The sequence below is a fragment of the Hirundo rustica genome, chromosome 33 (genome assembly GCF_015227805.2).
Source record: "Hirundo rustica isolate bHirRus1 chromosome 33, bHirRus1.pri.v3, whole genome shotgun sequence".
NCBI lineage: Eukaryota > Metazoa > Chordata > Aves > Passeriformes > Hirundinidae > Hirundo > Hirundo rustica.
This window is the reverse complement of record NC_053482.1, coordinates 278,329-348,202: the sequence shown is the minus strand read 5'-3', so window position 1 is coordinate 348,202 and position 69,874 is coordinate 278,329. Positions and strand designations below refer to the sequence as shown.

Below are 69,874 nucleotides of genomic sequence, written 5' to 3'. Positions count from 1 at the left end.
GGACCTGGACAGGCTGGATCCAGGGCCCAAATCCAACAGTGGGAGGTTTAACAAGACCAAGGGCCAGGTCCTGCACTTTGGCCACAACAACCCCTGCAGTGCTACAGGCTGGGGACAGAGTGGCTGGAGAGCATCCAGGCAGAAAGGGACCTGGGGCACTGATGGACAGCAGGCTGGCCATGAGCCAGCAGTGTGCCCAGGTGGCCAAGAAGGCCAGTGGCACCTGGCCTGGATCAGGAATGGTGTGGTCAGCAGGAGCAGAGCTGCTGTGCCACCCCTGACCTGCAGCCAGCTCTGCACACAGACATTGCTGCTGCAGCTCCAGAGAAGGGAACAAAAGGGGGATCTCTGGAGAAAACTCTGCTGGGAGATCCTTTAGTGTGTTTAAAGCCACTGAGAGCACAGCCCCTCACTGACATAGTATGGGGCCACAGAAAAAAAACCAAAACTGATAACCAAAAAACAAGTGTTATAAAATTGACTTCTATTACAAGTTAAGTGTAGAAAATGGCAATCATTTTAATGTTTCTGAAATTGTCCTGAGATCAGTCTCCACACTGCAGCCTTGAGCTCCTGGTTCCTCAGGCTGTAGATGAGGGGGTTCAGGGCTGGAGGCACCACTGAGTACAGAACTGACAGTGCCATATCCAGGGATGGGGAAGAGATGGAGAGGGGCTTCAGGTAGGCAAAGTCTGCAGTGCTGAGGAACAGGGAGACCACAGCCAGGTGAGGGAGGCAGGTGGAAAAGGCTTTGTGCCGTCCCTGCTCCGAGGGGATCCTCAGCACAACCCTGAAAATCTGTACATACGAGAAAACAATGAACACAAAACAGCCAAGTGCTAAAGAGGCATGAACAGCAAGAAGCCCAAGTTCCCTGAGTTTGGAGTGTGAACAGGAGAGCTTGAGGATCTGTGGCACTTCACAGAAGAACTGGCCCAGGGCATTGCCCTGGCACAGGGGCAGGGAAAATGTATTGGCTGTGAGCAGCAGAGCAGTGAGAAAGGCACTGGCCCAGGCAGCTGCTGCCATGTGGGCACAAGCTCTGCTGCCCAGGAGGGTCCCGTAGTGCAGGGGTTTGCAGATGGACACATAGCGGTCGTAGCACATGACAGTCAGGAGATAATACTCTGTTCCAATGAAAAACAGTAAGAAAAAGACCTGTGCTGCACATCCATCATAGGAGATGTTCCTGGTGTCCCAGAGGGAATTGTGCATGGCTTTGGGGACAGTGGTGAGGATGGAGCCCAGGTCGGTGAGGGCTAGGTTGAGCAGGAAGAAGAACATGGGCGTGTGCAGGAGGTGGCCGCAGGCTACGGCGCTGATGATGAGGCCGTTGGCCAGGAGGGCAGCCAGGGAGATGCCCAGGAAGAGGCAGAAGCGCAGGAGCTGCAGCTGCCGCGTGTCTGCCAATGGCAGCAGGAGGAAGTGGCTGATGGAGCTGCTGTTGGACATTTGCTTTGTCTGGCTGTTTCAAACTGTAGGAGGAAAGACAGTGAAGTTTGAGGGGAGAATTCTCATAGAAGTGTCAAAACCCTTTCTCACAGACCATGCCCTGCCAATAAACACCACCCCTTTGTCTATGTCTTGCAGAACTTCATCTTGAGTGCTGGAGGGTGCTGCAAGCCAATGTTCACTGATGAGCCAGACCTCAAGCAGCAGGACACCTGGGAGTCAGCCCTGACCCCCAGTCCGTGCAGGGGAACAGTGAGGGCAGGGACCAGTGTTGGTGTTTGAACTTGGACAAAGAATCTCCTCCTAAAGCACAGGAGCTGCCAGGGTGAAGGGATGGGGATTGCAGGAGGCAGAACGAGAGATTCTGCTGCACCTGGGGAGAACAGTGGGTACAGTGAGGCAGGAGGATTGTCTGAGCCTTAGTGCAGACTGAAGGAAGCTGGTCTGTCCCTCTCTCCCATTCCCAGCTGCCCTGGACTTGCACCTTTCTGAGCTGCACTCCTTTGTTATCCTGGAAAGCCAAGAGACACTGCTGAGAGCAGAGGGATCCCTGGCACACAAAGTGGCTCCTGCCTTTCCCAAAGTCAGGGAGAGTCGGCTCATTGCCAGCCTGCCCTGCCCAGAGCTCCCCAGGGCAGAGGGAGCTGGGACACCCCATTGCTGTGCTCAGCCTGCACAGGAGGAGCCCAAGGGCTGGGCCTGAGCCTGCAGCTGGAACTGCCATTCCCAGAGAGCCCGTCAGCAATGCCAGGAGCACCTGGGCAAGGCAAGGAGAGAGAGAGCCTGGCCCTGAGGAAAAGCCTTTCCCTGCCCAGCCCTGCCCAGCCCCTGCCAGGCAGCAGCAGTGCAGGACAGTGGCCCTCAGGCCCTGGTCAGCAGGGAATGGGCACATGGCAGGAGAGATGCCCTTCATCTCTGGGGCTGCTCTGCGGGCCCAGGAGGGGACTGAGGGCCCCGAGCCCCCGGGCTGAGGGCTGTGCTGGCTGCGAGGGGACACAAGAGCTGTGCTGCTCAGGGCAGTGTGTGCCTTGCAGGGCAGGGCCGGCAGCTGCCACATCTCCCCTGCAGCAGGGCTTCCCTCAGCACTGCCTCCCTCCCTCCCTGCCCACGCCTCTGCTGCTGCAGCTGTCCCAGCCCGAGCTGTTCCTGTGGCCTCGAGCTCCTTCCCTGCCAGTGCTGCCAGAGCCCAGCCCAGCCCCTGGGCCAGCTCTGCCCTGCAGCTGCTCGGGGCTGCAGGGATGAAAGAACAGCTCCCCCAGGCCTGGGCACCATGGAAAGGGGATGCTGGATGGATCTGGAGGTTCAGGAGGTGGAGGCACTTGCTGAGGTACCCAGGAATCCTCATAGTGATGGTTTAAGAGCCTCAGAGCCTCCTCTGCCCAGCACAGCTGAGTTTCCATTCCCATCAAGTTGAGCCAGGGAAAAATGGGAGCACAGATTCAGGAAAGCAGAGACGCAAGTAGGAAACTCCAGCCCTGAATGAGCTCATGAAAAGTCCCCTCAGAAATTACCTGGGCATGAGCTGGAGCTCTGAGCAGCTCTTGCCCACACAGCACCCTCTCCACAGCAGCAGCTCCTGCCCTGGCAGGAGTCACTCCTGGCACCCACAGCTCCTCTTCACCATCCATGAGGAGCTGCCAGGCAGGCTGAGAGCTGCCCCTGGCAGGTGGCAGATGCCCTGGCCTGGCCAAGAGCCCTCAGGGCTGCAGGAGCTGCTCTGCACAACAGCCCTGGGCACCCCTGGCTGCAGCCCCAGCTTCAGCCCCTGCAGCCGTCCCTGGCAGCAGGAGCCGTCCTGCCCTGTCCCTCTGACGGTGCCCAGGGCAGTCCCGCTCTGGAGCACATCCTCCCCCAAAGCAGAAAGGGCAGCAGAGCCATCCTTACAGTCATGTCAGCCCTGTCCTGGGTCAGCCTGAGGAGATCCCTGCAGCCAGAGACTTACTGTGTCAGGAGTGGTGAAGATTTCTCCAGGAAGAAGCTCAGGATTTTCAAAAGGTGTGAAGATTTGTCCATGAATAATCTCAGAATTATATTTCCAGTTGATTTAAGCCTCTATCTGCTTCACTCCTGTTAGGTACCTGCAGGCAGTGCCCTCAGCCCTGCTGGGCTGGAAGAGAAGCTGCTCCTCAGGAGAAATGTCTTTTTGAAGCTCCCCTTGATTGCCAGGAGCTGCCTCTTTGCCAGGAGCCCAGCCCAGCTCAGCAGCACAAACATAGCACCAGGACTTTAATAACGTCTCAGGGCTTTGGGGTTGTTTACATCAGTCTCAGTTCCTGAGAGTGTCTTCAAAAAACTTTTCAAGAACTCAAAATTAGAATGAAACACTGAAGTTTCTTCAAGTTTTAATGGGTCCCATTGTGGGGCATGAGTGAGAAAGTGTCCACATGTTCCCGTTAGAGCAGAACACTGCAGGCAGCGATGACAGGTGGGGACAAACAAGGCAAAGGTGTCTCTGATGCTCAGCAAACCTGCATGTGTTTCAGGAATGCAAAGGGCCAAGGCCTTGAACCCCAGCCCCTGCCAAGGCAGATCCTGTCCCTCCCTCAGTGCTCAGGGCTCTTCCCGGGACACTGGGATGTGGGGATGTGCAATGCCAAGGGCAGCACCATGGGGCGGCCCCTGCCAGGCTGCTGAGCAGGGACAAGGAGGCAATGAGGCCCCAGGCCTGCCAGGGTCACTTGTCTCCTGCTCATGGCTCAGGCCCAGGGCCAGCAGCCATGGCCCAAGTGCTGCAGGAGTTGGCTGTGTCAGGGCCTTTCAGCTGCTGCCCATCCCTGTGCCCTCTCCAGCCCAGGCTGTCCTACGGTGTCCATGCCCTGCGCCTCTGTCCCTGCAGGCTGTCGTCATCCCCCGGCTGCCCCACCTCACTGACCCCTTCCTTTGCTGACAGCTCTGTGTCCTGCCTGCCTCTGCAAAGCTTTGGGCTTGATACCAAAAAGGTAATTCCATTTCTACCCTGCTTGTGAAGTTTTAGCTGAGAAACAAGTCACGTAAAGGGGCTGCTTTTCATGTGAGGATGGTTGGAAGACAAAAAGAAGACATATGGCTTGAGAGTGTAGTGATAGAAAAACCAAGGAGTGAATCTGGGAAGTTCAAGTGGGTTTTATGGAAATGTGTAACTATAAATACACATTGAGTGACTGTATGTAAGCAACACCCTGGTCGAATTACATGTTCATGTAAGGTTAGGAGTTAACCCTCACTAGACCTGAGGCCTGAGTCAAGGATACTCTCCTAAATAGCAAATTAGTGTTAAGGAGTCTTATTCTGATATTTTGGATATTTGGTGATGACAGGGCCTCACACAACCGAGGAGTCTCCTGTGACACTGTGCAGACTCATGGAACAAAGGGTCCATTTGGACACAGCGGAACCTCATGGAACTAAAATCCATTTGGCACTTTGGGGCCATATTGAAGCAATGGTCCCCTGTGATACTGCAGTTCCAAGGAGACCACTGTGACAATGAGAAACCGCTTGGAACCAAGGAACCATTTCTGACACAGCAAGGCCTCGTGGAACCATGGGTCCATTGTGACACTGTGGAGCCTCACAGAACCAAGGCGACCATGGTATAGTACAGAACCTCATGGAACCAAGGGTGCATTATTAATGTGTGTGGCCCCATGGAAACATGAGCCATTGTGGCACAGTGTGGCTACATGGAACCAAGGGGCCATTGTGACACTGAGGATCCAAGGAGCCCATTGTGACTGAGGAATCTCATGGAACTAAGAATCATTGTTACACTGTGGAGCCCTGTGGAACCAAGGGGACCACAGTGACATTGTGGGGCCTCATGGAACAATGGAGACTCTTCTGACACTTTGGGTCCCACTGGAACCAAGGGGACATTATAGCATGGCAAGGACCTTCAGTAGTGGCTGGAGAAGAGGATCTTTTGCAAATCAATCCCCAGAGCCTGACACATGGACAGGGCTGTGTGACCAGCACATCAAGGATGTGCAGGATCCAGGTCACTGTGGCCTGGCTTGGGTTCCCCAGGGCAGGAAAGATGTCTGGCAGCTGCAGCAGGGTTAGGGAAGGGCCCCAAGGTGGGGCTGGAGCCCTTTGGCTGTGAGCAGAGGCTGAGGGAGCTGGGCTTGTCCAGCCCAGAGCAGGGAAGGCTGAGGGGCTCCTCATCCCAGCCTGGCAGTGCCACTGAGGAGGTGATGGAGAGCGCAGAGCCAGGCTCTTCACCGGGGGCCTGGTGTGAGACAAAAGACAATGGATGGAAGAGGCAAGAGAGGAGAGCCAGGAGAGGGGGAGATAAAATGAATCAGGCTGGTTTCAGCATTTCTTCAAAACCAAAAGCAGCCTGACCCCCTTCTCCATCCATGACTGGCACCTTTGCAAACAGGACATTGTTGGAGCTGTTTTGACCTCCAGTCCAGGCAGAGCATCCTGGTACAACACCTTGATTGTTCATATCTATCTGAGCATCACCTTTGTTGAAAACTGGTGTTGCACAGAAATCCCTTGTGGATGGGGGATGGGGAATGGACATGCAGCTGGGACATTGCACAGAAAGCTGAGGGAAGAACTGTGATGGGTATGAAATAGCATCATGTTCAACTTTTGTAAGCTGGCAATGAAAAGAAACTTTCCTCAGCTGCTCTGAGTCCCAGGGACTATAGATGAGGTATTTGGTGGGGTGGGGGTAGGGAAAAAGTGTGATTGATTGTCAGCCATGAAGGGTCTTGATTTTCAGATCTATTCAGACTGCATTAGGAGGTGCTGGGGATCAATATCAACTGGAGATTGCTGATATCAATCTATAAATAGGAAAAGAAATCTAAACAGGACAAAACAATTATTTTGTCATTGTTTTAAATATAGTATATTCGGTTTGAATTCACTTCTGAAACATGTCTAATTAACCACAGAAGAATTGAAAGCCTCTGTTATTCCCAGGGGCTTGTCGTGTTTGGGTGTTTTCAACAAATGTTAATGAGTTTTTGTCAATGAATTTCTCAACTGAAGAACTCACACAAGATGAAGCCTCTGGAAAAGTAAAATTCACCAGCAGCTTCTACGTAGCTGAAGATCCATCCTCATTCGAGCAGCAATGAACAGAAATGGGCACAGCTTTCTGGCTGCCCCAGCTTTGGGATGGGCCCTGCGCCTGCGGTTGGACTCAATGATCTTGAAGGTCTCTTCCAACCTAAAAATTCTGTGATTCTGTGACCACAAGGCCGGGGCTGTTGTGCTGGCCTGGGCAGATGGGATGGCAGCAGGGGCTGCAGAGCTCTCAGGATGTCCTGGAGAGGAGAGCAGGGCACCCAGGGAGCCTCCTTTTCCCTTGGCCAGGCACCTTCCCCCATGGCTGGGGCTGAGCCCTCTCTGAGCTGCAGCTGCTGCTGTGCCCTTCCGAGGGGCTGAGGCCGTGGGGCCCCTGCCCAGAGCAGCCTGCCCTGAGCAGAGCTGTGGGGCCAGAGCCAGCTGGGCTGTGCTGGGGAGAGGCCCTTGGTGCTGCAGAGAGCTCAGGGCAGCTGGCAGAGCTTGGAGGGAGCTGGGCTGGCCTGAGAGAGCCTGGCACAGAAACCATCAGTGTCCATCTCAGCCAGTGTGAGTGTGCAGGGGCCAAGAAAAGCACCCCAGGCTCCACAAGTTCTCTGTGTGGGAGCTGAGCTTGTGACCTCCTGGAGCCCTCCCAAGTGCTGGGGCTTCACCTCCAGCTCCAGAGGAGATGGGACAGATGGGAGCAGAGACAAATCATTCCTACTGGATTCTTTATTGTGTTTGCTTATACCGGTGACCTGAATCCATATGTAGAGGATGTGTTTTGTGTCAGATAACACTGGCAGAGTGATAAGAATATTTTTTTAGCTTAAAACAGTATTTCATGTATAACACACCATGAGAAAGAAAAGTCACATACGATCAGAAAAGCTTCTGATTTTTTTAGAAGGTAAGAGACTCATTGATGTTCCAATAGTCAAATCTGTTCAAATTCTTTCCTCAGGACTTTCGTGAGATGAGAGGTGACCACCAGAGGCCAAGGCCAGCCAGAGCTCTCTGTCCTGGCTGCTTGTGTCTCAGAAATCTCTTGGATATAAGGTTTTTTTTAGGGGGAATATAAATTTTGGCCATGGGCACCTGGAAAGATGCATGGTTCTCTTCCATGGGAAGGAGAGCACAAGACACCATTGCTCCAGGTGATGAGAGGCAGCCCTCAGCATTCCAAGATCAGCTGGAGCTGTCAGGTGGCCCCTGGGAGGCCAAACCAGCCAGATCTGTTCCATCTCCCCTTGGTTCCATGAGGCCCTGTAGTGTCACAATGTTCTCCTTGCTTCTGAGGTGTCACAATGGCCCCTTGCTTCCATGCGGGCCAACAGTGCCACAGTGACCCCTTGGTTCCAGTGTCACCATGGTCCCTGGTATCCACAGTTCCCCACAGTGTCACAAAGGCCCCTTCATTTCACCAGGCCCCAAAGGTCACCATGATCTCCACAGGAAGGAAACCACAGAGGTCCAATGTTTCAGGGGCTGTTGAACTGCAGATACCAGAGGCCAAGGCCAGCCAGACATTTCTGTGCTGGCAGGTTTGTCTAGGAACAACCCTTACATATTCAAAATTTGGAATGTTGAATCCCAATTTCTGCACTTTTTGCCTGGAGGAGAAGGCAAGTTGTTTTCCATAGACAGGAAAGCTGGGAGCCCCATTGTTTGGAAGGCAGTTTAGAGCTGGCCCTCAGGTGGCCAAGACCAGCCAGAGCTGTCTGTAATGGCAGCTCTTGTCCTGGAAAAACCCTTGCATATAGGAATTTTGCAGGAGATGTACCAATTTTGGCCACGGGTGCCTGTGCAGGAGGGATGGTTCTTTTCCATAGGAAGGAAAGCAATGAGCTGCAGTGTTTCAGAGGTATATGGAGGGACCCTCGACATGCCAAGATCAGTTGGAGCAGTCAGGCCAAGCCAACCAGACCTCTTACCCGTTCCCTTGGATTCATGGGGCCCTGCAGTATCACAGTGGCCCCTTGTCTCCAGGTGGCCCTGCAGTGTCACAATGGTAGTGTCATATTGGATCCTTGGTTCCTTGAGGCCCAGATGTGTTTCTGGCCCCTGGTTTCCATGGGGCTCCACAGTGTCACAATGATCCCTTGCTTTCATGAGGCCTTGCAGTGTCACAGGGGTCTCCTTGGTACCACAGTATCACAATGGACCCTTGGTTCCATGGGGACTTGCAATGTCAGAAAGGTCTCCTTGGTTCTATGAGGCCCTGCAGAGCCCCTTGGGTCAACAAGGCCTCAAAGTGTCATCATGGCCTCCAGGATTGCATGAGGCCCTGCAATGTCACAATGGACCTTTGGTTCCATGTGATTCCATGCTGTTCCATGAATCTTTAGTTCCATGGGGCCCTGTAGAGTCACAATGGACTCTGGTTCAATGGTGCCAAACAGCGTGACAACTGCCCTCAGCCTGCAGAGACTCCATAGTGCACAATGGTTCCTTGCTTCCATGAGGCCTTGTAGTGTCACAATTGTCCCTTGGTTCAAGGAGGCCTTTAGTGTCTCAACAGTCTCCATGATTCCATGAGGCCTTGCAGTGTCACAGCACACCATTGGTTACATCAAGCCCCACAGTGTCACTATGGTCCCCTTGGCTCCTCCACAAAGCTCGGAAGTTCCACAATGTCCCTCTGGTTTCACAAGGCCACAACGTGTGAAAATGGCAGCCAGGGTTTCATGACGCCTTGCTGTGTCACAATGGATCCTGGATTGCAGGATGCCCTGTAGTGTCACAATGGTATCCTTGGTTCCACGGTGTCAGATTGGACCCTTCATCCCATGGACACCCACAGTGTTCACTGTAGCCCCCTTGATTCCATGAGTCCCTGCCATGTGATAATGTCCCCTTGGTTCCAGTGGGTCCCAAAGTGTCAGAATGGTCTCCATTGTTCCATGAGGCCCCACAATGTCACTGTGGCCTCCTTGGTTCCACAGGGCCCCTCAGTTTGCGAACCTATTGGTTCCATGAGGTTCCTCAGTCACAATTGTCTGAGGTCTCCTTGGATCCTCAGTGTCACAATGGCCCCTTGGCTCCATGAGGCCACACTATGTCACAGTGGCTCTTTGTTCCATGAGGCTCAACAGAGTCACAATGGACCCTTGGTTCCATGATATCTTGCTGTGTCACAATAGACTTCTGGTTCCATGAGCTTTCATACTGCCAACAAGAGTCTCCTTGGTTCTGCAGTGTCACCATGGACCCTTCGTTCCATGAGGTTCTGTACTATCCCATGGTCACCTTGGTTCTGTGAGGTTCCGTAGGGTCACAATGGACTCCTTGGTTCTACAAGGCCTTGCTGTGTCAGAATGGCCCCTTGGTTCCACGAGGCCCCACAGTGTCACAGTGAGCTCTTTGGATCCGCATTGTCACAATGGACCTTTCATTCCACACAGCCCCAGTGAGTCACATTTGCCCCTTGGTTCCATGAGTTTCTGTACTATCAACAATGGTTCCATTGTTCAAACAAGGCCTGGCTGAGTCACAACCGACTTTTGGTTCCATGAAGCCTTTCTCTGTCACAGTGTACTTTTGATTCTATGAGGTTCCAGAGTGTCACAATGGTCTCCTTGGATCTGCAGTATCACAATGGACCACTGGTTCCATGTGGCCCTGCTGTGCTATAAAGGATTTTGGTTCCATGAGGTTCCAGGATGTCACAGTAGACTCCTTGATTCTGTGAGACCCTGATGCCACCAAATCTCCAAAACATGAGAGTAAGAGTCTTTAACACTAATTTGGTGTTTAAGAGGGCATAATTTACTCACACTTGAATTCCAATATGGGATAACTCCTAACCTTACATGGGCATGTGATTGTAAAATGGTGTTACTTATATACAGTAGCTACATGTGTATTGCAATTTAGTAACGGCAATTTAGCCATTACCATAAAAGCCACACAGCTTAACAATGCACCCTTGGTTCCATGGGGTTCTGGACTATAACCTGTTCACTTTGGTTCCGTGAGGTTCTGCAGTGTCACAATGGACCCATGGTTCCACGAGGTCTTCCTGTGTCAGAAATGTTCCCTTGGTTCCAAGAGTTTTCTCAGTGTCACAAGGGTCTCCACTGAGCCACAGTATCACAATGCACCATTGGTTCAATGTGGCCCTGTCCTAGGGTGACTTTATGGTGCTTGTATCCCCAATTGTCTGTTCTGTTTGTGCTGTATATTGAGTTCTGTGCCTTTAAGACTGGTTCTAAGAGCAAGGAGGAGCACAGAGTTTGTTTTGAAAAAACTGCCTGACTCCTACACATTCTCTACACATTCTTCTCTGGACAGGGTGCTCAGCTGAGGCTTGGAGAGACTGCAGGACAGAGAACTTTTTGCTTTTAGTTAGATTTAGCTTGCTAGGGCAGAGAAGTTCCCTGGACAGTTTTTTCCATTTTTCTTGGGACTGTTTAAATCTGATCTGGACTGAAAAAACCCAGGGGAGCACTGTGGGCTTGCACCTGCGGCCCACCGGAGCCTGGACCTCGGCATTTTCCAGCAGCACTGGAGGGACTGGGACTGATAAAAGACTGAGAGAGCTGATCTACATCCATGGCAAGAACTTTCTCAATTTGCCATCTCACTCCAGAACGAGAGGTTCTATTGTTTCATATTATTCATTCTTTATACTTATATGCACTTTGCTTGTTAAGTAAAATAGTTTTTTCCACTTTTCTCCAAAGACGTTTTTTACCAGACTGGTTTGAGGGAGGGGCTGTTTGGGTTTTCTTCCCGGAAGGATCCCGTTCAGGGTTTTTCTCACAAATTTGCCCTAAACCAGAACAGGCCCCAAAGTGCCAAAATGGATTTTGGTTCCATGGGGTTCCACTTTGTCCAAAAGGACCCTTTGTTATATGATTTTGCAGAGTGTTACAGTACACTTTTTGGTTCTGTGAGGGCTGCACCAACACCAAACCTGTGGAATATCAGAATAAGACTCCTTAACAATAACTGGATTTTTAAGAAGGCATTACTTTTTCATGTCTGAGGTCAAGTGAGGGGTAACCCCTTACCTTTCATGGACATGTAATTCTACAAATGTGTTGCTTACACATAATTGCTAAATGGGTATTACAATTTATCCATTACCATAAAACTTCATTAAGTACCCAGATTTACTTCTTGTTTTTTCCATCACTGCACTCTTGAGCCAGATGTCTTCTTGTCTTTCAACCATCCTTGCTGAGAAAGCAGGCCCTGTGTGCCTATTTCCTGTGCTAAAAGTCCACAGGCAGGGGGAAAAATGGAACAAACCATTTTGGTATCAAGCCCTAGGCTTTGTGTGCCCAGGCAGAGGCAGGCAGGACACAGAGCTGTCAGCAAAGGAAGGGGCCAGCGAGGTGGGGCAGCCGGGGGATGACGACAGCCTGCAGGGACAGAGGCGCAGGGCATGGACACCGTAGGACAGCCTGGGCTGGAGAGGGCACAGGGATGGGCAGCAGCTGAAAGGCCCTGACACAGCCAACTCCTGCAGCACTTGGGCCATGGCTGCTGGCCCTGGGCCTGAGCCATTGGCAGGAGACAAGTGACCCTGGCAGGCCTGGGGCCTCATTGCCTCCTTGTCCCTGCTCAGCAGCCTGGCAGGGGCCGCCCCATGGTGCTGCCCTTGGCATTGCACATCCCCACATCCCAGTGTCCCGGGAAGAGCCCTGAGCACTGAGGGAGGGACAGGATCTGCCTTGGCAGGGGCTGGGGCTCAGGCCTTGGCCCTTTGCATTCCTGAAACACATGCAGGTTTGCTGAGCATCAGAGACACCTTTGCCTTGTTTGTCCCCACCTGTCATCACTGCCTGCAGTGTTCTGCTCTGACGGGAACCTGGGGACACTTTCTCAGTCATGTCCCTCAGTGAGACCCATTAAAACTTCAAGAAACATTGGAGTTTCAAACTCTGAGTTCTTGAAAAGTTTTTTAAACACTCTCAAGGACTGACACAACTGTAAACAAGACCAAAGCCCTGAGAGGATCATTAAAATCCTTGTGCTGTTGCTGTGCTGCTGAGCTGGGCTGGGCTCCTGGCACAGAGGCAGCTCATTACAATGAAGAAGAGCTTCAAAAAGACATTTCTCCTGAGGAGCAGCTTCTCTTCCAGCCCAGCAGGGCTGAGGGCACTGCCTGCAGTTACCTGATGGGAGATAAGCAGACAGAGGCTTAAATCAACTGGAAGGACAATGCTGACATTATTCACAGAGAAATCTTCATACCTTTTGAAAATACTGAGGTTCTTCATGGAGAAATCTTCACCACTCCTGACACAGTAAGTCTCTGGCTGCAGGGATCTCCTCAAGCTGACCCAGGACAGGACTGACATGACTGTAAGGATGGCTCTGCTGCCCTTCCTGCTTTGGGGGAGGATGTGCTCCAGAGCGGGGCTGCCCTGGGCACCGTCAGAGGGACAGGGCAGGACGGCTCCTGCTGCCAGGGATGGCTGCAGGGGCTGAAGCTGGGGCTGCAGCCAGGGGTGCCCAGGGCTGTCCTGCAGAGCAGCTCCTGCAGACCTGAGGGTTCTTGGCCTGGCCAGGGGATCTGCCACCTGCCAGGGGCAGCTCTCAGCCTGCCTGGGAGCTCCCCATGGATGCTGGAGGGGAGCTGTGGGTGCCAGGAGTGACTCCTGCCAGGGCAGGTCCTGCTGCTGTGGAGAGGGTGCTGTGTGGGCCAGGGCTGCTCAGAGCTCCAGCTCATGCCCAGGTCATTTCTTAAGGGACTTTTCATGAGCTCATTCAGGTCAGGAGTTTACTGCTGGAGTCTCTGCTTTCCTAAATCTTTGCCCACCCCACCCCCGCCCCCCCTTCCCTGGCTCAGCTTGGTGGGAATGGAAACTCAGCTGTGCAGGGTAGAGCAGGGACTGAGGCTCTTAAACCATCACCCTGAGGATTCCTGGGACCCTCAGCAAGTGCCTCCAGCTCCCCAGCCTCCAGATCCATCCAGCATCCCCTTTCCATGGTGCCCAGGCCTGGGGGAGCTGTTCTTTAACCCCTGCAGCCCCGAGCAGCTGCAGGGCAGAGCTGGCCCAGGGGCTGGGCTGGGCTCTGGCAGCACTGGCAGGGAAGGAGCCCGGGGCCACAGGAACAGCTCGGGCTGGGACAGCTGCAGCAGCAGAGGCGTGGGCAGGGAGGGAGGGAGGCAGTGATGAGGGAAGCCCTGCTGCAGGGGAGATGTGGCACCTGCCAGCCCTGCCCTGCAGGGCACACACTGCCCTGAGCAGCACAGCTCTTGTGTCCCCTCACAGCCAGCACAGCCCTCAGCCAGGGGGCTCGGGGCCCTCAGTCCCCTCCTGGGCCCGCAGAGCAGCCCCAGAGATGAAGGGCATCTCTCCTGCCATGTGCCCATTCCCTGCTGACCAGGGCCTGAGGGCCACTGTCCTGCACTGCTGCTGCCTGGCAGGGGCTGGGCAGGGCTGGGCAGGGAAAGGCTTTTCCTCAGGGCCAGGCTCTCTCTCTCTCCTTGCCTTGCCCAGGTGCTCCTGGCATTGCTGAGGGGCTCTCTGGGAATGGCAGTTCCAGCTGCAGGCTCAGGCCCAGCCCTTGTTCTCCTCCTGTGCAGGCTGAGCACAGCAATGGGGTGTCCCAGCTCCCTCTGCCCTGGGGAGCTCTGGGCAGGGCAGGCTGGGAATGAGCTGACTCTCCCTGACTTTGGGAAAGGCAGGAGCCACTCTGTGTGCCAGGGATCCCTCTGCTCTCAGCAGTGTCTCCTGGCTTTCCAGGGTAACACGGGAGTGGCGATCGGAAAGGTGCAAGTCCATGACAGCTGGGAACAGGAGAGAGGGACAGAGCAGCTCCCCTCAGTCTGCACTAAGGCTCAGACAATCCTCCTGTACCACCTGTTCTCCCCAGGTGCAGCGGAATCTCTTGTTCTGCCTCCTTCAATCCTCATCCCTTCACCCTGGCAGCTCCGGTGCCTTATGAGGGGATTCTTTGTCCAAGTTCAAACACCAGGACTGGCCCCTGCCCTCGCTGTTCCCCTGCACTGACTGGGGCTCAGGGCTAACTCCAGGGTATCTTGCTTCTTGAGGTCTGGCTTCTCCTTGAGTATTGGCCAGCAGCAATCTCCAGCAACCAAGATGAAGGAAGTTATGTTAGACGTAGAAAAAGGGGTGGTATTTATTGACAGGGAATGGTCTGTGAGAAAGGGTTGTGACTCTTCTATGAGAAATCTCCCCTCAAACTTCACTATCTTGCTTCCTAAAGGTTGAAACAGCCAGACACAGCAAATGTCCAACAGCAGCTCCATCAGCCACTTCCTCCTGCTGCCATTGGCACACACACGGCAGCTGCAGCTCCTGCACTTCTGCCTCTTCCTGGGCATCTCCCTGGCTGCCCTCCTGGCCAACGGCCTCATCATCAGCGCCGTAGCCTGCGGCCACCTCCTGCACACGCCCATGTTCTTCTTCCTGCTCAACCTGGCCCTCACTGACCTGGGCTCCATCCTCACCACTGTCCCCAAAGCCATGCACAATTCCCTCTGGGACACCAGGAACATCTCCTACTCAGGATGTGCTGCACAGCTCTTTTTCTTTGCCTTTTTTATATCAGCAGAATATTCTCTCCTTACCATCATGTGCTATGACCGCTATGTGTCCATCTGCAAACCCCTGCACTACGGGACCCTCCTGGGCAGCAGAGCTTGTGCCCACATGGCAGCAGCTGCCTGGGCCAGTGCCTTTCTCTATGCTCTGCTGCACACAGCCAATACAATTTCCCTTCCCCTGTGCCAGGGCAATGCCCTGGGCCAGTTCTTCTGTGAAGTGCCACAGATCCTCAAGCTCTCCTGCTCACACTCAAAACACAGGGAATTTGGGATTACTGTGGTTGGTACCATTTTAGCTTTTGGCTGTTTTGTGTTCATTGTTTTCTCGTATGTGCAGATCTTCAGGGCTGTGCTGAGAATCCCATCTGAGCAGGGACGTCACAAAGCCTTTTCCACCTGCCTCCCTCACCTGGCTGTGCTCTCCCTGTTTCTCAGCACTGGCTTTGTTACCTACCTGAAGCCCCCCTCCATCTCCTCCCCATCCCTGGATCTGGCACTGTCAGTTCTGTACTCGGTGGTGCCTCCAGCCCTGAACCCCCTCATCTACGGCCTGAGGAACCAGGAGCTCAAGGCTGCAGTGTGGAGACTGATCTCGGGACGATTTCAGAAACATTAAATTGATTGCCATTTTCTACACATCACTTGTAGTAAAAGTCAATTTTATAACACTTGTTGTTTGGTTATCAGTTTTGGTTTTTTCCTGTGGCCCCAAACTATTTCAGTGAGAGGCTGTGCTCTCAGTGGCTTTAAACACATTTAAGGATCTCCCAGAAACGTTTTCACTGGAGATCCCCCTTTTGTTCCCTTCTCTGTAGCTGCAGCAGCAATGTCTGTGTGCAGAGCTGGGGCAGATCAGTGCTGGCACAGCAGCTGTGCCCAGCGGCAGCAGCACTTGGTGTTGCCAGTGCTGCTCCCGTGGCCCTGCCCCGCTGCCCTCCTGGCCCTGGTGTTGCTGTAGGGCCTGAGTGCTCTCGGGGCCAGGCACAGTGCTGGGGGTGGCAGTGCCAGGGCTGCAGCAGGGACAGGCCATGGGCACTGCTGGGGCAGCGCTGACGCCTCAGGCCAGGGCCTGGGGGCTCCAGGCTCCTTGCCCAGGCTCTCTCCAGAACACGCCCAGGCCAATGCTCAGCAGAGAAAAGCCCCGTGAGCAGCCCCAGGGTGGCCGTGGACAGGCTGGGGACAAACAGCATCACACCATGGGAACGTCCCTTGGGGAGCAGGATCATCCTCCAAGTGCTGCAGGAATTGTCTGCAGGCTCCTGCAGTGCCTCGGGCTGTTCCATTGCCAGAGGCACCACAGGCCAGGGGGGCACATCTGGGCTGCTGTGTCTGGCTGTGGGGCTCCCTGTTCTGGGCCATGAGGAGGGGCTGCAGAGGCTCTGCAGGACTGACAGGATGGGCTTTGGGGCTGTGAGGAGAACCTGAGGGACCTGAGCTGCTGGACCTTCTGAAGAGGAGGCCCAGGGCTCATCCTGCAACTGCTCCAAGGGTGGTTTCAGAGAATCACAGAATTGGCCAGGTGTAAAAACAGCTTGGAGATCATCAAGCCCAACCTGTGCCCTGATACCACCTTGTCTCTCCTGAGCCTCATCTTCTTCAGGATAAATAACCCCAGCTCCCTCAGCCTCTCCTCACAGGACTTGTGTTCCAGACCCCTCACCAGCCTTGTTGCTCTTCTCTGGACATGCTCCAGCCCCTCCATGTCCTTCCTAAATTGGGGGGGCCCAGAACTGGACACAGCACTCAGGGTGCTGCCTCACCACTGCTGAGCACAGGGGAAGAATCACTGCCCTGCTCCTGCTGGCCACACCATTCCTGATCCAGGCCAGGTGCCATTGGCCTTCTTGGCCACCTGGGCACACTGCTGGCTCATGTCCAGCCTTCTGTCCATCAGTGCCCCAGGTCCCTTTCTGCCTGGACGCTCTCCAGCTGCACCGTCCCCAGCCTGTAGCGCTGCAGGAGTTGTTGTGGGCAAAATGCAGGACCCAGCCCTTGGTCTTGTTAAACCTCCCACTGTTGGATTTGGGCCCTGGATCCAGCCTGTCCAGGTCCCTGTGCAGAGCCCTCCTACCCTCCAGCAGATCCACACTCACACCCAGCTTGGTGTCATCTGCAAATTTGCTGATGGTGGACTCAATCCCCTCATCTAGATCATCAATGCAGATATTGAAATCCATGCTGGCTGGGTCTGATCCCTCAGCCATCCTGTGGGTGCCATGTGATGGCTCTCAAGGTGATCTGTTCCAGAACCTTGCTGGGCACCGAGGTCAGGCTGACAGGCCTGGAGTTCCCCAGATCCTCCTTCCAGCCCTTCTTGGGGATGGGCTCACACTGGCACCTCCAGTCCTCTGGGACCTCCCTGGTGAGCCAGGACTGATGAGAAATGATGGAGAGCAGCTTGGTGAGCTCATCCACCAGCTGCCTCATCCCCCTAGGATGGATCCCATCTGGTCCCAGAGACACCTGTGAGCATCTGAGTGGCTCAGCAGGTCACCAGCTGCTTCCTCCTGGATGACAGGGGGGCTGTTCTGCTCCCTGTGCCCATCTACCAGCTCAGGAGAACACGTGTCATGAGCACAACCTGTCTGATTGTTGAAAAATGAGGCAAACAAGGAGTTTAGCAGCTCAGCCTTTTCCTTATCTCTATTACTATATTCCTCACAGCATCGAATAAAGACTAAATGTTTTCCTTATCCCACATTTTGCTATAAATTTATTTGTGGAAACATTTTAATTTTTCAGAAAACTGGCCAGGTTAAATTTTAACTATCTTTCACCTCTCTAATTTTCTTTCCCCATGACCTATCAACATCCCTAAACATTTCCTGAATTGCCTGACCTTCTATCCTAGGTGTTGCACGTTTTTTTTTTTTTGTTTTTTTTTTTTTTTTCCTGAGTTCCCACAAAAGTTTCATGGGCAGCCAGGCCAGTCATTTTCCTCACTGGCTCATCTTTTGGCACACCAGGACAGGATGCTCCTCTCCCCTTAAGATTCCTTTTCTGAAGTGTGTCCATCCTTCCTGGACTCTCCTGTTTTTAAGGGCTGTTTCCCTTAAAAAAATCAGTACCTGATTCAGTACTCCCCAAATCTGCATCCTATAGAGGCCAAAGTCTGCCCTCCATAATTTCAGTGTAGATGTTTTGTTGATGCCTTTCCTTCTTTCCCAGATTTATGGAAAGTTGATTATTTCATGGTCACAATACCCCAGGCAGCCTCAGTCCATCACATCTCCCACCAGCCCTTTCCTGTTTGTGGACAGCAGCAGACAGAGCTTTCCTTGGCAGTGGGAATGTTACCAAAAATTTGGTAAAATACAAAACTCCTTAACACCAATGTAGCATTTAGAAGCAGCGTTCTTTATTTGGCTGGGTGCATGGGGGAACAGCTCCTCACAAAGCCGTGCATGCTGAGTACAGGAAAGGTTCTGTTTATATTCTGTATTTTGCATTCATATCCATTGATGGTCCTGGACTAATCATACCTATGATAATCATTTCCCAGAAAATCATTTACATATTTCCCTCCCCTTTTGCAAGCACTCTTCTGTCCTGAGGGTCTCTCTGGTGGTCCCTGGTGGTCACAGACCCCAATGTTCCAGTCGGCCTGGCTGAGCTGGCAGGACACTGAGGCTGGTGAATTTCCAGTTCCCCTTCTTACACAATGGGCATTGTGTGGTTTCCATGGCCCAGTGGTTTTGGAGAATGAGCACTGTGTTAGCTCACCAGGTGTAGACCATTTATCATCAGGTAACATGAGGTCACAGAGTGGGCTATGACATAGCAGAGTGGGCTATGTGAGGTCATCAAGCAGCTATGACATCACAGGTCAGCTCTGTGACATCACAGAGCCATCTGTGACATCACAGGGAAGAGGTATGACATCATAGAGCTGGCTGTGACGTTACTGGGTGGCTGTGTGACATCACAGCAAGGCTGTGTGAGGTCACTGTGTTGATCATTCCACCCCAGACCCCCCTTACAGTTTCCCCCATGAAGTCCAATGCTGTTCATGTCCAGCAGGGTCCCCTGTCCACTGGTATCCCCCTGGTGCACCTGGAGCCACAGCCTCCCCCAAGGATGTTCCACAAATCAACCCCAGAGCCTGACACGGGGACAAGGGGCTGGGCTGTGTGACCAGGACATCAAGGACGTGCGTGATCCAGATCACTGCGGCCTGAGTTGGGTTCCCCAGGGCAGGAAAGATGTCTGGCAGCTGCAGCAGGGTTAGGGAAGGGCTCCAAGGTGGGGCTGGAGCCCTTTGGCTGTGAGCAGAGGCTGAGGGAGCTGGGCTTGTCCAGCCCAGAGCAGGGAAGGCTGAGGGGCTCCTCATGCCAGCCTGGCAGTGCCACCGAGGAGGTGATGGAGAACACAGAGCCAGGCTCTTCACCTGGGGCCTGGTGGGAGACAAAAGACAATGGGTGGAAGGGGAAGGAGGGGAGCTTCAGCCAGGACAGGAGGAAACCTTTGTTCCCATGGGCTCAGCCAGGTGCTGAGGTGCTGCCCCCTCCCCTTCCTTTGGGATTTTCCAATCCAGACCAAATCAAGCCTTGAACCACTTGGTCTGACCCAGTTTCTGACAGCTTGGGCTGCTGACTTGCTGAGGTCCTTTCCAATTCAGCTCTCTAACGATCCTGGGACAGTGCTGGGCCCTGTTTTACACTGGAGCAGAGCAGATGGGACAGGAGCCCTGCAGGGCTGTACAGGACTTGCTGCTTGCGAGGTGCACAAGCACGTCTTCATTAGCTGGGTCATTTGAGCACTTTTAAGAGATGTTAAAGTTTTCCCACCAGGAGAGACCAGGAACTGTACAATGGCAGGAGAAGAAATCCTGATGTTCCCCACTATTTGTATCACAGTCTGGACTTCTGTTTTTCATGGAGCTGTTCCTTCCCTTGGTTTTGTTGGCTGACAATAAATGAACATCCCTCTGTGTCTCAGGCAGCTCCTTCTGCAAGGAAAGCAGGTGGGAGTTGGTGCCAAGGAGCTGAAAGCTGCAGCTGCAGCCTGGAGAGGAGGAAGCTCAGATTTGCACAAGGCTGCTCTGAGTCCCAGGGGCTGGATGAGGGAAATGGTGGGATGGGGCTAGGGACCAAGTCTGATTGATTGTCAGCGATGAAGGGTTTTGATTTTCATATCTATTCAGACTGCAAGAGGACGTGCTCAGGATCAATATCAACTGGAGATTTGTGATACCAATCTATAAGCAGGAAAACAAAACTAAACAGGAGAAATAAATCTCCCTGCATTTTTCAAAGACATAGTGTATTCTCTTTGAACACACTTCTATAATCTGTCTAAGTAACCACATAAGAATTGAAGAGTTGAAATTAAATTATTCCCAGAGGCTTGTCTTTTTTAGGGTGTTTTGAAACATTAATGAGCCTTTGGCACTGAATTCCTGAACTGAAGAGCTGAAGACTGAACAAGTCTCTGGAGAACTAAAATTCATCAGGGAACCTCCAAGCTGCTGAGTATCCATCCTCAGCAGAGCAAAGGAATCTATTCTAAATAGATTCTAATAGATTGCTCAGCAGAGCAATCTATTTAAATTGAATACATTCCAGGGGTTTCCAGCTACTAAAGAGCCGTGAGCTCACATGCAGACACAGGGGCTCCATGGTGCCATCTGAGGGGTCTCTGGGCTCCTGAAGATCTGTTTGGTCACACTCAGTCACAGGGGCTCCATGGTGACATCCCAGGGGTCCTTAATCTTCCTAAGGGTCATGAGGTGACAGTCAGTCACAGGGCTGCACAGTGACAACAGAGGTGTCTGTACACTGCCAAGGAGCCAATTTGTCCCAGGCAGTGGCAGGAGTCCAGTGGTGACATCCCTGTGCTCCTAAAGAACTGCAAGGTCACAGACACTCACAGGGCTCCATGGGGACATCCCAGGAGTCTCCAGGCTGCCAAAGAGCCGGGATGTCACAGACACTCACAGGGGTTCCTGTCATGGGCAGAGTGGCAGCTTCAGGCAAGGTTTATTAAAGAGGCTCCAGTTGGGTCATGAGGTTTCCAAAAGACCCAATACCCCAATCATACCCCCAAGCTCCCCCAAACCAGGACCCCCAGGCTTTGTAAACTCCTTCTGTGAGAGGAGCCTGGGAGTGCCTGGATCCAATCCCAGCCCCAGACTTTGTCAAGGATTTCTGTGTAAAGGATTATACAGGTGGAATTGAACCTTTGTACAACTTTGTCCAACAGCATTCAGGATGGCAAACCAGAAGTATTTGTGCACATATAGATATGACTGATTATGATCATGATTAGACAGAAAGGTCTTAATCAGAATTACCCACTCCATAGGGTAGGAGCTGTAACACCTATTTTAATAGAGTGCTCTAGGAAGCAATTTTGAAGCAATACTATTAAAGCAAAACCAGTTATTAAGTAGAGATGGGTGTCATACCCCCAGACCAATGACCATTGGCAAATCTCTTTAGTTCAGCCTCAGGCAGTGACCTCGAGGGGTGTCCCCAGTCCAGGGAGGAATCTCCATACCCCACCAAGAAGGGAAATGTCAGGAAATGCTGCAGTTAAAATTTGGGACAGGGCTTTTCTTGTCTGTAGTGCTGCCCTGTCAGTGAGATGGGCCCAGGCTGTGCCAGCTCAGCAGCTCTGCAGAAACTCTCAGTGGTGTCACTTGGTTGTTCCTTTCTCTGGGAATTTTTCCAGCTCTGCCACAGCTTCAGCTCCCTCTCAGGATGTTGAACTTGGGGATGGAGGAGTCAGGCTGCTTTCAGCATTATTCACCCCAAAAGCAGCACGACCCCCCCTTCTTCATTCCCCACTGGGGGCTTTGCAAACAGAGCCTTGTTGGAGTTGTCTGAGCCCATTCCAGGCAGAGCCTCCTGCTCCAGCAGGAACTGCCTTTCCTGTGCCATGGCCAGGCCAGGTCCCACTGCAGGAAAAGCCCCAGGCCAGCCCCAACACAGTGAAGGCCTCGGGCACAAGTGCAGAGTGCTGGGAGCTGTGCCAGGAGAGCCTGGGACACCAAAGGCACCTGGGCAGCAGCAGCTCCCTGCAGGCCATGGCCAGAAGCCTCCCTTGGCAACCCGGCCTGGTGGCCACCACTGCAGAGCTGCTGGGGCAGGGGCTGATTTCTGCCTGGGCTCTGCCCCAGCCCACAGAGTGTGAGCTCAGCCCTGACTCGGGCACAGCCCTTGTGCCTGGGCCCTGCAAAGCCTAAAGGTCACCTGTGCCACCCTGGTGCCCATCCCTGGATCTGACACTGTCACTTCTGTACTTGCTGGTGCCTCCAACACTGAACCCCCTCATCTAGAGCCTGAGGAACCAGGAGTGTGAGGATGCCCTGAGGAATATGACCACTCTCTGCTTTTCAGAAACAATCAAGTGCCTCTGTTTCTGAATAGCATTCAGAATGGAACTCATTCCAGGCCCAGACTGCTTTGTGCCATGTGTCTTTTTTGTTATTCTATTCAGTGTATTCTATTTTTCCATTTTTAATTTTTTTACTTTTGATAATGTTTCTCAATAATGTTACATCAGTATCTACCATGCTGGTGATAAGCAGAGACAGTAAGGAGCCATCATCACTGTGCATTTATGTAAAATAAAGTGTCCTGCTCTGCCCTGTGTGTCCAAGATGTTTCCTCTGCCCTTCTCTGTCTCTGCAGGGGCAGTGCCTGTGAGCAGAGGTGGAGGGAAGAGACTCCCAGCACAGCAGCACAGCCAGGGACAATGGCCCTGGCTCTTCCCACATCTGCTCTTCCCAACTCCAGCCTCTCCTTCCCAGCCCTGCTGTGGCTGTCAGGCCCCAGTGCTCTGGCAGCTTGGTCACTGTCCTGCTGCGTGTCTGTGCTGTGCCCACAGGCAGGGACAGGCCATGGGCACTGCTGGGACACAGCTGGGCTCCAGCACAGCAGCTCCAGCAGCAAAGGGATCTCCTGAGGGCAGGGCAGGAAGGCTTTGCTCTCCCTGCAGAGTCACTCTCAGGAACAGGACCAAGGAACAGACTCTGAAGAGGCTCCTTGTGTTCCTTGTTCTCCCAGGGCTCAGTGGGATGAGATCAGGGTCCCAGTGTGGCCTTCAGGGGACTCAGGGCTGGGTCAGGTTCTGCTTGTTGGTGGCCAGGGCCCATCAGATGGGGAATGGTCTGTGCTGAACCTGGCTGGGCTCTGCAGCTTGTGCCAGGGCTGATGGCAGGGGAAGGTTTGTCTGGAGGCCCTTGGGAGCTGCCAGGAGAACACAGGGCACCTGCAGGGACAGTGTGTGCCAGGGATCAGCAGGGAGTGGAGCTCCCTGGGCACAGGCCTGGCCAGGGTGGGCTCACCCCGAGATCAAGGACTGAATGTGTGCTGTGAGCCAGGAGAGCTCTGCAGCCCCAGGGGACACAGCAGGCACAGGGAAAGGAGTCTGGGCACGGACTGCTCTGACCCTCAGGGAACTTCCCCAGGACGATGCAGGGCAGCCCCAAGGCCATGGGGCAGCCCTGGAACAAGGCAGGCACCTCTGAGCAGCCTCCATGGCCCCAGCAGAGCCTGTGTGGGAGGGGGTCAGTGCAGGGAGCAGCATCAGCTGCCTCTGTCTCCCAGCCTGAGCAGCAGAGTCCAGCAGAGGCAGCCCAGGGCCCCGGGCAGCACAGCCCCCGTGCTCTGCAGAGCAGCAGCCCCAGCTCGGGGCTGTGGGCAGCAGGGCAGGGGCTGCAGCAATGGCTGCTCAGGCCAGCACAGATGTGTTCCCCTGGGAAAGGCTCTGTGGGCAGCTGGCATGTGCCAGGAGCAGAGCAGGAGCCCGTGGCTGTGCAGAGGAGCCCTGGCAAGAGGCTGCCCTGTCCCTGGGGCAGCAGGAGCTGCCTGAGGAGCCCGGGGCCAACTCTGTGCTGCTGTGCTGGGCAGCGGGGCTGGCCCTGGGGCTGCAGGAGCTGCCTGAGCTGAGCATGTCCTGAGCATTCCAGACACAGAGTGGCTGTTCCTGACCTCCAGTGCCTCCAGTTCCTGCTGCAGGGACAGACAGGTCTGGGCTGCTCTGCAGGGCTGGGGCAGGAAGAGGAAAAAAATGGACCCTTGATTCTAAGAGTCCCTGCAGTGTCAAAATGATCTCCATGGTTCCATGAGGCCTCACAGCATCACACTGGTCCGTTGGTTCCATGTGGTCCCACAGTGTCACTATGGTCCCCTTCGTCACACCAGGCCCCGCAGTGTCACACGGCACCTTTGGTTCTGTGGGGCCGCAGTGTCTGTTCTGCTGGTGAGCAGGGTCAGCACCAAAGACACAGACACAAAGTTCAGGAATTCTGTGATTTATTATAATGCAAAACTGCAAAGAATCACCAAAGGAGAAGCTCAGCAATGCACCCAGTCATCACTACCAAAGATTGCCTGCAGTGATTAAGGAAGAGACAGCACCAGATGCCCTCAGACTTTCCCATCACCCAGATCCACACATCAGCTGGGGGAAGGTGTCACAGCCAAGGACTGCAGAGCCACTCCTGGACACTGGGAATTCCGGCAGGTGCCTCCAGCCACAGGTGAGGCTCCAACCTGGCTGTGAGAGGGCCCAGCTCTGACAGTGCTGAATAAACAAACTGACAGCACTTCTAGTGCAGGAACATCTGCTTTCATTCTCCTCTTGGGTTTCACCCAAAGCCTGGCCAGGGCTTAAGGAGGAACCAAGGGAGTTGACTTTGATCCTAAACTCCCAGACAAGGCCAGATGTCAGATTTCATGGCCTTGTCCAGTTTCTAAACACAGAAATGGCAATCCGTGTTTTACTAATGAGTGGATACATCTATCACCGCTCTAATGACCATTCATATTTCGCTAATGAGCAGATACAAAGAAAACCTTTGGTTGGAAGGTTCATCCAGAGGTCACCTTTGGCTCAGGGCCTGTTGTTCAGGCCTCACTCAGGCCTGTTGTCCAGGCCTTGGTACTTGAGGGACGTGGTTTAATGCTGGGCTTGACACTGCTGGGTGAGCGGCTGGACTCAATAAGCTCAGAGATCTTTCCAAACAGAAAGGATTCCATAATTCCAGGATTCCATCTGCTGGATTCAGCCAGGTCCATGTTAGCAGCATTGCTTTGCTCAAAACATTTCCTCTTGCTCAGCTCTTGAGGCCTAAGGCTTCAGCTCCTTCAGCTCCTGGTGCTAAGCTGCTCACGCTGAATGAGACAACTCACTGAGAAGAATACAGTTCATGCAATTCCTTCTGGGACACTGAGAGGGGAGGCTGTGAAAACAGGAGCATTGTTTGGTGTGGCCTCCTCTCTGCCCTTCACGCCTTTCAGCGCTTTGAAGCAGCCAAGAGCTTTCTCCAAGAGTGCAATGAAGCAGCTGTTCCTGCTCCCAGGTCTGGCTCTTCCCAGTCTCTGACCCTGCCTGGTTTTGTCCCTCTTGCTGTGCCCTCTGTGTCCCCTGTGCTCGGTGGCTGCTGCCCAGCACTGTGGAACTGGCACAGATCCAGTGGCTGAGACCCTCCTTTCTCTGCCCTTGGAGCTGCCTGCTCACAGCAGCCTTTTCCATCGGGAAGCTCCACGTGGAGAGGGAGTCCCCAGCCCTGTTCCTTGCACATCCTCCAGGAGCCCAGGGCTGCCATCTCAAGTCCCTGCTGGCCCTGAGGGCTCCCAGGTGCCTCAGGCTGCTGTGACACCACTGCACACGGGAGGGAAGAGTGGCAGGGGCTGTGCTGAAAGTCAGCTCCATGTGCTGCTGCTGCTGCTGTGGGGGTCATTTGTGCAGCCCTGCCCCAGAGTGAGGGATCAGATCCAGGCTTTGCTGCTGCTCCCTGGGGATCAGCCACCATTTGGTTGTTGCTGTCAGGGCCAGCAGAAGCGGTGGCTGGAGCAGCGGGTGCTGACAGTGCCCCAAGCCCCGGGGCTGGAGGGGTCCCTGGGCTGGGGCTGGCAGGGAGCTGCCCCTTGTTCTCCCTCTGCCTCCCGCAGAGCTGGGCCGGGCACAAGTGGGGCAGCACAGCAAACAGGGAGCCTGCCAGTCTCTTCCAGCCCTGTCTGCTCACAGTTTGGCCCTTGGAGCTTCAGGTAGACAAAGGCTACTTCTGCTCCCTTTGTGTGTCCCCGTGTTCAGCAGTGCTGCTCCATCAGTCTGTGCCCAGCAGTGGGGAAAAGCCTCAGCCCTGCAGGGCCAGGAGCTGCCGGGCTCTGTGTGAGCAGCTCAGTCAGTGGGATGGCAGCTGCTCTACACAGGAACCTGGAGCAGAGGACATACTTTTTTTAGGATGGGTTTTCCGCTTAAAAAAACAACAAACAAACAAACAAACGAAAAAAACCACCTGCCACAAAATGTGTTGTTAAAATTCTTCTGTAACTTTGGATTAAGAAAAAGGAAACTGATTATTTTGAAATGAGAACTAGTTATTTACTTTGTAACTGTGCGGGTGACAAGGATCCATCATCTGCCTTCTTTTAGAGATTTTGGGGAAGTTTTCCAATATTGAGTTATTTTAAATTGTGGTTGAAGCAATAGGCAACTGAAAGATGGATTGTGCATGACAGTGTCTTGATTGTAAAAATATTACAGTTAGAAACTTGGATGTAAGTATTGCAAATGAAATTTCAAAATCCCAATGGATTGTGTGACAGCAGCTTTTCCTTGAGGATGTGCAGCAATACAAATACTTCATCAGGGGGGTGGGGGGCTTGGGGCATTTTCCTGTGCCACTCTGAATGTCATGAAACAGGACTTAACCTGCCACCAGCCCAGGTCACCTTCTGCCATCGCAGCTCTTTGGACCTTGTGTCCCCCAGAGCAGACACAAAGTGTTTCTGCTGCACCCCCCATAGCATAAATCCACTGAGAGCTGGGATTTTCCCCAGGCTTGTGTCTCCATTGTGCCATATTCCTAAAGAACCAGCAGCTCATCCTGATGAATATGGCAAGTTACACGGGTGGTTGTCAGCTCCATTTCCTGCCTAGACATCCTGAAACTGCTTCTGAATGCTGCTCCCTTCATCTCCTGGACACCTATTCACACAGAGCTGGGAAAAAAAATCCCCTGGCCACCAGCTCACAAGTGAGTTATGCCAAAGTTAGAGCTCTGTGGGAAATCTCTATGCATTCTTATCGTTTTAATGTGTCTGTACATGGGGGTGTGCACTGATGTGTCTTGTACTGAAAGGAAGGAGTGTGCAAGCAATGTGACTGACACTTTCACTCTCAGTGTTCATTCCATACCGAAGAGGACAAAGACATTATAGAAACCCTTGAACAGACAAACCCTTCTGTCCATGGATAGAGAGACATGCAAGAGCCCCTGGCACACACAGACCCTTCTATCCATGGATACAGAGACATGCAAGAGCCCCTGGCACACACAGACCCTTCTATCCATGGATACAGAGACATGCAAGAGCCCCGGGCACACACAGACCCTTTCCCCACAAGCTGCAGGACATGAGAACACAACCCTTGCAAACACTGACTGCAAGCCACAGCTCTGGGTGCTCCCCATGAAGCTCAGCTCTGGCACCACTGTCTTCCCCAGGCTCCAGGGGATGCAGTGGGAGCCCGGCTGGGCTCTGCCCTGGGGCCATCCTGCAGGGAGAGCTGGAAACAGGGAGCATTTAGGTGCCACAAACAGCCAAGCCAGGGGCGCAGGGCAGCTGGTCCAGCCCGGACTGCACTGCTGTGTGCTGTGCTCTGGGGCTGGGGCTCTGCGCAGAGGGGACTGCACTGGTGTGTACCAGAGGAGACAAAGAAGCTTCAGCTTTAGTCTAACTGAGCAGGGTGGGTGAGCTGGGAAGAGAGGGGAGGCTCAGGGGGATTCACAGAGCTCATGCTGCTGGAAGGGTGAGGAAAAGGGAGAGGGAACTCAGCAGTGAGGAGAGCTGAGGGCTGGAGAGCAGCTCTGAATGACACTAAAATGCCACTGTACCTCTGAGACATTGCTGTTCTTCTGCCAGGGACAGGATGAGTCCCTAAGCCTGGGACTCGGCCTCCCTCATGGTGAGGGGCATCAAGGAAGGCAACAGTGTGACAGAGACTGTGATGGGCTGGGAACTCACTGGGGGAAAGGAGGGAGCAGTTGTGAAGTAAAAGGCAGCTGGGGGAGAGAACTGTTCAGGGAAGGGCTGAGCTACAGCTTGAGCAAGATGAAAAATGTCATTTAGGGTCATCCTAGATTGATTTCATTTCACAAGGTATTGAAAAGGTTTAATTTAGGGGAGATGTCATGTTTTCCCTTGGAGATGTACATTCTCCAAACTTGAGCAGCACTGCCAAGATGTTCAAGCAAGTCTCTGCTGCAGGTCACACCGTTTCTTCTTTGGCTGATTCCGGTGCTGAGCTCCAGCAGAGCCCTGGCAGAGCCCAGAGCAGCCTCAGCATCCGCAGAGCCCGGCTGCAAGGAGAGAAAGCAGAAACCGCCCATCAGCTGAAGGCTCCTGTGCCCTTGTCCCAGCCGCCTGCGGTGCCCAGGCAATGCTGGCCGTGCTCAGAGCGGTGCCCAAAGCTGCCCATCATTGCTGCCTTTGGCAGCAGAGCAGGAGGGCAGGACATGTGCCCAGCCTGCAGCCAGCCATGGCACATCCACCTCCTCAGCAGCTGCCCAGAGCAGGATGCTCCTGTGCTCGCTGCCATCTCCCAAAAGCTCTTATCCCACCCATGCCAAGAAGATGGGGACCCACCTCACGCCATCTGCCACTGGAAGAAAAGCTGCTCCCAAAGGATGTCCTCAGCCTTCTCCTAGGGCACGGCCCATCCATGCCACAGCTGGTCCCAAGCACTTCCCCATCCAGACTGGACACTGCCTGGAAGGCTTCCTTTAGAAAAACAAACAACAAATTAAGAAAAATAGATTACAGACAAAAAGGGGAAACAAGGGAAAAGATAAAATATCTTATGTTAGTCACAGCTTGAGGAAGGCCCAACCCCTGCATGCTAAGGAAAAACCCACCCATGGGTGAGGGAAGCCCATGCTTTCTCCTTCCCCCCTGCACTGCCCCCCAAAAGTGATGGTGATCCCAAAGCAAACAAGGGGAGTGGAGCAGCTCAAGCCCTTCCTTGACTGCAAAGCAAAGCACCGGGGCACAAGTGCTGGAGTCCCACCTCTGCTCCTGCCATGGGGGTTTGTTTGTGTCGGGCTGGCTGCCCCAGCCCCAGCCCAGGGCACGGTGGGTGGTGGGGGCTGTTGGCAGGGCCAGGAGCCAACTCCCATTTTGTAACCACCCCAGCCCATGGCCCCAGCCCTGACAAAAATCAGCCTGGCAGCCCACTGAAGAATCAGTTGCATCAGCCCTGGCAAAGGGGGAACCTTTGGTTCCTGGCCAGGGTGTGCAATGCCCAAATCTGGGAGCATCCCCCTGTATGTGGACTCATCTGCAAATTCACTGTGGAGCCTGGCTTTGAAGAAGGTTCCAGAATCAAAGTCCATCAACTTCAGCTTTGTGCTGGCCAGGTCGAGGAAGAGGTTGTCATCCTTGATGTCATCCTCGCTGTCTCCAGCAGCAGCAGCCCCACCTGGTACAGCTCCTCCAGGGGCTCCTTCTCCTTGCCCTGGGGGTGAGACCAGGCTGTCAGTGTTCTGCCCAGGGCCCCAGCTGTCAGTGAACCAGGACAAGCCAAACCAGCTGGGATGGCAGCCACCAGTGCTGGGCAGACACGCTCAGCTCCAGCACAAGGGCTGCGTGTTCCCATCTGATGATCCCAGTGCAGTGACACAGACAGCAGAAAAAAGTCTGGGTTTCTTTGCTTCTGATTGCCAAGGCATGTGTGCAGCTGTAACTTACCTGGGCCCTGCATCAAAGGGTGCCTGTGGCTCTCTCCCATCTTCTATGGCAGATGAATATCCTGCATCCAAGGATCACAGAAGAGGTCTTCTAATGAGGGCCTTTCTACATCTGGCATGGATAAGCACCACTTTATAAGATCTTGGCACTCTGGGGAGAGAAACCAGAAAGCGCCGGTCAGTTGGAGAAGGCTCCTGTCTGCTTTGCCCCACTATTCCCATGCCCAGGCCATGCTGGATGTGCTCAGAGCTGGGCCTAAACTTTCCCATCAATTCCCTGTTTTGGAGGAGAGCAGGAGAGCAGGACATGTGCCACCTCCTCAGCAGCTGCCAGAGCAGGATGCTCATCAGCCCGCTGCTGTCTCCCAGCACTGGTATTGCCCCCATGCCCAGAGATGAGGATCCACCTTGAGAGAGCCATTGTGGCAGCGAGAGCTGATGGTCCCAGCTGATGTTCTGGCCCTTCCTGAAAGGGTGCTCCCCGCAGACCATCTGGTGCAGCAGGATGCCCAGGGACCAGATGGTAGCTGGCTTGCCGTAGTACCAGCCAAAGTGGGTCCATTCCGGGGGACTGTATGACGGTGTTCCTATGGAATACAGATGGAGCTCATCAGGGGGATGCTGCTGCTCCCAGAGCCTGGCCCCAGCATCCCTGGGCATGCGGAGGCTGCCCCAGTGGCACGTGGTGTGACCCGCTGCCCTCTCACCAGCACCTGGGACTTGTGGACAACCCTGGGGTGAGAAAAGAAGCCACTGGTGTTGGAAGAGGGCAGTGTAGGTTTTGGCAATGCCCAACCATGACAACGAAAATCCCATTCAGTGCTGGGGAAAAATCATGCCTTCATCCTCCCTGCCTGCATTGCCCCAAAAAAATCTGAAGCCAAGGCAAACCAGGCGAGTGGAGCAGTGCAAGCCCTTTCTCACCTGCACACCAAACTGGCTGCTGCACAGGTTCTGGCTCCACCCCTCTCTGCCACCCCCACACACGGGTGTTTCTGTCAGGCTGGCTGCCCCAGTCCCAGCCCCAGTCCTGGCCAGAGTGGCTGGAAAAGGCTGCCAGCACGGCTGGAAGCTGACTCCCACCTGTCCCTGCTCAAAAGCAACTTGGCTGAAGACTCAATGCCATGACTGGCAGCAAAAGGGAGAATCCCTGCTGCTACACCCAGGTTGGGTCATGAGGTGTTGGGCCAGGAGATGTCCAGAACTGGGAGCACACCCCTCTGTTGGCTCACCTGCAAAGTGAGTGTAGGCCGTGTCTTGCAGGTAGGTGCCACAGCCAAAGTCGATTAATTTCGCCTGCCCGGTGGCCAGGTCAACCAGGATGTTCTCTGGTTTGATGTCCCTGTGCAGGACCCCGCAGCTGGTGCAGTGCTGCACGGCCTCCAGCACCTGGCGGAATAGCTCCCGCGCCACCTCCTCGGACAGGAACCCCCGTGCCCGAATGAAATGCCGGAGGTCCTGACATCGTTCCGGGCGCTCCAGCACCATGACGATGTCATTGGGGAGCTCAAGCCACTCCAGCAGCTGGGCGACACCAGGGAAGCCAGTGGAGACCTTGTGCAGCAGCACGATCTCCAGTGGTGCGCTGGTGCCGTTGGGCTGCGGGAGGAGCACGATGCCGTTAGTGAGGCTGATGCCGTGCCAGGGCTGGGGAAGCCCTCACCCAGCCCGGGATGCTCTGCACCCTGCGCTGGCCCCACGCCCTCTCTCCCTCCAGGCATCCTTGGGGCTTCCACCCTGCCGGGGCTCGGCTCATCCCCGCCCAGCACGCCCCGGCTTCTCCCGCTGGCCCCGCTCACTCACCAGCTGGTCCCAGTGCCGGACGCGGTTCCGTGGCACCCTTTTGATGGCCACCTGCAAACCAAGGGGAGCAGCGGGATGAGCTCAGCACCCGCCCTGCCCAGCCCCATCCTCCATCTCCTGCGCCCGCCGCCGGCCCCGCCGCTCACCGGGGCGCCGTCCGAGAGCCGCGTCGCCGCGAAGACGCTGCCGAAGCCGCCGCGCTCCAGGAGCGACCCCACTCGGTACTGCTCCTTGAGGCCGTGCTGCGCCTTCCCTGCCGGCGAGACGCGGCTGTCAGCGCTCGGCCCGGGGCCAGGAACGGCCCCCGAGCGCCCCTCAACCGCCCCGGGCCGGGCATCCCCAGGCGTTCGCTCCTTGGGACGCGACAGCGGCGGCTCGGGGCCGGCGGCCGCGCTGCCGAGCGGCGGAGCTCGGGCCGGGGAAGCCGCAGCGGAGGCGGCGGGAGCGGCTGCGCCGCGTGTGTCCTCTGCGGGGCCCGGGAGGAGCCGGGGCCGGGGCCGGGGCCGGGGCCGGGGCAGGGGCCGGGGCCGGGGCCGGGGCCGAGCATGGCTCAGGTGCAGCCAAAGGGCAGCGATGCCCCCTTGGCTCCAGGCACTGATGCCCGCCCAGCATCGCCACCGCCAGTACGGCCAGAGCCGGGCCGAGGGGAGACCGCGGCGGGACGCCCGGGGCCGGGGGCGGGCTGGGGGCATGGCCCGGCCCGGCAGGGGAGAGGAAGACTGGGAGAGGAGGGGGACACCGGGAAAGGGAGACCGGGAGAGGGTGCGGGACTGCGGGATAGTGTGCGGGACTGAGGGAGAGGGAGGGAAGAAGCAGGAGGGAGTCGACAAAATCTCCTCTTTGGCTTATGCCGCTGTTGCTGCTGCTGCTGCTGCTGCTGCTGCTGCTGCTGCTGCTGCTGCAACTGAAGCCCCGGGGCCGTTTTTCCCAGTGTCCGTTTGTCCGTTGCCCGCTCAGCCCTGCGCCGAGCCCCGCGCTCCCCGGGGGCAGCCCCTGAGCCTGTCCAGACACGGGAACTTTGCAGTGTTGAGCCAAGACCCAGAGTCTTGACTCCTGCACGGTGGCACAGGAATCCCCTTGGCTGATGCTGTGCATTGTCCCTGCTGAGGGTCAGACACTGTCAGAGCACATTCCCTGAATGCAGCATTTGTACCTGACCCAAGCACTGCACCTGTGTCTCCAGCATTGCTTTCCAAGAAAAACAGGGGAAGGCAAACTGGGTGTAACTCATGGTATTTTACAGTGTCTGAAATTTGCCAACTCATGGATCTTAGAGTTGAGTTCCATTTGGAATTGATGGGATGGAGAAGTAGTGCAAGACGGAAAAGGGGAGCATAGAAATAAATAGAGAAAAACATCTTGGAATGTTTCTTTCCATTTTCTTTTCATTTCTTAAAAGCTCTTTCAGTTTTCCCAGAATTTGCTCCACAATCCCATTTGCTCTTTCCAAGAAACTTTCCTGGAGAATGAGGTGCAGCTTCTGGCACAAGCTGTGCCACCAGCTGCAGCTTCCCTTGGCTTTCCACACTGTGCATGCAGCAGGAGTCTTGCAGCAAAGCAAGAAAAATATTTGATAAACATGACAACTTGTTCTTTCTTTTCCTTGTGGGCTGGGGAGTTGTGCCATTGGTAAGGTTTTCATTGTTACTGTTCTCCCCTAATAAAACAGGACAGGGTTCCAGTGGTACCTACTGGGAATCTGTTATTGTCAAACCTGACAGGAAGAAGAAGAGGTGGACAACTTATTCTATAAGCAGCTGGAGAATGTTTCAGGATCACCAGCCCCTGTTTTTGTAGGTGACTTTAACCTACCAGACATCTGCTGGGATCTCCATACAGCAGAAAAGAGGCAGTGCAGGAAGGTTTTGGAGTGTGTGGAGAACAACCTGTTGTCACAGCTGGTGTGTGCCCACCAGGGGATGGACTATGTTAGACCTGTTGTTTGCAAATAGGGAAGGAAAGGTGGGAGATGTGGTGGTTGGAGGATGCTTGGGACAGAGTGATCAAGAAATGAGAGAGTTTTCGATATTGGGTGAAATCAGGAGGAACATCAATAAGACTTTTACACTAAACTTCAGGAGGGCAGACTTTGGCCTCTTTAGGAGACTTATTCAGCGAGTTCCTTGGGAAGCAGCCTTTCAAAACAAAGGACTCCAGGAAGGGTGGGCATGCTTCAAAGCAGAGATCTTGAGGGCAGAGGAACAGACTGTGTGCTGAAAGATGAGCTGACGAGGCAAACGTCCATCCTGGATGGGCAACAGGGTTTTGAAAGATCTTAGGAATAAAAAGAGGTTGTATCATCTTTTGGAGGAGGGTCAGGTCTCTCAGGAGATATTTAAGAGAGTTGCTAGGGCATGTAGATAAAACAGTAGGGTGGCCAAAGCTCAGTTCAAACTTAATTTGACAGCTTTTGTAAAGGATAATAAAAAATGTTTTTACAAATATATTAGAGGCAAAGGAAGGGTAACACCAACTTTTGTTCTCTGCTGGATGTGCAAGGGAACTCAGTAACTGCAGATGAGGAGAAGGCAGAAGTGCTTGATGCCTTCTTTGCCTCAGTCTTTAGTGGGAAGACAGCTTGTCCTCAGGACAACTGCCCTCCTGGGCTGGTAGATGGTGTCAGGGAGCAGAATGGTCCCCCTGTTATCCAGGAGGAGGCAGTCAGAGAACTGCTGAGATGCTTGGATGTTCATAAATCTATGGGCCCAGATGGGATCCATCCCAAGGTGATGAGGGAGCTGGCAGATGAGCCTGCAAAGCTGCTCTCCATCATTTACCAACAGGGCTCACTGGTGAGGTTCCAGGTGACAGGAAGCTGGCCAATGTGACACCATTCTCAAGAAGGGTGGGAAGGAGGATCCTGGTAATTAGAGGCCAGTCAGCCTGACCTCAGTACCCGGTAAGGTCATGGAGCAGTTTATATTGAGTGTCATCACACAGCACCTGCAGGATGGCCAGGGTATCAGACCCAGGCAGCATGGGTTTAGGAGGGGAAGGTCGTGTTTGACCAGCCTGCTCTCCTTTTATGACCAGGTGACCCACCTGGTGGATGTGGGAATGCTGTGGATGTTGTGTATTTGGACTTCAGCAAGGCCTTTGGCACTGTCTCCCACAGCACACTCCTGGAAAAGCTGGCAGCCCACGGCTTGGACAGGAGCACTCTTTGCTGGGTTAAGAACTGTCTGCATGGCCGGGTCCAGAGAGTGATGGGGAACGGTGCTGCATGCAGCTGGCAGCCAGTCACCAGTGGTGTTCCTCAGGGGTCTGTGCTGGGGCCAGCTCTGTTCAGGATTCTTATTGACGACATGGATGAGGGTAATGAGTCTTTCCTTAGCAAATTTGCAGATGACACCAAGCTGGGAGCATGTGTAGATCTGTTGGAAGGTAGGAGGGCTCTGCAGAGAGACCTGGAACCGTTGGATGGGTGGGCAGAGTCCAATAAGATGAGGTTTAATAAGTCCAAGTGCAGCGTCCTGCATTTTGGGCACAATACCCCCTGCAATGTTGTAGTCTGGGGACAGTGTGACTGGACAGTGCCCAGGCAGAAAGGGACCTGTTCCACTGATGGACAGCAGGCTGGACATGAGCCAGCAGTGTGCCCAGGGGGCCAAGAAGGCCAATGGCACCTGGCCTGGATCAGGAATGGTGTGGCCAGCAGGAGCAGGGAGGTCATTCTTCCCCTGTACTCGGCACTGGTGGGGCCACACCTGGAGTGCTGTGTCCAGTTCTGGGCCCTCAGTTTAGGAAGGACGTTGAGACACTTGAGTGCATCCAGAGGAGGGCAAGAAGGCTGGTGAAAGATTTGGAACACAAGTCCTGTGAGGAACAACTGAGGGAGCTGTTGTTGGTTATCCTGGAGAAAAGGAGACTCAGAGGTGGCCGTATCTCTCTCTACAATTTCCTGAAGGGTGGTCGTAGTCAGCTGGGGGTTGGTCTCTTTCTCCAGGCAGCAACCGACAGAATGAGAGGACACAGTCTGAAGCTGTGTCAAGGGAAATACAGGCTGCATATTAGGAAAAAGAAGGTGTGATAAAATATTGGAATGATCTGCCTGGGGAGGTGGTGGCAGCACCATCCCTGCAGGTGTTTGAAAAAAGTTTGGATGTTACACTCAGTGCCATGGTTTTGTTGAGGTGTTAGGGCATGGGTTGGACTCAATAATCTTGAAGATCTCTTCCAATATAGTGATTCCGTGATTCTGTGAATTGTTAGGGAGTACAAGCCTGGCTGAATGCAGAGAAAGAATCTCCATAGTCTGCAGCCAGAAGTGGAGAGTTGTGTGATAATCATTTCAACAACACCATGGACATTTCGAAAGTGATCCAGAACGTGAAAATGGGCTGAAAGAGGGAATTTGTTCCTGTGTTCAGTTTTGATGATTCTACATGTCATGCACTGATCTAAGTCAAGAGTACAATCAGTTCATTGGAAGCAGCAGAACAAGCTCTCAGAGCAGATGACAGAAAGAATCTGAAAAGGGGAAATACAGGGAATGACTTGGTGGATTTGATCTGTAAAGAAGTGTCACATTTTCCTAATAATTTCCAATCCATTCCCTCTGCTTTTGTCCTTCCTAACAAGGCCATTTGCATCTCAGATTTCCCATGAAATGAGAATCCTGAGCTTGTGGAACTGCCTGAAGATGGCCTGTTCCTCTGCAGGAACACTCAAACTGGAACAAGAGCCTGAACCCTGTCTTGGGAAACCTCCTCCCAGCTGGAATTTGTGCTCTGCTGGGAGAGGAGGAGGAGGAGGAGGAGGAGGGGGAGAACGATGGGCGCTGTGTGTCAGGAGCAGGAGGTTTGGGCCGCAGGACATTCCGCCTGTGCCGCTGCCCCGCAATCGGCGGCCGTGCCCGGGGCTCTGGGCCTGGCCCCGCGTGCGCTGAGCTCCCGACACTGCGGGAGCTCCCCGGGCTGGGCTCAGGTTCTGCTGGGACTGGGCAGCAGGCTGGGCTCCAACTGGGATCAGCAGCAGCTGGAAATACCTCTGGGCATCTCCACTTTGGGCTGCTGCTCAGAAGCAACGATGAAGCGAGTTGAGAAGTTCTCGTTTCTTTTTCTTCTGGTTGATTTTTTAATTTTATTTGACTCTCCAGAGGCAATTTCTGATGGCCTCTGTCAATTGATTCTATTTCAGCAGCACAAGCATCAGGGCTGTTTTTGGGCACTGCAAATGTCACCTGTGTGGCTGGTTCCGCAGTGTCATAATGGACCCTTGGTTCAATGAAGTGCCTGGCCTCCCACAGCCTCTCAGAGACCCTTTTCCCCCTCAAGGTCCCTCACAGCCCCTCACAGCTCCTCACAGCCCCAGGCACGGGGCTCCTCCCAAAGGAGAAGGGGTCGGGCCCTGCTTGTTCTCCTTTGATTTCGGTCCCTTCCCAGCCATGAGTAAAGAAAGGCTGAAATGGAGCCTTTCCCCAGCGTTTCCCTCGGGGTTCATTGCGGCTGAAGCTGTGTGCTGGCGCTGGCCCCAGCGCCAACATCCCTGCAGCCGCCCAGGCCTTTGCTGTCCCCCCGTGTCCATTCCCTGTCCCCGAGTCCCGCCCGGCTCTGGCAGCAGCAGGAGCCGCAGCGCAGCGGGCGCCGGCCCGGCCCAGCCGGGGCTCCCGGGCAGGAGCAGCAGCAGCGCCGGCCCCTTCCCACCTGCTCCTGCCTCGGCTTCCCAGGGGATTTTCCAGCTGAATTTCTGGAGTAGGGCAACAATCACCCACAAACAGCCCTGATTCCTCCGGGCCTGGCTGTGCTGCCCTGAGCCAGCCTTCAGAGAAAGGAAGGATCGGGTTCCAGCGCTGTTTTCAGCACTGTTTTACTCACCCTGAGGTGACAGCAGGAGGCTGCTGCTGCCTTTGCCTTGGGAATTGTAGATCATGGCTGCTCTTGCCCCTCTTCTGCTTGCCACTTGAATTTTATCCATAAAACTGCAATTGCCTCTTTCGATTGGTGCCATTTAGAGTGCCTTTGTGACAGGGAACTCTGGCATCATGAGTAGCAGATCTCCAAATGTTCACAGGTCCCTGAGCTCAAAGCTGAGGAGAGTTAAAGCCACACAGGCCACATTTGCAGTGCCCAAAAACAGCCCTGATGCTTGTGCTGCTGAAATAGAATCAATTGACAGAGGCCATCAGAAATTGCTTCTGGAGAGTTAAATAAAATGAAAAAATCCACCAGAAGAAAAAAAAAGAATGAGAACTTCTCAACTCGCTTCATCATTTCTTCCGAGCAGCAGCACAAAGTGGAGATGCCCAGAGGTATTTCCAGCTGCTGCTGATGCCAGTTGGAGCCCAGCCTGCTGCCCAGTCCCAGCAGAACCTGAGCCCAGCCCGGGGAGCTCCCGCAGTGTCGGGAGCTCAGCGCACGCGGGGCCAGGCCCAGAGCCCCGGGCACGGCCGCCAATTGCGGGGCAGCGGCACAGGCGGAATGTCCTGCGGCCCAAACCTCCTGCTCCTGACACACAGCGCCCACCGTTCTCTCCCTCCTCCTCCTCCTCCTCCTCCTCTCCCAGCAGAGCACAAATTCCAGCTGGGAGGAGGTTTCCCAAGACAGGGTTCAGGCTCTTGTTCCAGTTTGAGTGTTCCTGCAGAGGAACAGGGCATCTTTCAGGCAGTTCCACAAGTTCAGGATTCTCATTTCATGGGAAATCTGAGATGCAAATCCCTTGTTAGGAAGGACAAAAGCAGAGGCAATGGATGGGAAATTATTAGGAAAACATGACCCTTCTTTACAGATCAAGTCCACCAAGTCATTCCCTGCATTTTTCCTTTTCAGTTTCTTTCTGTCATCTGCTCTGAGAGCTTGTTCTGCTGCTTCCAGTGAACTGACTGTACTCTTGATTTCTATCAGTGCATCAGATGTAGAAACATCTAAACTGAACACAGACACAAATTCCCTCTTTCAGCCCATTTTTGTGTTCTGGATCACTTTGAAGATGTCCATGCAGTGTTGGAATGATTATCACACAACTCTCCACTTCTGGCTGCAGACTCTGGAGATTCTTTCTCTGCCTTCAGGCAGGCTTGTATTCCCTAACAATTGACAGAATCATGGAATCACTAGCTTGGAAGAGATCTTCAAGATCATCGAGTCCAACCCATGCCCTAACACCTCAACAAAACCATGGCACTGAGTGTAACATCCAAACTTTTTTCAAACACCTGCAGGGATGGTGCTGCCACCACCTCCCCAGGCAGATCATTCCAATATTTTATCACACCTTCTTTTTCCTAATATGCAACCTGTATTTCCCTTGTGTCCTAGGGTAACGTTATGATGCCTGTATCCCCAATTGTCTGTTCTGTTTGTGCTGTATATTGAGTCCTGTGCCTTTAAGACTGGTTCTAAGAGCAAGGAGAAGCGCGGAGTTTGTTTTGAGAAAACTGCCTGACTCCTCCACATTCTTCTGCGGACGGGGTGTTCGGCAGAGGCTTGGAGAGACTGCAGGACAGATTTTTTTTTCTTTGCTTTGAGTTAGTTTCAGCTAGCTAGGGCAGAGAATTTCCCTGGACTGTTTTTTTCCTTTTTCTTGGAACTGTTTAAACCTGCTCTGGACTGAAAACCCAGGGGAGCACTGGGGGCTGCACCTGCAGCCCACCGGGGCCTGGACCTTGGCATTTTCCAGCAGCGCCGGAGAGACTGGGACTGAGGAGACACTGAGAGAGAGAGCCGAGCTACACCCACGGCAAGGACTTTCTCAATTTGCCATCTCACTTCAGAAGGAGAGGTTTTATTGTTTCATACTATTCATTCTTTATACTTGTATGCACTTCATTTGTTTAGTAAAATAGTTTTTTCCACTTTTCTCCAAAGAGGGTTTTGGGTTTTTTTCCGGACCGGTTGGAGGGAGGGGCCACGTGGGTTTGCTTCCTTGGAGGGATCCTATACAGGAGTTTTCTCCCAAATTTGTCCCAAACCAGGACATATTTCTAACTGGCGCCCACTGCGGGGCTCGAGAGAGTGGAAAAAACTTGTATTGATTATTATTAACTGCATTTTTTGGTTGTCCTTTGGGTGGGGATTAAACAGTCAGTGGCCATGTTGCTTCTTGAATTCCTAATGTCTCTTAGAATAGAGTCTTTTCTGCATTTCTGTTCCCTAGGCTTTTTTGAGGTTTTAATACCTTTCTGGTCCCTAGGTTTGTTTTCTTACCCAGAAATAGCTCCAATATTGTCCCTAACATACAGCTTTTACACTAGGGATGCACAAATTAGAATAGTTATTTTGCTGGGTTCGGTGATTACGGTTTACAAGAAGCTTATAAAGATACTGGAGTTTGTTCTGGGTATGTTCAGTTTATGGTTTTTTCGTCCTACCCTGCGTCCTAGTTCCAGCAGCATGTTTTGGGGATTTATCAACAATTGCACCCAGTTTGTTAGAGGAGGAGTAGGGGATGAGGCTCTTCAGCCTCTTCTTTCCTTCTTCTCTTTTGAGTCAGTTACATCACTTTTGGAGAAGGTTCAGCGTCTCCTGAATGTTAAAGACACCACCTTCCTAGTATTTCACCTGGTGACTTTCCTCTATATGGTTTATAGCTTTTCTAGAATGAGTCGCACACTGCTAAACACTGTAGGGCAGCAGATAGAGGCAAGGGAGCAGGGAGATAAATCAGTCACTCAGGCTGCAGCTAAACCAGACAGTGAGGCTAAGACACCGGCAGTTGCTGCAGTAAAGAAGGGAAAGAAGCACACGGACAAAACCGATCGACCAGTAGACGATGATTCAGGTGAAGGATCCTCAATGCCTCCTGACACCCAGTCAGGAGTCAAACCAACTGACACACAATCAGAAGCTGAAGCAACTGATGATACACAGTCAGAAGCCGAACCAACTGATACAAAATCGGAAGCCAAATCAACTAGCACAAGATCGGGAGTCCAACCAACTAGCACATGATCAGGAGCCCAACCAGCTGCTACAAGATCAGGAGCCCAACCAACTGCTGCAAGAGCAGGAGCCCGACCAACTGCTGCAAGAGCAGGAGCCCGACCAACTGCTGCAAGAGCAGGAGATACTATTGAGTCCTTTTCCCTGAAGGACCTTCGTGGCCTAAGAAAGGATAATACTCGACGACCTGATGAATCCATAATTAGTTTGTTAGTCCGTCTTTGGGATGCTGCAGGCGAGGCTACAATGCTGGATGGCACTGAAGCGAGACATCTTGGATCCCTATCACATGATCCAGTTATTGACCAAGAAATGATGAGGGAGGCTAGTCCTTGCAGTCTCTGGGAACGGGTCCTGGGAAGTGTGGCACAAAGATATCTGTGTGCCGACGATCTCTATATGCAGCAAACCCGGTGGAAAACCATTGAACAAGGGATCCAGCGCTTGAGGGAAATGGCAGTGGCGGAGATTGTCTTCTCAGATGACATAAACACTAGGAACCCCGACTTGGTACCATGTACACCTGTGATGTAGCGAAAACTTGTATGACTTGGGCCACAAGAATACTCCTCTGCTTTAGCAATAATGAAGCGGGATGAGACAGAGGAGACCGTGCTTGATATGGCGAAGAAACTACGAACATATGCAGATGCTGTGCATGGTCCAACACATGCAAGAATTGCAGCTCTGGAAACACAGGTGTGGGGATTAGCAGACAAGATGGAGGAGAATCACAAAGAACTCAAGCAGGACATTCTCCAGATCTCTGCAGTACAAGTTAGGAGCTCTGGCACCACACGCAAACATTCCCTAGATAGAGAGGGAAAAGGCATCCCACAGGCTAAGCTGTGGTCATTCCTGCGTGATTGTGGAGAACACATGAAAAGATGTGATGGAGAATCTACTGATGCTATGACACAATGGCTGCATGAATTGTTGGATGGCAAGACTATGAGAGGAAGTTCCAGCAAGAAGGAAGCAGCTCCGGTTACCCAGGGAAATAAGGATAATCAGGCTTAGAGGGGCCCTGCCTCTAGCCAGGTAGAGGCTAGGGAAAACCGTGTTTTTTAGACTGTGTGGATTCGTTAGCCTGGCACATCAGAACCACAAAAATATGAGGCCTTAGTTGACACTGGTGCACAGTGCACATTACTTCCATCAAGACATGTAGGGGAAGAATCTGTTTCCATTGCTGGGGTGACAGGGGGTTCACAAGATTTTACTTTAGTGGAGGCTGATGTGAGCCTGACTGGAAATGGGTGGAAGAGACACCCTATTGTGACTGGCCCAGAAGCTCCATGCATTTTGGGCATAGACTTCCTCCGAAATGGGTATTTCAAAGACCCAAAGGGATTTAAGTAAGCATTCGAGATAGCAGCTGTAGAGACAGAGGGTGTTAAGCAGTTTAATAGCTTGCCTGGACTATCAGAGAACCCATCTGCTGTAGGTCTTCTGAGGGTGGAAGAGCAACAAGTGCCAATTGCCACTTCAATAGTGCACCGCCGACAGTACAGAACAACTTGAGATGCCGTGATCCCCATCCACAAGATGATCCGTGAGCTGGAGACTCAAGGGGTGGTCAGCAAAACCCACTCACCCTTCAACAGCCCCATCTGGCCTGTGCGCAAGTCTGACGGAGAATGGAGATTGACTGTGGACTATCGTGCCTTGAACGAAGTGACACCACCATTGAGTGCTGCTGTGCCGGACATGCTGGAACTCCAGTACGAGCTGGAGTCCAAGGCAGCAAAGTGGTACGCCACAATTGACATTGCTAATGCCTTTTTCTCCATTCCTCTAGCTGCAGAATGCAGGCCTCAGTTTGCCTTCACATAGAGGGGCGTGCAGTACACCTGGAACCGATTGCCCCAGAGGTGGAAGCACAGCCCCACCATCTGCCATGGACTGATCCAGGCTGCACTGGAAAAGGGTGAGTATCCGGAACATCTACAGTACATCGATGACATCATTGTGTGGGGGAACACGGCAATGGAAGTGTTTGAGAAGGGAGAGAAGATCATCCAAATTCTCCTGAAGGCTGGCTTTGCTATCAAGAAGAGCAAAGTTAAGGGACCTGCTCGAGAGATCCAGTTCCTGGGAGTAAAGTGGCACGATGGAAGGCGTCAGATTCCCACTGAAGTCATCAACAAGATCACAGCAATGTGTCCACCAAATAACAAAAAGGAAACACAAGCTTTCCTAAGCGCCATAGGTTTCTGAAGGATGCACATTCCTGAGTACAGCCAGATTGTGAGCCCTCTCTACCTGGTCACCTGCAAGAAGAACGATTTCCACTGGGGCCCTGAACAGCAACAAGCCTTTGCCCAGATCAAGCAGGAGATCGCTCATGCAGTGGCCCTTGGCCCAGTCAGGACGAGACCAGAGGTGAAGAACGTGCTCTACTCAGCAGCCGGGAACAATGGCCTGTCCTAGAGCCTTTGGCAGAAGGGGCCTGGGGAGACTCGGGGCTGACCACTGAGATTCTAGAGTCGAAGGTACCAAAGGTCTGAAACCAACTACACTCCCACAGAGAAAGAAATCTTGGCTGCCTATGAAGGAGTTCAAGCTGCCTCAGAAGTAGTAGAGACTGAAACACAACTCCTGCTGGCACCTCGACTACCAGTGCTGGGATGGATGTTCAAAGCAGAAGTTCCCTCTACCCATCATGCCACCAATGCCACATAGAGCAAATGGATTGCCCTCATCACTCAGCGCGCCTGCATTGGAAACCCAAATCGCCCTGAGATTTTAGAAATAATTACAAACTGGCCGGAAAGTGAAAACTTTAGTCTCATGGATGAAGAAGAGCAAGAACAAGTGACACGTGCTGAAGAAGCTCCACCATACAACCAACTTCCAGCAGAAGAAACACGCTATGCTCTTTTCACTGACGGTTCCTGCCGCATCATTGAGATGAAACGAAAGTGGAAAGCAGCTGTATGGAGTCCCACAAGACAGGTTGCACAAGCCACTGAAGGAGAAGGTGGGTCAAGCCAACTCGCTGAGCTCAAAGCTGTTCAACTGGCTCTGGACATTGCTGAAAGAGAGAAATGGCCAAAGCTCTACCTCTACACTGATTCGTGGATGGTAGCCAATGCTCTGTGGGGATAGCTGGAGAAGTGGAAAAAGGCCAATTGGCAGCGTAGGAGAAAACCTATCTGGGCTGCAGATGAGTGGAAGGACATTGCCACTCGGTTAGAGAAGCTACCTGTCAAAGTCCGTCATGTAAATGCCCATGTCCCCAAGAGTCGGGCTAATGAGGAGCACCAAAACAACGAGCAGGTAGATCAGGCTGCAAAGATAGAAGTGTCAAAGATAGACTTAGATTGGCAACACAAGGGAGAGTTGTTTCTAGCTCGATAGGCCCATGATGCCTCAGGTCACCAGGGTAGAAATGCCACCTATAAGTGGGCATGAGACCGAGGGGTGGATCTAACCATGGACAGTATTTCTCAGGTTATCCATGACTGTGAGATGTGTGCTGCCACCAAACAGACCAAGTGGGTAAAGCCCCTATAGTATGGCGGGCAATGGTCCAAGTATAAGTATGGGGAGGCCTGGCAGGTTGACTACATCACCCTTCCCCAAACCCGCCAAGGCAAGCGCTATTTGCTCACAATAATAGAAGCCACCACAGGATGGCTGGAGACCTACCCTGTGCCTCACGCTACGGCCCGTAACACCATTCTAGGCCTTGAAAAACAAGTTCTTTGGAGGCATGGTACCCCTGAGAGGATTGAGTCAGACAATAGAACTCATTTCAAGAACAGCCTCATCAACAACTGGGCTAGGGAACATGGCATTGAGTAGGTGTACCATATCCCCTATCATGCACCAGCTTCAGGGAAAATAGAAAGATACAATGGACTGCTAAAAACCACCCTGAAAGCACTGGGTGGGGGATCATTCAAAAACTGGGAGCAGCATCTAGCAAAGGCCACCTGGTTAGTTAACACCCGAGGTTCCACCAACAGAGCAGGCCCTGCCCAATCTGAGTCCCAACATACAGTAAATAGAGAAAAAGTCCCAGTAGTACATGTAAGAGGTTTGTTAGGGAAGACAGTTTGGATCAAATCTGCTTCAAGTACGGAAGATCCCATCCGTGGGATTGTCTTTGCTCAGGGACCAGGCTGCACATGGTGGGTAATGCAAAAAGATGGAACGACATGATGTGTACCGCAGAGAGATCTGATTGTTGGGTGAGAACCGTGTGTAATTATCACTGTGTGCTGAATGGTACTGCCACTGTATGTAGCTGTATATTGGATATTGTTTTTATATAGATGTATGTATGTGTAGAGCTGGAGTATATATTAGTTTTAGTAAATTGATGATATGGGGATACAAAGGGTGGAATGTCCTAGGGTAACTTTATGATGCTTGTATCCCCAATCGTCTGTTCTGTTTGTGCTGTATATTGAGTCCTGTGCCTTTAAGACTGGTTCTAAGAGCAAGGAGAAGCGCGGAGTTTGTTTTGAGAAAACTGCCTGACTCCTACACATCCTTCTGCGGACGGGGTGTTCGGCGGAGACTTGGAGAGACTGCAGGACAGAGATCTTGTTTTGCTTTTAGTTAGTTTCAGCTAGCTAGGGCAGAGGTGTTCCCTGGACTGTTTTTTTTCCTTTTTCTTGGAACTGTTTAAACCTGCTCTGGACTGAAAACCCAGGGGAGCACTGGGGGCTGCACCTGCGGCCCACTGGGGCCTGGACCTCGGCATTTTCCAGCAGCGGCAGAGAGACTGGGACTGAGGAGAGGCACTGAGAGAGAGAGCCAAGCTACACCCATGGCAAGGACTTTCTCAATTTGCCATCTCACTTCAGAAAGAGAGGTTTTATTGTTTCATACTATTCATTCTTTATACTTGTATGCACTTCATTTGTTTAGTAAAATAGTTTTTTCCACTTTTCTCCAAAGAAGGGGTTTTTTTCCGGACCAGTTGGAGGGAGGAGCCACTTGGGTTTGCTTCCTTAGAGGTATCCTATACAAGAGTCTTCTCCCAAATTTGTCCCAAACCAAGACACCAGGTTAGAAGTCCATCAGTTGGCTATCATCAGAAAGGAATGTGGAAAAACAAGATGTTTACATCAGAAAGCTGTGGGAAAATTCAGTCAGAGCCGTAAACATCTCACAAAAGCTCACATAATATGGCAACAGTCCAGCTGACCTTGACATGTTGATGACTACCTCTTATCTGTCCCTGAAACCCTGGAGTTCCATGCTTTCCTTCCTGCGGGAAAGAACTGTCCTTCTCCAGGTGCCCATGGCCGAAATTGGGATTCTGCCTCCAAATCTGATGATATCCAAGGATTGTTCACGTATGAAACCTGCCAGGACAGACATCTCTGCCTGGCCTTGCCTCTTGGGGACTGTTTCTCATTTGTTTTCAAAGCACTGCGGGGCCATGCTTCTCTTCCCATGGAAAAAAAAAAACAAAACAAAACCAAAACCAAACATCTTTCAAGTCCAGCTGTCCACTGCCAAAATTGGGAATCTGCCTCCAGAATTCCTTATATCCAAATATAGCTCCGAGTCAAAAGATCCCAGGACTGTCTATGTTCCCTTGGTTTCCGAGGGTGACCTCTCATCTGCCTTTGAACCACTGTAGATCCGTACTTTCCTTCCTGTAGAAAACGACTGTCCTTCTTTTCCAGATGCCCATGGACAAAACTAGGATTTGGCCTCCCAAACTCCATCCATGAAAGGATAGATCCCAGACAAAAGCTGTCAAGACAAACAGATCAGACTGGACTTGCCTTCCTTGAAGCTGCATCTAATCAGCCTTTGAAACACTGGGGCTCTGCCCTTTCCTTCCTGTGGAAAAGAACTGTCATTCTGGTCTAGGAACCCACAGCTAACATGGAATTTCACCTCCAAAACTCCACAAATATGCAAGAGGGGTTTTCATACACAAGCTGCAAAGACAGACAGATCTGTCTCGCCTCGGCCTCGGGTGAGTGCCTCTCATCTGCCTTCAAAACATCAGAGTTCTGTGATTTACTTCCTATAGAAAAGAACCATCCTTCTTGTCTGGGTACCTGTGGCCTCAAGCACTGACCACTATATCTGGACAAAGGAGCTCTGTGCTCAGTGGAGTGGAGACTGAGGACAGGGGACAAGAGCCTTGGGAGGGATTGAAGGGTGGTTTCAGAGATGGTGAATCCCTTTGAAATAGTAGAGAAGAGCCAGAGAAGGAAAAACCTTAATGCACAAGGCAGCTGAGGCAGACCAGACTGGAACCAAAGAGGAAAGAATTTCACTTCTTCCAGGGAAGTGCTGTGATGTAACACATCACTCAGAATGAGTCAGGAGCAGCCCAAGTCTTTTTGTGGCCAGGCAGAGGCAGGCAGGACACAGAGCTGTCAGCAAAGGAAGGGGCCAGCGAGGTGGGGCAGCCGGGGGATGACGACAGGCTGCAGGGACAGAGGTGCAGGGCATGGACACCGTAGGACAGCCTGGGCTGGAGAGGGCACAGGGATGGGCAGCAGCTGAAAGGCCCTGACACAGCCAACTCCTGCAGCACTTGGGCCATGGCTGCTGGCCCTGGGCCTGAGCCATGAGCAGGAGACAAGTGACCCTGGCAGGCCTGGGGCCTCATTGCCTCCTTGTCCCTGCTCAGCAGCCTGGCAGGGGCCGTCCCATGGTGCTGCCCTTGGCATTGCACATCCCCACATCCCAGTGTCCCGGGAAGAGCCCTGAGCACTGAGGGAGGGACAGGATCTGCCTTGGCAGGGGCTGGGGCTCAGGCCTTGGCCCTTTGCATTCCTGAAACACATTTATTTTTGCTCAGCATCAGAGACACCTTTGCCTTGTTTGTCCCCACCTGTCATTACTGCCTGCAGTGTTCTGCTCTAACTGGAACATGGGGACACTTTCAGAGTCGTGTCCCTCAGTGAGTCCCATTAAAACTTGAAGAAACTTCAGTGTTTCATTCTCATTTTGAGTTCTTGAAAAGTTTGTTGAAGACACTCTCAGGAACTGAGACTGATGTAAACAACCCTAAAGCCCTGAGAGGGTTATTAAAGTCCTGCTGCTGTGTCTGTGCTGCTGAGCTGGGCTGGGCTCCTGGCAAAGAGGCAGCTCCTGGCAAGCAAGAAGAGCTTCAAAAAGCCATTTCTCCTGAGGAGCAGCTTCTCTTCCAGCCCAGGTGGGCTGAGGGCACTGCCTCCAGGTACCTAAGAGGAGTGAAGCAGATAGAGGCTTAAATCAACTGGAAATATAATTCTGAAATTATTCATGGACAAATCTTCACACCTTTTGAAAATCCTGAACTTCTTCATGGAGAAATCATCACCACTCCTGACACAGTAAGTCTCTGGCTGCAGGGATCTCCTCAGGCTGACCCAGGACAGGACTGACATGACTGTAAGGATGGCTCTGCTGCCCTCTCTGCTTTGGGGGAGGATGTGCTCCAGAGCGGGGCTGCCCTGGGCACCGTCAGAGGGACAGGGCAGGACGGCTCCTGCTGCCAGGGACGGCTGCAGGGGCTGAAGCTGGGGCTGCAGCCAGGGGTGCCCAGGGCTGTTGTGCAGAGTAGCTCCTGCAGCCCTGAGGGCTCTTGGCCAGGCCAGGGGATCTGCCACCTGCCAGGGGCAGCTCTCAGCCTGCCTGGGAGCTCCCCATGGATGCTGGAGGGGAGCTGTGGGTGCCAGGAGTGACTCCTGCCAGGGCAGGTCCTGCTGCTGTGGAGAGGGTGCTGTGTGGGCCAGGGCTGCTCAGAGCTCCAGCTCATGCCCAGGTCATTTCTGAGGGGATTTTTCATGAGCTCATTCAGGGCAGGAGTTTCCTACTTGAGTCTCTTCTTTCCTGAATCTGTGCTCCCAGTTTTCCCTGGCTCAACTTGGTGGGAAAGGAAACTCAGCTGTGCCAGGCAGACCAGGGACTCAGGCTCTTAAACCATCAGGATGAGGATTCCTGGGAACCTCAGTAAGTGCCTCCAGCTCCCCAGCCTCCAGATCCATCCAGCATCCCCTTCCCATGGTGCCCAGGCCTGGGGGAGCTGTTCTCTAATCCCTGCAGCCCCGAGCAGCTGCAGGGCAGAGCTGGCCCAGGGGCTGGGCTGGGCTCTGGCAGCACTGGCAGGGAAGGAGCCCGGGGCCATAGGAACAGTTCGGGCTGGGACAGCTCCAGCAGCAGAGGCGTGGGCAGGGAGGGAGGGAGGCAGTGCTGAGGGAAGCCCTGCTGCAGGGGAGATGTGGCACCTGCCGGCCCTGCCCTGCAGGGCACACACTGCCCTGAGCAGCACAGCTCTTGTGTCCCCTCGCAGCCAGCACAGCCCTCAGCCCGGGGGCTCGGGGCCCTCAGTCCCCTCCTGGGCCCGCAGAGCAGCCCCAGAGATGAAGGGCATCTCTCCTGCCATGTGCCCATTCCCTGCTGACCAGGGCCTGAGGGCCACTGTCCTGCACTGCTGCTGCCTGGCAGGGGCTGTGCAGGGCTGGGCAGGGAAAGGCTTTTCCTCAGGGCCTGGCTCTCTCTCTCCTTGCCTTGCCCAGGTGCTCCTGGCATTGCTGACGGGCTCTCTGGGAATGGCAGTTCCAGCTGCAGGCTCAGGCCCAGCCCTTGGGCTCCTCCTGTGCAGGCTGAGCACAGCAATGGGGTATCCCAGCTCCCTCTGCCCTGGGGAGCTCTGGGCAGGGCAGGCTGGCAATGAGCCGACTCTCCCTGACTTTGGGAAAGGCAGGAGCCACTTTGTGTGCCAGGGATCCCTCTGCTCTCAGCAGTATCTCCTGGCTTTCCAGGGTAATACGGGATTGGAGCTCAGAAAGGTGCAAGTCCAGGGCAGCTGGGAACAGGAGAGAGGGACAGAGCAGCTCCCCTCAGTCTGCACTAAGCCTCCTGCAATCCTCCTGCCTCACTGGCTCTCTGTTCTCCCCAGGTGCAGCAGAATCTCTCATTCTGCCTCCTGCAATCCCCATCCCTTCACCCTGGCAGCTCCTGTGCCTTAGGAGGAGATTCTTTGTCCAAGTTCAAACACCAACACTGGTCCCTACCCTCACTGTTCCCATGCACTGACTGGGGGTCAGGGCTGACTCCAGGGTATCCGGCTTCTTGAGGTCTGGCTCCTCATTCAGTATTGGCCAGCAGCAATCTCCAGCAACCAAGATGAAGGAAGTTCTGCTAGACGTACACAAAGGGGTGGTATTTATTGGCAGGGAAAAGTCTGTGAGAAAGGGTTTTGACTCTTCAATGAGAAATCTCCCCTCAAACTTCATTATCTTTCCTCCTACAGGTTGAAACAGCCAGACACTGCAAATGTCCAACAGCAGCTCCATCAGCCACTTCCTCCTGCTGCCATTGGCAGACGCGCGGCAGCTGCAGCTCCTGCATTTCTCCCTCTTCCTGGGCATCTCCCTGGCTGCCCTCCTGGCCAACGGCCTCATCATCAGCGCCGTAGCCTGCAGCCACCTCCTGCACACGCCCATGTTCTTCTTCCTGCTCAACCTGGCCCTCACTGACCTTGGTTCCATCTGCACCACTGTCCCCAAAGCCATGCATAATTCCCTCTGGGACACCAGGACCATCTCCTACAGAGGATGTGCTGTGCAGCTCTTTTTCTTTGCCTTTTTTATGACATCAGAATTTTCCATCCTGACCATCATGTGCTACGACCGCTACGTGTCCATCTGCAAACCCCTGCACTACGGGACCCTCCTGGGCAGCAGAGCTTGTGCCCACATGGCAGCAGTTGCCTGGGCCAGTGCCTTTCTCAATGCTCTGCTGCACACGGCCAATACATTTTCCCTGCCCCTGTGCCAGGGCAATGCCCTGGGCCAGTTCTTCTGTGAAATCCCACACATCCTCAAGCTCTCCTGCTCCCACTCCAAACTCAGGGAACTTGGGCTCACTGTGCTAAGTGCTTCTCTATATATCAGCTCTTTTGCGTTCATTGTTTTCTCCTATGGGCAGATCTTCAGGGCGGTGCTGAGGATCCCCTCTGAGCAGGGACAGCACAAAGCCTTTTCCACCTGCCTCCCTCACCTGGCTGTGCTCTCCCTGTTTTTCAGCACTGGCTTTGTTACCTACCTGAAGCCCCACTCCATCTCTTCCCCATCTCTGGATCTGTCCCTGTCAGTTCTGTACTCAGTGGTGCCTCCAGCCTTGAACCCCCTCATCTACAGCCTGAGGAACCAGGAGCTCAAGGCTGCAGTGTGGACACTGATCACTGGACGATTTCTGAAACATTGAACTGCTGGCCAGTTTCTGCAAATCCTTTGTAATAAAAGTCATCTTTGATACTTCTTGTTGGTTTGATTGTGGGAGTTTTTTTCATGTGTTTTAGTTTTTCAACATCATCCACAAAGAAAGACCATTGTTTGTGCCTTTTGTAATTTTGATTCTTTCCACCTTTACTGTGGTCCCACGTCACCCTGGTTTTTCTGAATTTTTTTAAAGCCTTCTACTTGTTCATAAAATGGAGTCAGGTTCTTTAGTTTCTGCACAATATTAGGAGCAGTGTTTCGCTTTTTGTCACGCATGGGAATGTAAACAAACCTTTCATTTTTGTTCCCTGTCCTTTGTTTCCATATTTCTAGCCTTAAAATAATGCAATAATGTTCGTTGACAGCTAGTCTGGCCAGTGGGGTGACAAGGTAGTAACCCCAAAAGCTAATCCACAACCAGACCCACAAATGTATAAAAATGAAAGAAATAAACAAGCTGCTTTCCCTGCCCTGGTTTTCGGGGAGAAACCCTGCACTGCAGACCTCTTGTCTCCGTGTTATCGCTTTGCTTGCCACTACAACAATTAGTGACCCATCTGTGTGACAGAACAGTCTGGTGAGGTTTTTCTTCCCCTCTTTCCCTGTTGTGTGCCTGCTCAGCAGGACACTCTGGTGTTGGAGCTTTGGAGGATCCTCTTGGAGCGGAAACACGCTGAGGTCTCTTGGGAGGGGCTTCAGCATCTGTTCGTGTGGGGCAGAGAGTGTGGATTCTTTCCCATGCCAGATGACGTGCTCTGTTGGGAGGTGTGGTTCCTCCTGGGGGAATGTCTGTTGGAGGTACTCGAAACAGAATATGATGATGAGGTTTCACGATTGTTGGTGCAGTGGAAATTATTTGAGGGGGCTGTGTTGAGGCTGACCCCCCCAAGCTCGCAGACCTCACGGGCTGCCCCCCCCATTTCGAAGTAGGACGGGGGGCTGGAGGAGGGTGGGGTCATTATATCTGACCCAGAAGTATTGTCTGAGCCCGAACTTCAGCTCCATTGTGAGACGGACTCTCCCCCTCCCTCCCTGCTCACTGTTCCGGAGGGTCTTTCACTCTCGGGCTCCGGAGCTGCTCTCTGAGGGGAAGAGCGCGTCCCAAGCCAGTCGGCGCTGCTCGGGCAGCAGGGGGGCAGGACCCCAGTGAGCCTGGGGCCGGTCCCGCCTGTCCCTGAGCCGTGGAACCACCGGAGTGGGGCAGGGCCGCCTCCCCTCCATGCCTTCGGGTGTTGGTGGAGGAGGGCGTCCCGGGGGCACGGGCCCCACTGTTGTTTGACCGGGATTCGGTCACTGTGTGGTGTCCGTGCCATGGCACGTCCATCATCTATCCGATGGAGTCAGGTGAAGTGGAACACCCCACCCTCCCACCTGGGCTGGGGCCAGAGGGGGCTGCATTGGCTGCTTCTGTCCCCGTGCCGCCTGCTGAGGGAGTGCGGGGCATGGACGCTGCTGGAGGCAGGGTCCCAGTCGGTTCTTCGATGGACACCATCCCAGTTGGGCGGGCTGACGGCTCCGCTCAGGGTGGCGGTGCCTGCTGTGAGCCTCCACCCCCCCGCTGGGACTCTTCTCGGGGAGGTCCCGGACCCTCCGCTCCCCACGCCAGCTCCATGGGCTGCGGCTGGGGGCGGTGCTCGCGGGGTGGGGAGAGACTCCAGCGCTGCCAGCTCTGATGGGCTGCCAGCCTGCGGGGGCTGAGGTGCTGTCGCCGTCTCAGCCTGAATGCAGCCCGGGTTTCCCAGCTGCACTGGGATGTGTGCCTGCCGCGGAGCGTTTTGACTGGTCTCCGGCGGCCGGTGCCGCGGCACTGCCATCGGGCTCCAGCCCCATTGAGGATGCAGCGGGCCCAGCAGCAGCGGCTGGCCCGGCTCCATCTCCGCTTCCCGTTGCGAGGCTACGGCAGCTGCAGGCACCGGGGTGTTTAAGTTCAGCGCGAACGGGGACACGGCCGGAATGCGGCCGGTCTTTGACAAGAGCAAAGGGCCCCACGCTGTTGGCTCTTCCTCCACAGCCTGGTGGGCGCTCCCCCCCGTCAGGTGACCGTATGCCTGAAAGACCGTGGGCGATTCTGGGGAGAGGTGAAAGCTGAGGCTGAAGGACTGAGCGATGGTGCTGATGCTGGTGCTGGACCTGCAGTGTCTGGTGTTCAGCCGGTCCCCAGCCGAGTGCCTGCCTCTGACCCTGTGGGGCCCACAGGGCAGGATATGGCAGGTGCTGCTGCTTCATCTGAGGGTCGTCAGGCCTTCCCTGTCCTTCAGAGTGTTACTCATAACACCTATCAACCCTTGGCTTGGCAGGCCTTGGCAGAGCTGTGTGATGCAGTCAGAAAGTATGGTCAGGGCTCAGCCGAGGTGATGCAAGTCCTCAGTTATTTTAATGCCAGTCTTTTGATGCCCTTTGACATTCAGAGCTTGGCTCGGGCCCTGTCGGGGGCTTTCTCTGTTTTTCAGGTGGTTTCAGGGTCCCAGACCCCTCTGCCCACATCCCTGACCCTCCAGGGCAACCAAAAGAATGCCCTGGACTCCAAAATCGCCCTTTTCCCACCCGTCGAATATGACTTCTTTGAGCATAAATGGACTCAGTTGGCAGTCAGAGCGGTGGAACGGAATGTGACACTGGGTCCAGGTGATCCTAGGCGTATGATTAATACCGATATGCTACTGGGAACAGGCAATTATACCAGGGCCGATGGGCAGGCTGGTTTTGAGCCCTCGGTCCAGGAGCAGTGCCAGCAGACAGGCATGGCAGCCCTGGTTCAGACCTTACAGCTGGCTACTCCACAGGAGTCCTTTGTAACGATCGTCCAGGGAGTTGATGAGCCCTTCCTGTGCTTTGCAGGACAGCTGACTGCTGCGGTTGAGAAGCAGGTGAGTGATCCTGAGGCAAGGAAGCTCATGCTTCAGTTCCTTGCTCGAAGCAACTGCAATGCTGTTTGCAAGGGGATAATTGAGGCGCTTCCTGGGGATCCGCCCATGTCGCAGATGGTTGAGGCCTGTGCGAGGGTAACCCCTTCCAGCCAACAGATGGTTGCCGTAGCTACAGCTGTACAGACAGCTGTGGCTACGATTGTCCAACCGACGGTGGCTACAGCAGTCCAACCAGTCGTGCCTGCGGCCGTGCAGCCGGCTGTGGCTGCTGCTGTGCAGCCTGCTTAGGTTGTTCCCCAGGGGGTGCAATGGCAGCAATGGGGTGCTCGGGCCAGGAAGAAACAGGGCAGAAAGGCACAGAAGCCTACAGCTGTCTTGTTTCATTGTGCACGACGTGGAAGGCCGAATCGAATGTGGAAGGCACGCTGCGAATGCGTGTATAGGCAACGGTGCATGTGAATGGTCAGCCGTTGGGCAATTCGGGAAACGCGACGCAGAGCGCGAAGGTGAGACGCGTGCAGACACAAATGTCTCTGCCTCAGCCTGAACCAATGGAGATCTGCTCAGCAGGCTTGCAGCCAGCACCCGCGGTTCAGCAGGTGTTGATGTCTGCACAGCCGAGTCTGTCGTGATTGATTCGGACAAAATGCACAAGGTTCCCCTGGATGCCTTTGGTCCCTTGGGTGATGGCATGAGTGCTTTCCTGATGGGGAGGTCCAGTGCCACCATTCAGGGTATCATGGTGCACCTGGGACTGATTGATGTGGATTTCTCGGGACAGATTCACGCAATGGTCTCCACACCCACCCACCCTCTGACTACCCCAAAAGGCACACAAATTGCTCAACTTGTTCCTTATAAGTCTTCTGTTTCCAGAATCGAGGACCGGTCGCTAGGTGACAGCGGCTTCGGCTCTACTGGGCCACCTCAAGTGCGCTGGACTGCTGTCCTGACCAAAGACTGTCCTGAGATGCTGTGTACCGTGTCCATTGTTGGTGCCAGGCCGTCGGAGATTCACCTTCATGGCCTCCTAGATACCGGGGCCGACGTGAGCATTCTCTCCCTGGCTGCTTGGCCCCCGCAGTGGCCTTTCAGCCTGGCCAAGACATCGATCGCGGGCTTAGGAGGAACGAAGCAATGCTACGTGAGCCGGAATCCTGTGGCCATCAGGAACACAGAGGGACAGACAGCCATAATTTGGCCTCATGTTACTGAGATTGCTCAGAACCTCTGAGGGAGGGATGTTTTGGCCGCGTGCTGGGTGCGAATGGGAACAGATTTTTGACTGGGGCCACTGTGATGAAGGGCACAGAGTGTCCCACACCTCCTTTATGGTGGCTGGTGGACAGACCCATCTGGGAGAACCAGTGGCCCCTCCCTCATGACAAGCTAATCGCCCTTCGTGAACTCGTACAGGAGCAGTTGGATCAGGGGCATTTGGAACCATCTACCAGTCCCTGGAACTCCTCTGTCTTTTGTATCAAAAAGAAGTCTGGGAAATGGAGGTTGCTACAAGACCTCCGAAAGATCAATGCCGTGATGGAAGGCATGGGGACATTGCAGGCTGGTATGCCATCGTCTACCATGCTTCCTGCGGACTGGCCGGTCCTCATTGTGGATCTGAAGGATTGTTTTTTTATGATCCCTCTGCATCCCGATGACAGACCAAAATTTGCCTTCACGGTACCAACAATAAATAATGCCGAGCCCGCACAGCGGTATCAATGGAGAGTTTTGCGACAGGGCATGCGAAATTTCCCAGTGTTATGCCAATGGTATGTAGCCCGTGCCTTGTCTGGAGTTCGCAAGCAGTTTCCTGATGCTCACATCTGTCATTATAAGGATGACATTTTGGTGGCTACGCCCACCCAGGATGAGCTGCTGAGGATACAGCCTCAGTTGTTGAATGCTCTGCATTCACATGGACTGCAGGTGGCTCCAGAAAAGGTACAACAACAACCTCCATGGAAATATTTGGGAATCAAAATTCTGGAACGGACAATCCATCACCAGGAGGTGCAATTTGTGCAATCGGTGAAGACACTGAATGATGCTCAGAAGCTGGTAGGTGTTATCACTTGGTTACGTCCTTACTTGGGACTGACCACAGCACAACTGTGTCCCTTGTTTGAATTGTTGAAAGGGGACACTGATTTAAAGTCACCTTGTGAATTGACCCCCGAGGCATGAAAAGTGCTGGAGGAGGTTCAGCAAGCTGTTTCGGCTTGCCGGGTGTACCGCATTGAACCTTCCATTGATGTCACTGTGTTCATCACCACTCCTGATTTACATCCTACAGGTATCATCGGCCAATGGAATGATGATTGGACTGATCCCCTGCACATCTTAGAATGGGTCTTCCTGCCTCATCAGCCTCATAAGATGGTGACAGCGCTGTTTGAATCGATTGCGTGCTTGATAATCAAGTGCCGGCAAAGCTGTTTGCAATTGATGGGTGCAGATCCCTCAAAGATCATACTCCCGGTTCAGAGGGAGGAATTTGATTGGAGCTATGCGAACAATGTTTCGCTGCAAAGTGCTCTTGAGGGTTTTTCAGGGCAGATCACTTACCATCTGCCTAGCCACAAGCTATTGCAAGTGGTGAAAAATACTCAATTTTCTCTACGACCCAAAAATAGCCAAGAGCCAGTGCAAGGTCCCACCGTCTTCACTGACGGTTCAGGCAAAAGAGGAAAAGCCATTGTTACCTGGCAGGATGGATCTGAGTGGCAGGTTTTGGAAGGCCATGAGGATGGGTCAGCCCAACTGGTTGAACTAAGGGCTGCTGTCATGGCATTTGAGAAATTTTCCCAGGAACCTTTCAATTTGGTCACGGACTCAGCCTATGTTGCCGACTTTGCACAGCGATTGGGTTGTTCAGTTTTGAAGGAGGTCAGTAACCCTGCCTTGTTTTATTTACTGAAGGCCCTGTCGTGCGCAATTCAGGCCAGAGTTCATCCATATTACGTTCTGCATGTACGGAGTCACACTAACTTGCCAGGATTTGTAGCGGAAGGTAACGCGAGGGCTGACAAGTTGGCTAACCCAGCGTGGGTAGCCCCTCAGCCTGACGTGCTCGCGCAGGCCAAGGCATCGCATGGGTTTTTCCACCAAAATGCGCATACGCTGCAGAAGCAGTTCCAACTGACGGCCACTGAGGCTCGTGAGATTGTCGAGTTCATGCAACGACTGTCACACCCTTGGTGCGCCATTGCTGGCAGGGGTTAACCCCAGAGGCCTTAAAGCCTTGGAGCTTTGGCAGACCGATGTCACCCAGGTCGCCGAGTTTGGCCGGCTCAAGTATGTGCATGTCATGGTGGACACGTTCTCCTCTGCGATGTGGGCTTCTGCTCACACGGGAGAGAAAGCCCGTGATGTCATTGCCCACTGGAGGCAGGCCTTTGCTGTTCTTGGCGTACCTTCTGCTGTGAAAACCGACAATGGTCCTGCTCATGCCTCACAGCAGGAATGGCAGCTCCTACAGTCGTGGGGTGTGTCACATAACTTTGGCATCCCTCATTCTCCGACGGGACAGGCGATTGTAGAACACGCTCACGGTACACTCAAGCGTGTTCTTCAAAAACAAAAACGGGGAATGCAGGGTGAAAACCCACACAGTCGGTTGGCAAAGGCTTTGTACACCGTCAATCACCTTACGGCGCCTCAGAACTCAAATAATCCTGTCATTTTGAACCATCATCTCTCGTTGCAGGCTTCGGATGGTGAGCAACAGCCTCGAGCGAAGGTATGGGTCTGAAATTTAGTCACTAAGCAATGGGAAGGACCCTATGACCTAATCGCTATGGGGCGAGGGTATGCGTGTGTGTCCACGGACACTGGGACACGCTGGCTACCTTCAAAGTGTGTCCGTCCTGACCTGCGACCATAGAGGGAGAATTCAGCTGACAGGCAAGGTGTAAGCCGTGATCAACTTCGAAGTCACCAAGTGGATGAATCCTTGAGTGATCGCTCTGATGATTCCTCCACAGACTGATTGAATTTGTATATATTCCTTTTGTAAATGTCTTAATTTTTGTTTTTCTGTTTTTTCTTTTTTGTAAAGTTAAAAGGGTAGATTCTCACCCTGGTTTTTCTGAGTTTTTTTAAAGCCTTCCAATTATTCATAAGATGGAGTCAGTTTCTTTAGTTTCTGCACAATACTAGGAGCAGTTTTCTCACACATGAGAACATAATCAAACCTTCTGGTTTTCATTCCCTGTCCTTTGTTTACATATTTCTAACCTGAAAACAATTGTAACTGACAGCTGGTCTGACCACTGGGCTGAGAGGTGGTAACCCCAGAAGCCAATCCACAACCAGATCCACAAATGTATAAAAAGTAAGAAGTAAACAGGCAGAGGAGCTCAGCCTTGGGCTCTCTCTCTGAGGAGCAACTCTGCCCTGCAAATCTCCGGTCTCCCTGTTATTCCTTTGCGTGCTGCGATCACACCTGTGCCCTGCACCAAAACCTTCTCTCCTGAGCTCTGCAGCTGGATGTTCCAGCCCACTGCACCATGTCCCCCATGCTCTCCTCAGGGCTCTGCCTGCACACAGGCCCAGAAGTTTTCTTGTTTGTAAGGAAAGAATGGAAAAGCCTGAGCAGGTTTCCTAAACAGCAAACCCCACAAAGGAACCACATACTCAGTACAGGCTGCTTTAAATGATGTCACCTTTCTACAAGGGACAGTGTCACCAGACATTATCTTTGTATTATGAATTTTCTGATCTTTAAGCAGAATTCTATTACTCTTTCAGCCAAATTCTCTGTCCCTGGCCTTTTCCTGGGTCTCAGTTGCAGATGGAAGCTGCTGGTGCTGTTCTCACCTTTAACTGCTCTTTTTTGAATGCAAGTAGATGTTCCCAGGTGTATTAAGCAGGTGTTACTCAGTGTTTATGCAAAGCTTTGTGTTCCTCATGGAACCAAGGAGATCATTGTGACAGTGCAAATCCTTATGGAACCAAGGGTCCATCATGACTCAGCAGGGGCTCATGGAATCAAGGAGACAATTGTGATTTTATGGAACCTGCTAGAAACAAGGCTGCATTGTGACACAAAGGAACCTCATAGACCCAAGGGTCAATAAAGCTCTATACAGACCCAAGGAACAGGGGATCCATTGTTACACAGCGGGGTCTTGTGGAACCAAGGATCCTTTGTGAAACTCCAGATCCTCAAGGATCCAAGTGTGCACTGACACACAGCAGGACCTCGTTGTTACCAAAGAAACCCCTGCTGAAAGCAGGGTAACTCACAGAACCGAGGAGTCCATTGTTACAGTATAAAACCTGTGGAACCAAGGGGCCATTGTGACACATTTGGCCACATGGAACCAATGGTCCGTTACGACAATGAGATCCAAGGAGACCATGGAGACAGTACAGAACCTCATGGATCCAAGGGGCCATTGTGACACTGAAGAGCTTCATGGAACCCAGGGTCCATTGTGACATAGCGGGCCCTCATTGGAACAAAGTAACCATTGTTGACATTACAGAAACTCATGAACGAGGAGGCTGTGGTGACACAGCAGGACCACATGGAACCAAGGAGACCACTGTGACATTGAGGAGCCTTATGGAACCAAGTGGCCATTTTCACACTGTGGAACCAACGAGACCATTGTTGAGAGTACAAAACCTCATGGGACTGAGGGGTAGTGTTATACAGTGAGGCCTCATGGAACCAAGGGTCCATTGTGACACAGCGGGGCTGCTTGTAATCAATTGACCATTGTGATCCTGCAGATCCAAGAGACCATGGTGACACTATGGCAGTTCATGGAACCAAAGGGCTGTTGGGACACACCAAGGCCCTCTGGAACCAAGGAGAGCATTGTGGCAGTGCAGAATCAAGGAGGCCATTTTAACATTATGGACTCTAATGGAACCAAGGGCCCATTGTTATACAACAGGACCTCATGGAACCAAGGGGCCATTGTGAAACTGTGGGATGTAATGGAATCAAGGACACCACTGATACGGAAATCCACTGGATAGAAAATTTCAAATACAGTTTTGAGTATTTGAGAGCTGATATTCTTTACTACAGCATGGTGGTCACTCAAGTGATCCTTCCTCCATGTGAGTGCACTGAGCATTGAACGAACAGTTTTTATCACACGCACTCATTATGCATTCATTAGCCATCCCGACTTCTTTCGAATTTATTTGACATAGCTGCATCCCTTATCTCAAGTCCTTTTATGGTTCTTTGGCGCCTGTCTTCAACATGCAGTGTCATTTTTAGGTGGATGTTCCTTGACCCTTGCTTTTGAGTATGGGCAATATTATTGTTCTTATTAATTTCTGTTTTGTCAGCCTTGCAGTGCTGAGCTGACAACCAGTTTGCATTTTGAATGACTTCTGTTTGCCGGAGTTACATCCTTTACCCATTTCTCCAAGGATGTGCTGTTCTGTTCTACTGTCTGTGATGAAAGTAAACGTTGTTCTGTTCTCCTGTCCTTGTCACAGCACTCACCCCACCTGAGGCGTGTCTGCAACCCCCCCAAACCTACAGGCTTGGGATGGGCAAGTGTTCCTGAGGGAACAGGGATGGGACAGCTGGGCTGGACTGACCCAGGGGATATTCCATTCCATGTCACACCATGATGAGCAATAAACTTAGAAAAGTAGGGGGGGTAAGGGATAAATTTCTTTTTAAAGACACTTTCCTTTCAAAACAGCACCTACGAATACAGAATCCTCTCCTACCACAAGGTGGTTAAATATTTTCCACTGATAGGAGATTTCCTGTGGATTTGCTTTTCTTCTGTTTGTGACATTTGTTTTTGTGGTTGGTTTGTTTGTGGGGGTTTTGTGTTGTTGTGAGGGGTCTTGCTTTGGTTTTACTTCATTGGGGTTTTGGGGGGTTTTTTGGGGGTATTTTGCTTGGGTTTGGGTTTTTCCCTTTTGAACTGCCTTTTTTTTTAATGCATAATTTTTTCTCCCTTTTCTTGTGGCTTGGTTGGCACCTGATGGCAAGACAAATTCACTCACCTCAGTCAAACTGCCCGATTATGTTTTGCAGTCACCATTAACTGGATGAGTTCAGTCACAGACTCCCTACAATTTGTCAGTATCCACAAAGGAATTGAAAGTGCATTCCATGCCACTGTAGAGTTAATAGAAATGTTCCACAGAGGTGGTCAATGCTGGTCACTGAAGGATGTCACCAGGGAGTGGCTGCCAAGAGGACTCTGTACCATGGGTGACAACTGACCCTCACTGTTCAGCCAAATTCCCACCCACCCCAGGTTCCAGTCCTTCAGCCCAGGTCTCTCCAGTCTGGCTCTGAGGAGACCACAGCAGATCATGTCACAGGCCTGGCTAAAGTCTGGGCACACAACATCCCCTTCTTTTCCCTCCCACGTGGGTTCTGCAGTCCCTGCCTTGTCCCGTCAGTGCCTGGAACGGCTGCAGGAGGATTTGCCACATCCCCTTCCCTGCTGAGCCTGACCAGTCTGGGACTCTCACAGTCCCCTCCCTGCCCCGTTCACAGACCAGTTCCATGTCTACCTTTCCCAAGTGCCCAGGACACTCTGGGATGGCTCTGGCCCTTCCAAGGGCTTTGAGAGAGCTCTCACAGTGACATTGCCCAGCCTTCTCAACATCCCTGACACCAAAGGCCTTTTCCATATCACACAGGGCCAGGTCAGTGCACAGAACACAGCACAGCCCTGTCCAGGTCCCCAGGGTGGTTCAGAAGGGAGGCAGCTGTGATTTCTCCCCACAGACCCCCAGCCCAGTAGTCTCTCTGTCCAGTCCTTGGTTATCCTGAGCATTTTCCGTTGAGCCTCCCTGCCCTGGATGTTTCTCTATATGCAGTCCTAAGCACATTCAGAATTCAGGTGGTTTCCCAGAGGAGATTACTCTGAGAGTGAAGTGGCTTCAAGGTAGTGTTTGTGCCACTGGAATTGTGCCAGCCCCGAGTGCTGATGATGGTGCTTGGGCTCACTCTGGTTCACCTCCCCCCCCACACACGATGCACTGCTGAAATCTTCTCAGTACAGAGCAAACACACACTGCTGGCCTGGTCACTTCGTGTCCCTCCATGCAGGGACAAACAGCGTCGTGCAGGTGAGGGGAGAGGCCTGTGCTGGCAATGGTGGTTGCAGGGGCTGGTGTGAGACAGTTGTCCTGGGACACCTTCCCAGGCTGTCCCCAGAACAAACACACAGCCCAGGCCCTGCTCGGCTGCTCCCTCAGGTCCATGCCAGGAGCTCTGGTTGTGCCAGGACACTGCTGTGTGCCCACCTTGCACACTCCCCCTCTGTCCCTGGGCAGTGAGCTTTGCTTTGCTAGAACATTCCTGGAGCACATTCCTGACAGCAGCTCTAGAGGAGAGCAAAGCCTTCCTGCCCTGCCCTCAGGAGATCCCTTTGCTGCTGGAGCTGCTGTGCTGGAGCCCAGCTGTGTCCCAGCAGTGCCCATGGCCTGTCCCTGCCTGTGGGCACAGCACGGACACGCAGCAGGACAGTGACCAAGCTGCCAGAGCACTCGGGCCTGACAGCCACAGCAGGGCTGGGAAGGAGAGGCTGGAGTTGGGAAGAGCAGATGTGGGAAGAGCCAGGGCCATTGTCCCTGGCTGTGCTGCTGTGCTGGGAGTCTCTTCCCTCCACCTCTGCTCACAGGCACTGCCCCTGCAGAGACAGAGATGGGCAGAGGAAACATCTTGGACACACAGGGCAGAGCAGTGACTTGTTTTTATTTAAATGCAGCAGGAACATTAAAATGTTTTGTGCTTCAAAGGAAAGGTACAAATTTATGCAGAAATGCTAAGAAAAATAATACAGTAGGTTATAAAAAATAATACAACAGAAGAATAAAAACAGTACCAATGAAAAAATAGACAAATAGGAAAAGAAAGGTTGAGGTTGTAAAGAAGTACATTCTGAATGCTCTGCAGCAGGACATACTTCACTATTTATGCAAAGATATAGCCATCATTTTCCTCAGGGCATCCCTGAGCTCCTGGTTCCTCAGGCTATAGATGAGGGGGTTCAAGGCTGGGGGCACCACCGAGTACAGAACTGACAGGGACAGATCCAGGGATGGGGAAGAGATGGAAGGGGGCTTCAGGTAGGTAACAAAGCCAGTGCTGAGGAACAGGGAGACCACGGCCAGGTGAAGGAGGCAGGTGGAAAAGGCTTTGTGCCGTCCCTGCCCAGAGGGGATCCTCAGCACAGCCCTGAAAATCTGCACATACGAGAAAACAATGAACACAAAACAACCAAGATATAAACAGATGGAAAATAAAAGAAGCCCAAGTTCCCTGAGTTTGGAGTGTGAGCAGGAGAGCTTGAGGATATGTGGGATTTCACAGAAGAACTGGCTCAGGGCATTGCCCTGGCACAAGGGCACAGAAAATGTATTGGCCGTGTGCATGAGAGCATTGAGAAAGGCACTGGCCCAGGCAGCTGCTGCCATGTGGGCACAAGCTCTGCTGCCCAGGAGGGTCCCATAGTGCAGGGGTTTGCAGATGGACATACAGCGGTCGTAGCACATGACAGTGAGCAGGGCAAGCTCTGACCCTAGGAAGAATACAAGCAAAAATACCTGTGCAGCACATCCTGTGTAGGAGATTTTCCTGGTGTCCCAAAGGGAATTGTGCATTGCTTTGGGGACAGTGGTGAGGATGGAGCCCAGGTCGGTGAGGGCCAGGTTGAGCAGGAAGAAGAACATGGGCGTGTGCAGGAGGTGGCCGCAGGCTACGGCGCTGATGATGAGGCCGTTGGCCAGGAGGGCAGCCAGGGAGATGCCCAGGAAGAGGCAGAAGTGCAGGAGCTGCAGCTGCCGTGTGTCTGCCAATGGCAGCAGGAGGAAGTGGCTGATGGAGCTGCTGTTGGACATTTGATGTGTCTGGCTGTTTCTCCCTCTAATTCACAATGGACACACCTAAAAATTCTTGCAAAATAAAGTGGATTTTTTAAAGGCTACAATTTCAAAGTTAATTTTTCTAAACCCTTATCTCTTTCCCTCTGCAGCTGGCCAGGGACACGTTCCAAGGGCTGGTTTGGTTCTCTGCTTGCTGGAGTTTTGCCTATTGGGAGCTGCTTCTCTCTATACAAGCCCTGTCCCTACCAGTGCTCCCAGAGCCCAGCCCAGCCCTGGGGGCTCAGCTCTGCCCTGCACACCCCTCCCAGCACACAGCACTGCCCAGGGGCAGCTCCCTGGCAGCAGGGCCTTAAGGGCAGCTCAGACAAACCGAGGTGCTGCAAGCCAAGGTGCTGCTGGTGCTGTCTGTAGGTCGAGGAGGGTGAGGAGGCACTTTCTGAGGGAGCTCTGAGGCAGATCTGCTGATCCCCAGGGTGACAGTGCAGGAGTCTCAGTGACACAGACAAACCTGACAGCCCCTTTCCCTTTCCTTTAGGAGAAAGCCGAGAGCAGCCCTGGCCATGCAGCACCATCTCCACAGCAGAAGGAATCTGCCCTGGTGGGGGTCACTCCTTCCACGTCCAACTTCTCCCCACCATCCTTGGGGAGCTCCCAGGCAGGCTGAGAGCTGCCCCTGGCAGGTGGCAGATCCCCTGGCCTGGTCAAGAGCCCTCAGGGCTGCAGGAGCTGCTCTGCAGGACAGCCCTGGGCACCCCTGGCTGCAGCCCCAGCTTCAGCCCCTGCAGCCGTCCCTGGCAGCAGGAGCCATCCTGCCCTGTCCCTCTGACGGTGCCCAGGGCAGCCCCACTCTGGAGCACATCCTCCCCCAAAGCAGAAAGGGCAGCAGAGCCATCCTTACAGTCATGTCAGTCCTGTCCTGGGTCAGCTTCAGGAGATCCCTGCAGCCAGAGACTGACCGTGTCAGGAGTGGTGATGATTTCTCCATGAAGAAACTCAGAATTGTCCTTCTAGTTTCCTTGAGTCTGTGTCTGTTTCAGTGCCTCAGGTAACTGCAGGCAGTGCCATCAGCTGTTCTGGGCTGGGAGAGGAGCTGCTCCTCAGGAGAAATGTCTTTTTGAAGCTCTTCTTGGTTGACAAGAGCTGCCTCTGTGCCAGGAGCTCAGCCCAGCTCTGCAGCACAGACACAGCACAAGGACTTTAATGACCCTCTTAGGGCTTTGGTGTTGTTTACATCAGACTTAGTTCCACAGAGTGCTCAAGAAACTTCTCAAGAACAAAGTCAGATGAAAAATTCCAATATTTCTTGAAGTTTTAATAAGTCTCACTGAAAATGTTTTTCCTGATCAGTTCAATCTGAACACTGCAGGCGGTGATGACAGGTAGGGACAAGCAAGGCAAAGGTGTCTCTGATGCTGAGCAAACCTGGATGTGTTTCAGGAATGCAAAGGGCCAAGGCCTGAGCCCCAGCCCCTGCCAAGGCAGATCCTGTCCCTCCCTCAGTGCTCAGGGCTCTTCCCGGGACACTGGGATGTGGGGATGTGCAATGCCAAGGGCAGCACCATGGGGTGGCCCCTGCCAGGCTGCTGAGCAGGGACAAGGAGGCAATGAGGCCCCAGGCCTGCCAGGGTCACTTGTCTCCTGCTCATGGCTCAGGCCCAGGGCCAGCAGCCATGGCCCAAGTGCTGCAGGAGTTGGCTGTGTCAGGGCCTTTCAGCTGCTGCCCATCCCTGTGCCCTCTCCAGCCCAGGCTGTCCTACGGTGTCCATGCCCTGCGCCTCTGTCCCTGCAGGCTGTCGTCATCCCCCGGCTGCCCCACCTCGCTGGCCCCTTCCTTTTCTGACAGCTCTGTGTCCTGCCTGCCTCTGCAAAGCTTTGGGCTTGATACCAAAAGGGTAATTCCATTTCTACCCTGGCTGTGAAGTTTTAGCCGAGAAACCAGTCACGTAAAGGGGCTGCTTTTCATATGAGGATGGTTGGAAGACAAAAAGAAGACATCTAGCTCGAGAGTGTAGTGATAGAAAAATCAAGGAGTGAATCTGGGAAGTTCAAGTGGCTTTTATGGAAATGTGTAACTATAAATACACATTGCGTGACTGTATGTAAGCAGCACCGTGGTAGAATTACACGTTCATGTAAGGTTAGGAGTTACCCTTCACTAGATGCGAGGCCCAAATCAAGGATACCCTCCTAAAGAGGCAAATTAGTGTTAAAGTCTCATTCTGGTATTTCGGATATTTGGTGATGGCGGGGCCTCACAGAACCGAGGTGACCATGCTATAGTACAAAACCTCATGGAACCAAGGGTGCATTATTAATGTGTGTGGTCTCATGAGCCACTGTGACACAGTGTGGCCACATGGAACCAAGGGGCCATTGTGACACTGAGGATCCAAGGAGCCCATTGTGACTGAGGAACCTCATGGAACCAAGAATCATTGTTACACTGTGGAGCCCTGTGGAGCCAAGGGGACCACAGTGACATTGTGGGGCCTCATGGAACAATGGAGACTCTTCTGACACTTTGGGACCCACTGGAACCAAGGAGCCATTATAACAGGGCAGAGCCTACAGCAGTGGATGGAGAAGAGGATCTTCCGCAAATCAACCCTCAGAGCCTGACACAGGGACAAGGGGCTGGGCTGTGTGACCAGGACATCAAGGATGTGCATTATGCAGGTCACTGTGGCCTGGGTTGGGTTCCCCAGGGCAGGAAAGATGTCTGGCAGCTGCAGCAGCGTTAGGGAAGGGCCCCAAGTTAGGGCTGGAGCCCTTTGGCTGTGAGGAGAGGCTGAGGGAGCTGGGCTTGTCCAGCCCAGAGCAGGGAAGGCTGAGGGGCTCCTCATGCCAGCCTGGCAGTGCCACCGAGGAGGTGATGGAGAGCGCAGAGCCAGGCTCTTCACCGGGGGCCTGGTGGGAGACAAAAGACAATGGGTGGAAGAGGCAAGAGAGGAGCTTCAGCCAAGAGAGGAAGAGATAAAATGAATCAGGCTGGTTTCAGCATTTCCTCAACGCCAAAAGCAGCCTGAACCCATTCTTCATCCATGACTGGCACCTTTGCAAATAGGGCACTGTTGGAGCTGTTTTGACCTCCAGTCCAGGCAGATCATCCTGATACAACACCTCGATTGCTCATATCTATCTGAGTATCATCTTTGTTGAAAACTGGTGTTGCACCGAAATCCCTTGTGGATGTGGGATGGACATGCAGCTGGGACATTACACAGAATGGGAAGGGAAGAATTGTGATGGGTGTTAAATAGCACCATGTTCAACTTTTGTATATTGGCAATGAAGAGAAACTTTCCTCAGCTGATCTGAGTCCCACGGACTGGATGAGGGACAAAGTGTGATTGATTGTCACCCATGAAGGGTCTGGATTTTCAGATCTATTCAGACTGCACTAGGAGGTGCTGGGCATCAATATCAACTGGGGATCGTTAATATCAATCTGTGAACAGGAAAAGAAATCTAAACAGGACAAAACAACTATTTCTTCATTGTTTTTAATATAGTATATTCACTTTGAATACACTTCTGAAATCGAACTAATTACCCACAGAAGATTTGAAGAGTTGAGTTACTCCCATGGGCTTTTCTTGTTTGCATTTTTGGAACAAATGTTAATAAGTCTTTGTCAAAAGATTCTCAACTGAAGAACTCAAGGAAGAAGAGGCCTCTGAAAAAGTAAAATTCACCGGCAATTTCTAAGTGGCTGAGGATCCATTCTCATTTGAGCAGGAATGAACAGAAATGGGCACAGCTTTCTGGCTGCCCCAGCTTTGGGATGGGCCCTGGGCCTGGAGCAGGAACAGCTCCTGAGGGCCACAAGGCCGGGGCTATTGTGCTGGCCTGGGCAGATGGGATGGCAGCAGGGGCTGAGGAGCTCTCAGGATGTCCTGGAGAGGAGAGCAGGGCACCCAGGGAGCCTCCTTTTCCCTTGGCCAGGCACCTTCCCCCATGGCTGGGGCTGAGCCCTCTCTGAGCTGCAGCTGCTGCTGTGCCCTTCCGAGGGGCTGAGGCCGTGGGGCCCCTGCCCAGAGCAGCCTGCCCTGAGCAGAGCTGTGGGGCCAGAGCCGGCTGGGCTGTGCTGGAGAGAGGCCCTTGGTCCTGCAGAGAGCTCAGGGCAGCTGGCAGAGCTTGGAGGGAGCTGGGCTGGCCTGAGAGAGCCTGGCACAGAAACCATCAGTGTCCATCTCAGCCTGTGTGAGCGTGCAGGGGCAGGACTCAGCCCAGGCCTTGTGAGGCAGGGCCACACCTGTGGAAGGCATTGAAAACAGGCAAGTGGCCCAGAGAGGAGACTGCTCTGTGCCCTTGGTGGCATGGACAAAGCAAGGAGGGGGCCCAGGACATTTGTCACTCCCAGCCTCTGTCCCCAGCCATTGCCAGCCCTGGCTGCTCAGCCCAGGTTTGTGGGGCAGTTTGGCTGTGCCCCAGCTCCATCCTCCTGCGGGGCTCAGGGCCTGTTCCCGGCCATGGCCAGCCCTGCCCGGCCTCTCTGCTGGCCCAGAGCCCGGCAGAGCCCGGGGCAGGGCTGTCTGTGCAGCCCCACAGGTGCCACGGGCTGTGCAGGAGCTGGCAGAGGCTGCCCAGCAGAGAGGCCATGGGGCACAGAGCCCCAAGGCTGCTGTGGGCACCACGGCACAGGGGCCATTCCCACCCGCAATGCTCCTGTCCTGCCCCGGGCCTGCACAGGGGCTGTGGCACCATGGCTGGGCCAGCGCGGCACAAAGGGGCCACGCAGCCGCTGCCGGGGCTGACAGCAAGGCCAGGCACAGACAAGGAATTGCTGGGCATTGCCTGGGCTGGGCAGGGCTGACTGTGCCAAAGGCAGAGCTCAGCTGCCCTTGGTGGGTGTAGGAAAAGTCCAAAGCCCAAAGAGCCTCCATGGCTGTGCTGGAGACTAAGGCTGGTGGAGGGAAAGGCAGGGCTGCTGTGGGATGGGGAGGGAGATTGAATTCCAGCAGACACTGATGTGAGGCCTAGAAAGGCTTGGAGGAAAGAGAAGCTTCAGATGCCTGACAGAGGGGGATGTTGACAAATGTAAAACCATCTCCACCTGGTGAGCACACACAATGCTTGTTTTTCAAAACCCACTGGCCCATGGAACTGCACAATGCCCATTGTGTAAGAAGGAGAATTGGAAAATGACCAGCTCCAGTTGTGCCAACTTTTAAGAGTCCACCAGGCTGTCAGGTGTGACTCTAGCATCACCAACCACCAGGGACCACCAAAGAGGCCCCCTGGATGGAAGAACACCTCTGTGAAGGGGAGAGAAAATTTCTTAATGATTTCAGGGAAATTACTATCTATGTATGCTTATTCTGTTACAATCACTGAATATGTTTTTAAAATACAGTCTGTAAGCAGGAACTTTCCTGAACTCAGCATGCGCACCTTTGGGAGGAGCAATTCCTCCTTGTGTATCTGGCTGAATAAGGAATGCTGCTTCTTCCTGCTCCCTTGGCGTTAAGCAGTTTATATTTTTTTCTTTTATATTTTGGTAGCAGCATCACCGTGGCCCTTTGGTTCCATGAGACCCTGTAGTGTCATAATGATCTCCTTGGCTCTGCAGTGTCACAGTCGGACTCCTGGTTACATGAGACCCCAAAGTGTCACAATGGATCCTTGTTTCCATAAGGTCTCACTGTGTCACCATATTCTCATCAGGTCAATCAGGCTCCACAGTGTCCCAATGCCCTACTTGGCTCTGCAGTTTTAAAATGGCCCTTGGTTCCAGGAGGCCCTGCAGTGCCACATTGGCCCTTGGTTATACAAGTCTGGCACCCAAGGGGACAGCGTGTGTCTTGATTTGAAAAGACAGGTATCTGCTAGGGAGAGGCAGGCCTCTTTAGGAATGGGGAATTCAAATCCTTCCCTCTGTGTTATTATAATTTGGAAGATTAAAAAAAAAACTTTTCAGTCAGAGCTATGGGGAAAGGAATAACAGTCCTTTACTAGTAACTATAACAGGACAGACAGACAAACAACAACAGCAATTATAATAATAGTAAAACAGAACCAAGAACCCCGAGGAGCAAACGGTGGAAACTCCGGTGCTGATGGCTGGAAATGGTGGGTTGTCCCCAGCACGCAGGGGTGTGTCCTGGCAGGCGAAGAGAGCAGTGCCGGAGAACCCGCAGCGGCTGGACGCAGGCTGACCCAAAATCCAGCAGGGCAGGCGAAAAGACTCTGAATTCCTGGGTACTCTAACAGATGATAGAAATTCTCAGGGCTGAATCCCTCTGTTAACTGTGGAATCCAATGCAGCCACCAGTTGCTCGAGCGTCCTCCTCCAGGAAAACCGAGAGCCGAAAAAAACCCCAAACCCCCTACCCTCAGCTCCTGGGAGCCTTTTCTTCCCCCTAAACTCAGTGATCACCTCCCTTTTTTCTGTGTCAAGCACCCTTTAACTATCAATATTTAGTCTCCTATCAACTTATGGGGGGAAAAATTCCACAGGAAAACTTAACCCCCAACAGCGTGGCACCTATAGGGACAGCCTGGCCTTGCTGGGAAGGCCCAGCAGCCACAGGACCACCTGACAGCCACATGGACATTCTGACACGTATAGAGACAGTCTGGCATCTGACAGGAGAACCTGACACCCATGGGGG

General features: G+C 53.1%; 4 protein-coding genes and 1 pseudogene across 4 annotated transcripts; 2 read left to right on the top strand and 3 right to left on the bottom strand.

The window, feature by feature from the left end:
• Nucleotides 1-582: 582 nt before the first annotated feature.
• Nucleotides 583-1,452, bottom strand: LOC120764646 (olfactory receptor 14J1-like; the record flags this gene model as incomplete). Its single annotated transcript, XM_040088651.1, has 1 exon — nt 583-1,452. A coding segment is annotated over exon 1 (870 nt), but the record flags the coding sequence as incomplete, so codon positions are not given.
• An 11,129-nt stretch (nt 1,453-12,581) lies between these two features.
• LOC120764638 (olfactory receptor 14A16-like) lies at nt 12,582-15,596 on the top strand. Its single transcript, XM_040088637.2, has 2 exons — nt 12,582-12,710; nt 14,641-15,596. The coding sequence occupies exon 2, from the start codon at nt 14,664-14,666 to the stop codon at nt 15,594-15,596; it is 933 nt and encodes a 310-aa protein (XP_039944571.1). The 5' UTR covers nt 12,582-12,710; nt 14,641-14,663.
• Nucleotides 15,597-29,725: 14,129 nt separating this feature from the next.
• On the bottom strand, nt 29,726-38,838 carry LOC120764637 (serine/threonine-protein kinase pim-1-like; annotated as a pseudogene).
• An 11,119-nt stretch (nt 38,839-49,957) lies between these two features.
• On the top strand, nt 49,958-50,545 carry LOC120764636 (olfactory receptor 14A16-like). Its single transcript, XM_040088636.2, has one exon. The coding sequence runs from the start codon at nt 49,958-49,960 to the stop codon at nt 50,543-50,545; it is 588 nt and encodes a 195-aa protein (XP_039944570.1).
• An 11,800-nt stretch (nt 50,546-62,345) lies between these two features.
• LOC120764635 (olfactory receptor 14J1-like) lies at nt 62,346-62,930 on the bottom strand. The gene has a single exon (XM_040088635.1). The coding sequence runs from the start codon at nt 62,928-62,930 to the stop codon at nt 62,346-62,348; it is 585 nt and encodes a 194-aa protein (XP_039944569.1).
• Nucleotides 62,931-69,874: the final 6,944 nt, after the last annotated feature.

Coding starts and splice junctions, on each gene's coding strand:
- LOC120764638 (XM_040088637.2), top strand. CDS start 14,664: ATGTCCAACAGCAGCTCCATCAGCCACTTCCTCCTGCTGCCATTGGCA.
- LOC120764636 (XM_040088636.2), top strand. CDS start 49,958: ATGTGCTACGACCGCTACGTGTCCATCTGCAAACCCCTGCACTACGGG.
- LOC120764635 (XM_040088635.1), bottom strand. CDS start 62,930: ATGTGCTACGACCGCTGTATGTCCATCTGCAAACCCCTGCACTATGGG.